Raw genomic sequence first — 72,089 nt, 5'->3', positions numbered from 1 at the left:
CAACATAAAACATATCATAAACACATGTCACATATACTATAATGGCCATTATTACTTGGGGTCCCATAAACAAACAAGTCATATGCCCATTAGATTTGTGGGGCTTGCTAGCTAAGCAAGTCATATGCCCATAAATTTATTGGGGCTTGTTAGTTATACAGGTCATATGCCCAAGTCTACAAACATCACATAAATCATAGGTTAATCATAACACATAACATACCATATAGAATCCTATCCTATTTTCCTTACCAAAAATACCGGGATATGAGAACAGATTTGGGACTTTGGAACACTCCTAAAAACCATAAATGGAAGGGTGAGTATACTAAAGAGAATGAGATGAAAAAAATGGACGAACTATACCATCAAGAATATACTTACCAAAAACCTTATGTTCAAGATCTTAGATTTCCTATCCAAGAATAAAGAATAAAGTTAGGGTGCTGAATAGAAAACTATAAGAACTTAAAGAAAAATAATACCAAATGAACTAGAGTTTGGAATACCTTGAATCGAAATGTGCTATAAACCTTACTTCCCAAGTGTTTGGTAAGCTTATAATGATTAAGCTTATAATCCCCAACCCAATGTGTTTACACTCTCAAAAATAACCTAACAACTTGCAGCCTCTGAACTTAGCTTGATGAATGAATAAATGGTTTGGTACTAGGTCCTATTTATAGAGTTCAAGAATGAAAAGATCTTCATTTAGCTTGAATAAAATAATGGCTTTTTAAGTGAAAACTATTTGAATTATCGTTCAGTAGAGGCTGAAGACTCGGTCAGAAAGATGCTGGACTTCTCAAGAGGTTAAAGATTAAAATGGAAATGTTTCAAAAATATTCAAAAGTACACTGAAGGAGCCGATATATCGTCCCTTGTAGGCGATATATCGCCTGGGCCAACATGCCCGAGGCTCGTCGAGGTGCTCGTGCGAAGTTACGTGTTTTTCGTATCCCCGTACTGCGATATATCGGCATACGCTGAATATTTAAACACGAAATTGCACATTTTAAGCTTAATTTGAATTGAGTAAACAACATTGACTAAGTCCTCTAACGTTTTCAAAGCTACTGACAGACCCTAGGATATTCAAATATTACTCTTAATAAACTTATTCCTCAAAAATACTTAATTATCATTAAACATACACATGACAAGTGTTACTTTCTTATTGGATCTATCTAAACCTTATAATATAATAAATATCACCATCAATATCAGTCATATTAATCAAACCTTATGTTAAAATTAATATTCTTAAACTATAGGTTAAACTTAGAAAATCTACAAGTGTTACTATGAGTGTCCAAATAAATCCCGGTCTGAACCAAAGTCCACAATCATAAAAATACTACTACTATTATTATACTACTATCTAACTAGCTAAGTAACGTTCTTGGACTCTACAATTAAAGCTCGATAGGTTTAGGTTTTGTTGCTCGATGGAAACTCGATAAGGGTTCGATTGGACCCTAGAATATTTAGTGTAGTTGTTTTCTCGATAGGGTTCGGTGAAGGTTTTGGTTAGATTTTATGTTCGGTTTATGAAATGGTAGCTCGATACTAACTTGATAAGAACTCGATTATGGGCTCGATGCTAACTCGATAAAGTTCGATGATAGCTCGATAAAGCTCGATAATTTTCTTTTTTCATGAATTTATGAAAAATGACAGTTTTCTTAACAATTTCAATGTTTTTTTTCCAACACAGGTTCTATTGTCTACGTTTTTGTATCCTACAATGGTGTTTGGGAATTACAAGGGAATAAGTGGATTTTCAAGGACCCTCAATGCATGGTGATACCGATGGAGGATACTGTAACATACTTGCAACTTCTTGACATATTGCATAAGGAACTTAAAGTTGATAAACAGATGTATGAGTTGAAATTGGAGGTTCCTTACACATGTAGCGACCAACTGTTTACACCCGTTCATGTTGAAAGTGATCTTGGTGTCCGTGCATTCTTAGGAGTAACATCTAAAGAAAGGTTGGCCTTGTGTGTCACTCTTGTTAAAAATATTGTCATTGCAGACCCATATTCCACTCCAAGACCTGAGGGAGCAGCCAGTACTTTATGATGTCCTATTGGTGACTTGAGGGAAAACCAGTATTGTAGCGCCCCAAATTTTCTAATAAGGCGTAGGGCCTAGATTAGCGTGCCTGGAGGGCAATAAGTGAATTAATATGTTAATGTATGAATTTAATGAATATGTGATTAGAAAATCATGTTTAGGTGAATTAAATATGCATGTGGGCCTCGTTTGGTTATTAGGGGCATGTTTGCAATTTTAGCCCATTGAGGGCATGAATGTAATATTTGAGATATATATGTGTTGCACGACCTGAGACGGTCCTAGGGAGCCGATTAGCTAGAAAGTCACAACGGGGTCAAATACTCGGCTCAAGAGGGGCTTAGGGGTATTTTGGCGATATTATAATGTGTTCGGGAATTATTGAGTAGCGGGTAGTAATTTAGTAATGCTTGGGTTATGTTGGGATTAAACGGAGATTTATAGGAACACTCTGGGATTTAACGAGATTTGGTAAATGACTAAATTTTCCATGGGATTATTTAAGGGTAAAGGATAGATTTAAGGGGCAAATAGGGAATATGGCTTTAAGGATAACTAGAATTGGCAGAGGTAAAATGCTTCACGTTTTCTTCACCTAGGCTTATGCTGGAATCATCTTTGGAGGTCTAGAGAAAAACCAGAAGCAAGAAAAGAAGAGGAGGAAGAGCTGATCTTCTTTGGAGGCTAGAAGCTTGGAACTTAGAGGAGTGGTTCAGGGATTTAATCAAGCTCAAGGTAAGCTTTTAAACTTGATGAACAAGTTGAAATTCTGCTGGTTTGATTGTTAGAACTTAGGCATACATGAGTTGATTTTCAAGAATGGATTGAAAGTTTGATGGGTGTAGAAATTGGTTTATGAGCTTGTTAGGATATTTTGGCCATATGGTTATGAATTCTAGACTTAATTCTAGTATTGGCTGAAGTCTGGGATGTGAGAAATGGGATTAAACTCGAGGAACATTTGAAAGAAAGGTTAGTTTTCTGGGTTTGTAGGTCGAGCCGCGACTCTTGATGGAGCATGCCGTGACCCATGTGTGGGAGAGGCCTGGGAAGGCCTCAGCTCTTGAGGCGCGCTGCGGCGCTAGGCTAGGCACGTCGCAGCCCGTGTCTCCTTCCAGGGGGCGTTTTGCCTTTGTTTTGAGGCACGCCGTGGCCCTTAAGGGGTTGGGCCACGACCTTGGTTCAAAGTGTTGGCTGTTTGTGGGTTTTTGGCTTAGGAACCCAATTATTAAGGCTCAGGATGGATTTTATCACCCGGATTGATAAAATCCAAGGTTTCGGGAACTAGAGTTGTTACCCAAAGTTGTTTAATGAATTATAACTTGATGGATGGATGTTGTTGATACGTTGTGACTAGGTTTTCAGTGAGGCTTGGATTAGGGGACTGTGCTCGGGACATCGGTGCTTGGAAAGCTTGGGACACAAGTAAGAAAATTGTTGTAACCATAGAGCAGGGTGAGGCCCTATAGCTTGTGTTGCAGGGCACGACCCTATATGATTGTGTTGCAAGGTACGACCCCATTGATTGTGTTTATACGTGTTTAAGTATTTGTCTAATTATGCTATGTGTGCATATTTGTGAATGAACGGCAAGAGCCAGGAATGGCGAAGGTCGAGAACGGTGAGGGCCGGAAACGGCGAAGGCCGAGTATGGCATAGGGCCGGGAGAAATGTTAAGCACGCGGAGTGCGATTTGCCAGGGTGAGACCCTATAGGATACTTGATTGACCCAAAACGGGTATGTTTTAAATATTTATACTCGCAAGCGCACGAATCGTATTTATAGAATAGTTTTCGTGTAAGCACGAGGTCGAACCCAAAGGAGTTGTCTAAAATCGAAAAGAGAAAACTATTTTAAATCAAAATTAATTAATTCTAACCTAGTTCCAAAGATTAATGAGATTTTTGTATAATAAAAATAAAATAAAAGATAATAATAAAGAAATTAAAGACAATATATAAACATAAATTAAAAGTAGAAATCAAGATAGTAAAATAAATATTATTAAGGATTAGAATCCACAAAATATAAGTTCAATAATATTTATAAGTACATTGATTCCCAAGTTTTAGTGATAATTAAAATAAATCAAACTATTATTTTCTAAATAAATTTATAATTTTAAGCACAAATTATTTCTAAAAAGATAGGATTTTTCTTCACTTTTCAAAGTTATAATTTCAAAGCATTTAGTGTAAATCATTCTAATGAAATAACAAATAAATCAATGAACATTATTTATAAGGCAAAACATAATATTTTTGTTCTAAGCATGGATGTATACAATTTAATGACACATCTTACACAAAGAATATTATGTATTTGCACTAATGAAGAACAAAGTTTAAATATGTGATAACAATCCAAAATACATGATATTTAAGATGAAAGAAAATATTTGAAGAAGAAAATTCCATAAACTTTATTGCACAAAATGGGAAATCAACATACAAAATAAATACTATCTAGTTACATAATGTTTCATCATCACCTTAATAATCTTAAAAAGATTAGAAACACATAACTAGAATAGCCAATACAAACTAAAAATTACAAACATAAATAGGAAAATTTGGAGGAGAAACCCCCAAAATTTTCTCTAAAAATACATAGAAAATAACCAAAAAGAAGAAGAAGAAGAAGAAGAGAATTGAGAGGTGTTGAATGTGTAGAAATTATGGTATAGTAACCTCCCTCTCAAATGGACACCCTAAATCCCTTATTTATAGCCAAAAATGAGGTATTAAAATAATCAATTTAAATTAATTAAATTGATTAAATTAATTGAATTAATTATAATATGTCAAATAAGGGTAAATTATAGGGTGTAATAATAATGTTTTGGGGTAAAATATGTAGAAAGTGAGGTAAAAATGTTGGTATTTTTAGACAAAAGGGACAATGTTGGGCTCAATAAAATTGGGCATGCATGGGCTTGGGTTGACCTTGTTGCTGGCAGGTGTGAGGCGGTTGGCAAGAGGTGTGTTGGCTTCATGTGATAGCCGAATGTTGATAATTGAAGCAGCTGGCTAGGTGAAGAGAGCTGGCAGGTTGATGAGGGATGGTGAGCATCATATGTGATTGCTGAAGGAGAGAGCTTGCTGAACGTGGGAGTTGGCTGGAGGAAATGGGCCAGGCTGGGCTTGATGGGCCAAATGGGTTTGGCTTTGGGCCTTTGGACAAAAACACCACATCTATTACTTTTCTTTGAATAATACCACTTTTTCCTTCATTTTCTTGCTTTCAAGAGCTAAAATAATACCACATAATTCCTACAAAATAAGTATAAATTAAGTCATGATAAAATATTTTCAATTATAAAATAAATCAATTTAATTCTTTGAAAATATTAATTATAACTTAATTTATATTTAACATTTAAGTTTAATAATACAATAATTTTTTACCACTAACTTAACAATAATAATTCAAATAATTAACTACAACATTTTACAATAAAATAACTATAAAAACACACAAAAATATATAAAATCAAAATAAGACTAATAAATTCAAAATTACTTAAAAACTTAATAAATTACTTAAAAACTCAAGAATTAATCAACAATTAGCACATAAAAAGTGGTAAAATAACTCTATTTTGTAGAGTTATCAATACCTGGGATATCCTTACGGTGTAGATCGTGAACCCAGGGCCTGGTAAAGCGCCTGGGACGGCATAGCCGTATGTGTTTAGCCTGTTAGCGGTTTGTCTATATGTTAATTGATAAATATGCATATGTTATTTGTTTGTGTGGGTGTTCTTGCTGGGCTTCAGCTCATGGGTTCTCTATGGTGCAGGTAAGGGCAAGGGGAAAGTCGAATAGCCATGAGTACGGAGAGCGTGAGGTGACGCGTACATGTTTGGCCTGCCTGGCTGCCACGGCCAGGGGTATTTTTGAGAGATGCTTGTATTAAACCTAATTTTGTCGTTTAATCGACTTTGATTATATTTTTGAGTTGTAAATATTTCTAAAACAGTATTTTTGGGATCCCCAAATGTTAAACACTTCATAATTTTCAATGAATGGAAATATATTTCAAATTACATGACTTATATTACAGTTTAGCTACACATTTAACCTAAAACCTCGATTAGCGGGTGATTAGCACGTTTTAAACTCACTTAGTAATGGCTCTAAGGAGGTAGGGCGTTACAAGTATAAGTACAACTCCTATGTGAATGACGATCCAGTAGTTGAACATAATGAAGACTTAGGATACAATTCAGTGAATGACGATCCAGTAGCTGAAGATTTGCAAGTAGAACAAGCACAAGAACAACCAATACGTCATATTGCACGGGCGATCCCACCAAGTCAAGGACGTCAAACACCTGGCACTAGCTCTAGTCATCCTGGTGGAACAGAATATAACTATACAGGGAACATTCCAATATGTTCAACAGAAGATCACAGAAAATGGAGTGCTCCCATGTTTACAAAAGAAGATATTATGACTTCTAGTCGTTCTGAATCACCCTCATCTGGTGTAGCGTTGGGGGGAATTACATCTTGGGAAAACTTTTGAGAACAAGATGGAATTGAAAACCAAAGCGGTTCTCTTCGCAATGAAGAATAATTTTGAGTTTATGGTTAAGAAGTCTGGTATTGATGTGTTGTATATCACCTGCAAGGATCCTGACTGTGGTTGGAGAATAAGAGGGAAAAAAGTAGCGCGATCGGAGATGTTTGAGATCATTGTTTATAATAGTGTACATACTTGCTCACTAGAATTGCGACAAAAAGACCACCGTCAAGCAGCACTTTCTGTCATTGGGCACCTTATCAAGAACAAATATGCTACTGATGGCACTAGCTACCCACCAAACATCATAAAGGAGGATATGAAGAATAATTTTGGGATCGATATGAGTTATATGAAGGCTTGGAGATGCAGAGAGAAGGCACTTGGTTATGTCAGGGGGACACCTGAAGAATCGTACTCCAAGTTACCTTCTTACTTGTACATGCTGCAGCAAAAGAATCCAGGTATAATAACTGATTTTGTCACAGATGACAGTCATTTTCTTTACTGTTTCTTCTCACTCGGAGTTTGTAGAAGGGGATTTACATCATATCATCCTGTTATATGTGTGGACGGCACTTTCTTGAAGTCAAGGTATGGTAACCACATGTTGTGTGTTGTCGCATTGGATGCAAATAACCACATTTATCCAATTGCGTTCGCGATTGTTGACAATGAGAATCATGCTTCTTGGAAGTATTTCATGATGAAATTGAAGGAAGCCATTGGAGTTGTTGATAATCTGTCTTTTGTATCAGACAGGCATGCTAGCATTATTCATGCTCTTGAGTTGGTCTTCCTTGATGCCTACCACGACGCATGCTACCATCACATAAGTATGAATGTAATCGCTAAGTTCAAGACCGATCACTATCACAAGGAGATGTGGAATGCGGCATATGCATTTCGGAAGTCAAAATTTCACAGGTTCTTCAACAATATAAAGCTGATGGATTATGCCATAGCTCAATATCTCGAGGGTATTGGCTTCAATAGGTGGACTCGTGCTTACTTTCCTAGGAATTGATATAATGTAATGACAAGCAACTACGCTGAAAGTTTCAACAACAAAACCAGAGACACAAGAACCTTCCCAGTCACTACTTTTGTGGAATTCATTCGTTTCACAATTCAGTCATGGTTTTCGCGTTGTGAGGAGGTAGAGAAGTGCACATCCAAATTAGCAACAATATATGAGAAAAATGTCTCAGGCATTACGGATGATGCAAGGTACTTGAAAGTCCATCCTCTTGGACAGTTTGAATTTCATGTGGTAGACCCAGAAGGTGATGGTGAGGTGAATTTGATGACCAAATCATGCTCCTGTGGCCAGTTTCAAATAATGGGCTACCCTTGTGTTCATGGTGTGGCTACGGCCATCTTGCGCGGTGTCAACATTTACTCACTATGTTCACCATATTACACTACTGAGATGTGGAGGGAGTCTTACAAAGAAACAATTTACCCAACCGGCAACAAGGATGATTGGGAAGCTCCCGAGAACATAGAGAAAATGCAAGTTGGGGTTCTCATTGAAAAACAACTAGCTGGTCGACTGAAGAAGAATAAGGTGGGAAGAAGGAAGACAAACCACTACCCATCAAGTGGTGAAATCATTCGCAAAGAGCGCAAGTATCGCATGTGTGGTGGTCTTGGCCACAACAGGGCTACATGTAAAGCTAGGCTATAAACTCTTTTTTCCCATCTGGACTTGTTGTATTAATAACCTAGCTTGTTTTCCTTTCTTTTTTTATTTGATTTTTCTTAAAAGTTATGTTAAGCTTGATGTAAACTCGATATGAACTCGATAATATGTATGTTAGCTTCTAAAATGACTTCAAATCGTAGCTCGATAATGGTTCGATGGTAGCTTGATATAACTCGATAGTAGTTCGATAACGGTTTGATATGGCTCGATATTAGTTAGATAATAGCTATATAATGGATATGAAAATGATATTGCTCGATATAACTCGATAGTAGTTCGATAACGGTTTGATATGGCTCGATATCAGTTCAATAATAGCTATATAATGGATATGAAAATGATATTGCTCGATTGAAGCTCGATATAACTCAATAGTAATTCAATAATGGTTCGATATTAGTTCGATAACATCTACATAATGGATATGAAAATAATATTGCTCAATAACAATTCGATAACAGTTCGATATAGCTTGATATTAGCTTGATAACAGCCCATGAAAGTTATAAAAAAATGTGAACAAAAAACTGTACATGTAAGACCCTGTATATATACAATCATCAAGGTAACAAATTTTGATACCACAAGTTTGTGGTCCACTTGTTCCTGAACACCTCCATATTTTCATCGCAGATAGTTTCCAATGGAAGGCCGACCATTAGATGCTCAATATGCTTGACAGCATATGTGACACCCCATGTCACTATGGCTGCTTTCTGGAATGACGACTGACCCTACAAACCAACACGAGTCTTTTCAGCGTGCTTTGTCCTCACTCACATAATTCCTAGGAAAACTTCCCAGGAGGTCACCCATCCCTAGATTACCCCAGGTGAAGCACGCTTAACTTTGGAGTTCTCAAGTGATGGGGTACCGAAAAGAAGATGCATCTTATTGATATAGGTAGTACCCATTAATCCATTTAAGCCCTCTTCAACTGTGTAGTCCCACACCACCTGGGGAAGGTCAAGTGTGATGATTCTAAGACTGTGTAGGTAAGGGACTACACTATTGAAGAGGGCTTAAATGGATTGATGGGTACTACCAATATCAACAAGATGCATCTTCTTTTCGGTAGCCCATCACTTGAGAACTCCAAAGTTAAGCATGCTTGACCTGGGGTAATCTAGGGATGGGTGACCTCCTAGGAAGTTTTCCCAGGAAGCGTGCGAGTGAGGACAAAGCACACTGGAAAGACTCGTGTTGGTTTGTAGGGCCAGTCGTCATTCTAGAAAGCATCCATAGTGACGTGGGGCATCACAGCATACACACCACAATCCCCACTGTAAAAAAAAAAGTAAACATTAAGTGTCCATTACAATAATTTTAGTTAGAAACAAATTTAGTATGAAGATGATGTTTGTTACCTTCTCTTTGACTGAGTGAGCTCGTGTTTCTGTTTGCGACGCCATGTGAACTGATGAGGCCTCTTTCCTACTGATGGAATCTTCAACATCAAGCTATCAGTAAACAGTTTACTCTGCATTAACAGAGAAGGAAGCAAAAAGCACCATGGATTCATAATTTCCTCCAGCTTTGCGTCACTAATCACCGAGTTTTCTGAATCGTAAACAGTGAGGGTCCAACTAGAAATGGAAGCCTCAATGGCAAACCACTGTTGTTGTCCATAGTTTTGGCACCAATATACATCCTCAACTCCTCCCCAAGATGCCAGAAACTGCTGCTCAATGCCGGTCAATATGGACATAATGTCAGAATCCCACGTATACTTTGTTTTGTCGATAATTTTCTTGTACTAATCATATCGGGTAGGTATCACTTGTGAGAAATACATGTTCATCACAACTGCATTCTGTCGATATATATTGGGAAAATACTTGCGACGCATACGAAGCATGTGTTATGCCGCATCAATATGCTACAAAGAGAGTACGATATAAAAAGTTAGCAAAAACCATCATAAACTGCTACTGTCGAGCTCCATCGAGCTCACATCAAGCTAATCTCAAACAGTAAACAACAACCCTAATTTAACATCCATATCGAACTACTATCGAGCTTCATCGAGCTCACATCGAGCTAATCTCCAATAGTAAACAACAACCCTATTTTGACACTCATATCGAACTACTATCAAGTTCCATCAAGCTAATATCAAACAGTAAACAACAACCCTAATTTAACATCCATATCAAACTACTATTGAGCTCTATCGATCTCACATCGAGCTAATCTCAAATAGTAAACAACAACCCTAATTTAACACCCATATCGAACTACTATCGAGCTCCATCGAGTTCATATCAATCCTGGAAACCCCCCATCAAGCTTCTATCGAGCTCATATTGAGCTATCATCGAGCTCATATCGAGTCAATAAAAATAGAACTTGTAAAATTGAAAACAAAACGTAATTTCTACCACTATTGAGTCATTAGGTATAAATGGCTTACCCCATCATTGAGCCACGACTGGGGTGTCTTCCACGTCAGAAACCACGCTGGACAATGATTCTCAGTCTTTACATCCCTCAGGGTCTTGTTGGGGATGTCTCCAAGCAGCCATTTGCACATTGTCCTATACTGTTTGCGATCTGGCTTCTTGAGAGGGTCTTGCACCTGTGTAGCCTCCTCTTCTGGTGCGGTTGCATCAATGCGAGGTCTTTTCCTCGTGGGATCAGTGTTGTCCTCAAACCAATCTGTCTTGCGTCTTTGGCGTCTAGTCCTCTAAAACTAAACCCCAGCAACATCCTCAGGGTTGACAATAACGACTCCCGGAGTCCCAACATCAGGTGTCACAATGATGATAGGAGGTGTAGTTGGATCATCAACATAGTCCAGAGGAATATCCAATGACTCTGAGTCTGAATCTTCATTGGAGCCCCTCGGTTTCTCCTTAATAAATGTCAGGATCTTACTGACTATGTCCAAGATCACTGACTGGTTCTTCAGGAGAGTCTCCTGTCGACCCTCGACTCTGTCCAACCGCTCAATCAAGTCGGCAAGCTCAGGGGATGAGGCTGAGGTTGGTGTTGGGGCTAAGGCTGAGGCTGGGGCTGATGTTGGGGCAAAGGCTGAGGCTAGGGCAACAAGAGGGGTGGGACCTGCAACCTCCTTCCTCGGGGCAGCATCATTAAATATCTTGGCTACCTCGGGTGCCTGAGAAACTATCTCTGTGATTTTCTCAAAATTCGCATCCTCCTCCTCATCAGCCTCCGAGGGATACTGGCCAAGCCCAGGATAAAGGGGAAGATCTCCCTCTGTCAAAGACAAATAATAGTCTTTTTCTGCTGGTCGAGGCTTCAACATCGGAAGGACAATCAACTGCAAACAACATAAAATATTTGGTTAACTCAAATAATGATAAAAGATAAGCATGTAGATAAAAAAAAAATGTTTAATATCAATCAAATATAACTTACATTCTTCTTCGATAACATCGGTGAGATGACGAACTTGGTGAAATCCTTGTTCCTCTGATGCGACCAACTAAGCATCCTCGGGACCATGTTTCCTGAGCTCACAACAAACTCCGTCGCAAGCTGCTGGATAGCCTCATATGCCCAGTACTGTAAGGCCGGGGCATAACCATACATATTATACTTGGACTCTTGCTGCACCTTCACATCCTTCTTGGCATCATAGTTGGCATTTTTCTTCACCATGTCCTTCTTACAAGACTGTAATAGCCTCCTATAAGAGTACTTCCCCCAGGATAGTTGAAGAAGTACTCTACGTCCTCAATAATTTTCAGAATATCTCACCATATGTGCAACTTTCCCTCTATGGCATTCATAACTCCCTCAACCAACAAACATAGACCAAGCTTGTACACATCTTCCACAATAGTACAAGTCTTGAAAGCATGGTCCACCTGTGAGAGCTTTACTTTCTCAGCATCGTTGAAATACTCCTTTATCAATCGGTCGTTGAGATTACGCTCTTCCAACTCTTTTGGTGACGGGAAGGTACTAAAATTCAACCCTGTCACCAGGGCAAACTCTCCCATGCCGAATCTACAAGACTTCGACCCCAAGAAGAAATGCACCTCATCTTCGTTGTTGCTGGCGATTTTCCTCAACAGCAGTTGATGCACCAAGACTCCGGAGAAATTAAACTCCGAAGCCAAAAAGAACTGCTTGAAAGGGGGTTCCTTAGCCCTTTCAAGCAGCCCAAGCTCCACAAACCTAGTCTTAATGTGATTTAAAGTGCTACTACCCCGATATGTCACTCGATCAGGAAAGTGATCACTTAACGGAACAAGCAACTTAGGCATCTGCAACAACACATGAAAAAAATTGGTAAGAAAACAAAATGTTAAACAGAATCAGGAAACTGAAATAAGTTGTCATCGAGCTCTATCGAGCTATAATCGAGCTGCAACATACCTTATCGAGAAACTATCGAGCCTATCGAGCAATATCAACAACCTAAATCTATAGTGACTATCGAGCCTATCTACATAAATAACCATCGAGCCTAAGATCGAACCTATCGAGCCCTTTTAATCTAATACCACAGATCCATCGAGCCTACTGTCGAACCATTATCGAATCTATCGAGCCCTTTTAACTTAATACCACTGATCCATTGAGCTCTTATCGATCCACCATCGAACCATTCAATCTACCCTACCGAGCCTACTATCGAACCATAATCGAGCCTATCGAGCTAGTTTCATATATTACCATAGATAACATCGAGCTTCTATCGAACCTTCATCGAACCTATCGAGCTACTAGTTCAAACCCAGAAAAAACCACAGAAAAACCCAGACCTAAGAACTACCATACCCATTCCACACCAGCAGATTCAAAGGGATCAAAACAACAACAATAATCACAAGGGTTCAAGAATATAACTTAATGAGAATATGGGTTCTGTAACGCCCTGGCTACCCTAGAACAGTTACGGTGAACCGGAAATTTGACCCGCTACCCGAGTCCTTTGGTTAAAAACGTGTTTTAAGTGTTATTAACAGGCTACGGTGGAAAATCAGTAAAAAGGTAAGGATATGCTTTATTAAGTATATAAAACTGTTCATGAGCTCATCAAAACATTTACAAGTTATTTACAACTCAAAATGGTCATTACTGTTTCAAAATTACAAACCCGCCGACCTAAGCGACAAAAATAGGGTAAACCCCCTAGTTCATCTGAGAACTCCTTGGCCGTGGTGGTCAAGCAACCGCATATGTACACATCACCACCTAAGCTCTCCACTCAAGGCTGGGTGAGCTTTTCTTTCCCTTTATCTGCACCACATAGCACCCATGAGCCAAAGCCCAGCAAGAAAATACAGTATTGCACATAAACATTATCAAATGATTATCATTATAATCACACAGAGCATATAGCTCTTAAACAGATGAGTGAATATCACTTGAGGTTCTAGTAAACCATACTGAGTGACTGACAAGCAAGCCACTAACTTAACCAGAAGAGTGGCTACTGGGTAAGCAACTAGCCTTAAACAGATGAGAGACTGATGGGTAAGTCTCTAACTTAACAAATGAGTGACTGATGGGTAAGTCACACAAGCGCTTATAATATTCATCGAACTTGAGGTCGGTCCGGCATTAATGCTCTTTGAGTCATCCAATGCAGATATCGATTAGATCTAATCTTTATTGGCTTGCATTAATCACGCTAAGGCCGTCCTGACTTATGAGTCAGCACTATGTGACCAATGCCCAGTACAATTGCCGAACCTGACTAATGAGTCATAGCTTCACAGTTGATACTGGCACCTTTGCCAAATCTAACTAATGAGCCAGTACCATGCACAAGTGAACAAGATTTGCTAAGAATTCAGTAATCAAACCATGTCCACATTTACACAATCAACATGCTTCATGAGCAACTATGCATGTCACATATGGGGTGCAGTTTTCTTACCTCTGGTTCGAGCGAGAAATAATATAAGAACGACCCTTGAGAACGATCAACCTTTAGATTCCTTAGCAGTTACCTAATCATAACCAGTTATAAACCATTAATAAAATAAATCAATGAATGGTTCACAATCTAAACCACACTCATGGGATCAATCCCTCACTCTCGGGACTCTCAAACTACTCAAAAGGGGTAAAGGAACCAACCCCCGAGCCTTAAAAACCATCTCGAGCCCTAAAAACAACATTCCTTGAAACTGACCTAGCGCCTAGGCGCTGCCAACCAGCGCTGGGGCACTGCCCCAGAAACAGAGAGGGCTACTCTCTGCCCTGCATAGCGCTGGGGCGCTAGGGCTGGCGCTGGGGCGCCAACTTCAGACCAGCAACTCCCCTGATTTTCCCTCCTTGCGATTCCCCTTGAAACCAACCTTCTAAACCAATCCCAAACCTTACCAAACACATCCAATTCAACCCCTAAACTTCATCTACATCACCCCCTCACCAAAACCCAATCAATCTTACACAAAAACTCCCATTGATTCCAATTATCCACATCAAAATCTATAAGCTGAAAGCTAAAAGAAAAATAGAATATAACTTAAAACTCATGGACAATTTCTTACCTCCAGGTGGTTTTGAATCCTCCTTAGTAGGTGAACTAAGTCTATAACCTCCAAGCTTTGATTTCCTAGCTTGATACTTCAATTTGGGAGCAAAAACTTCAAAGGGAGATAGAGGGAAGGTGATGTACGGGAAGAGGAAACCTTGCTCTATTTTTTGTTCTGTATGATTCTACAGCCAACTTAAACTATATATATGTTGGAAAAAGCTTATACAGGATCTTTATTTATTTTCATGTATATCTAATATTAAACAAATTAATACGAAATAGCCTAAAACATGTTTCTAAAATTGAATTCAAAGAGAAACAAAAATAGAATACTTACAGTATACGCAGCGGAATTAAAGAGTCATTCATTCAGTTTCTCTAACTCTTGTATCCTCTCTGTCGCAGAGTATTATCAAGAAACTGAACCCATCTTCTATTTTATTCACAATCTTCCAATGTATCCTTAGAACCACCTAGACTAGTGTGGGAAATTCTCAACACATGAGATAGATATAGAGAGAAAAAGAGAAAATAACAAAGTGGCTTAGAAAAGGACTTGTGTTTAGAGAGAATCTAAAACTATCAGAAAATCTGACTTGTGACTTATCAAACTCCTTTTTTTTTACTTCTCTCTAAGCACTCCTTTTATAAACTCAATTAGGCCATTTAATTTAATTAAAAAATCAATAAAATAATAGCCATTTTGAAGCCCTAGGTCGAAATTATCATGGGCTATAGGCCCGTGAAATTTCCCATTTGATTCTAAGCCCATTGGACTTAAAATCAATGCATGTATTATTTTCTATTTATTTAATTAATTAAATAATTATTTAAATACTTTATCAAATTAATTATTTATAATTTGAACCTTGATTTAAACTTATTTATTAATTTAGATACCAATTTATCTTAATTAATTAATCTGCCATAATTTCTCTTTTCTTCTCAAAATTACACAACTCTCTGAAACTATCTAAAATTGACCTGGTCAACTTTGATAATTCTAATTGATGATTAAATCAATTAATTGAGACTATCTAGATGATTTTATCCAAGGTACAATGGGGATCATGGGCCTATGAAATCAAGCTCCTATAAGTTATCATAAATCTAACAAATAAATTTACTAACTTATTAATTCCTCGTGACTCCACTATAGACTCGGAATTGCACTCTTGACTTCATAGAACGCTCTATAACAAATATAGATACGCTATTAATTATCCATTGTTACAACCATAATTGTCACTCAATCCTCTATAGACGGTCTACAATGAGATAGGACTAAAATATCATTTTACCCCTCATTGTATTATATCCTTAAAACACTCAGTTCCTTGTAAATGATATTTCAGTAAACTAATTTAATTACTGAAATGAGATCTTTATCATTTATCACCTTGAACCAAACTAAAAGGAAACCATCGTTTTACTTCTTCATCAGAAGCTATAGATGTTCATATCTATGATTAACACTCCCACTCAATTATACTACCGAGTTCCCAAGATGTAAGTATGGGCTAGTCCGTAGGGTAAGCTAGTAACGAACAAGTCAAAGAACTCAAATAATACAACCAGTTAGAATACTAACCACTCAAAATTGAGATTGAATTGACCTATGGTCAACTATATGATATGACTAGAATAGATAATAATGGTATGTTTACTTATCTTATCAACTGTCAATATCGGTCATGTTCGATGTAACAAATACATCCGATCTTATCTACTTTGCTAATGTTCTGGAAAGAACATAACACTGTAATGTGTAAGTAGATCATATCGTAGATTGGCAAGTCAGTGTAAATTCGGTGCACTGACTAATCTTAGGACTAACTTATTTTGAACATATAATCATATTTATATTCCACTGTGATTACGTCACTATAAATAAGATTAGCTATATGCTCGGGATTTAATAGAAGTTTATATTAAACAAATAATCATGAAAATAAAACATGTGAGGAAAGTGATTGACCAAGTCAAAAAATGATTTCTATTATTTTATTGATAATAAAATGAGATTACAAAGAATTTGAGTTTTAATTAGGGCATAAAACCCCAACAATATATCCTAAGCCAAATGACCCTAATGCCCCTAGGTCATTTAAAGCTTCTAAAGTCTCCCCAAGGGTAAAATCGTCATCTTTCACCTATTTCGTTAATCATAATTAATGCTCTCCAATTATCGTTATTCTCGATATTCCCAAATACCAATAATTCATATCCCGTTACCTTTTTATTCCCGGCAACGCTCTAATCATTAAAACATCCCGAGACTCACCCCGAACCTCGAACTTACTCCCGTTATGGCTAAACCGCTACTTAATATTCAAAGATTGTTTCATGTCGAATAGCTCGAACAAATCCACATTATAATGTGGCCTCAACAATATATCACCGACATGCATACAAATATACAACAATGCCCTCAACGGGCCAAATTACCAAAATACCCCTGTCATGAAATGTGGACCCACATGCATGCATATATTATTTAATGGCATAATTAAACAGTTATAGCCCTCTCGGCCTACTAATCCCGCCATTAAACCACATCAGAGAATTCGGGGCATTACAGGTTCGATTGATGGGTTCGACGACATGGGTTTTGAGCTTTGTTGTCATCATTGGCTCGACAGGTTCGACAAAAATTCTGGGTGGCCGACTTCGGAGAAGAGAAAGAGAGAGGGTGAGATCGAAGGGTTCCCTTTGCCTTTTGGGGTTTCCTTCAGTTTAGGTTTGGGTTTCAGGGATTGAGAGTCTGAAGTAGATTGAGAGAGTGTGAGAGAATTTGTGTGGGAAAAAATTTGAGTGGAAAAAAATGAGAGGGGTATTTTTGGTACTTGGTGAAGGTGTAGCACCAATTTGAAAAATTAATTAGTGCTGATATTATTTAGTAATTATACACACTATTATGCATAAATAGTGAAATTTCCCCCCTATTGTATATTATGTTTTCACTAAATCTGGAGATGGACTTTTATTTTTAAAAAAATCATACCATTTTAGTTTTGAGTAATGATATTGTTGACATTTTTTACACCCAAACATTACACACATCTATGCAACAAGTCATTTTAGTTTAGTAAGACCCATCTAAACTAAACACGATTGGTTAAAAAAAATTCCCACATAAGTATGTGTAATATTTTGGTGTAAAAATTGTGTGCACATATCATTACTCTTTAGTTTTTATGTTTTCAGTCACCATGAACATTCTATTTATAAAAATATATTTTTTAATTCTATATTTTCTCAAATAGCTAAAAATAATCATTTAAATATAAATTTTGTCAAAATATTTTTATCTTTAGGTTTTCTTTACGAGGTCATTAAATTCATAATATGAATTTTCAATGAACATCAATTTATATAAAGTAATATTTGAAAATATTTTAATTAAATTTGAATTTAAAAGACTATTTTTAATTATTTTACAAAATATATGATCTAAAAGTATAATTTTTAAAATATAAGATCTATTATAAAATTATACCAAAATATAGAGATCCAAAATGGTATAGACAAAAAAATGACCATATTATTTTTAGGGTGGAAAAAAAAGAGTGCAATGACTATAACTGGCATAAATTAATTGGTTTAATGGCAGAATGTCCACCATTTCTTTTTAAGATATTCAGTTCTGACATTTATATTGTAAGATTCCCTGTTATACCCCTACACCACCCACTAAAACAAGATTAGAATCACAAGGTCTTAACTCACCTTTCACACTTTAAGAATATTTGACTATTTTCAACAGTACTGTAAACAAAACAGGAACACAATTACTTTGCTAACTTTGACCCTAATGTATCTATTGCAGAATTGAACACACTTCGAAGGTTCCACACAGAAAATTAGATCAAGCAAATTAGGGCAATTGTTACAAACTTAGGAATGCAAATCAATAGAGAAAAGAAAGATGAGAGTTAAGAGGAAATAAACACAAGGAGTTATAGAGGTTCGCCCCAATCTGGACTACTTCCTCTTTTGAGCTCGCCTCAGTGGATAGTTCAGACAATTGCACTATGAAGATGATCAGGAACCAATACAAGAGATGAGAAACTCCATGTCACAGATTGACAGATAGTTCTCTACTGTTTTTCCCTCTTCCTCTCCTTTCAAGTATCTCACTCTATTTCTTTCTAATCTCTCAGTTTCTTTCTTTTACAGCTTCGTGGATTTCTCTCTTACAACAATGATGATTCTTGGAGCATTTTTCTTTCTTCTGTTGTGTGTGGTAATAGATGTTCTTCTCCCCCCTTTTATAGAAGTTTAGAGCTAGGAGGTTGTGATCTGTTAGGAGTGAAAGTAGTCTTGAGTATCTGGTTGTTCCTGTAAATGATTTTGCAAGTATAATTAGTTGTAACTGATTATTGTTGTAACACGTGTAGCTTAAGAGGGGATTTAATTAACATATATTTTATTCTTATATTAGTTCTTACACTCAAGTTTTATAATTTTATAAAAATATTTATCCGAAATAAAACATAATATTTTTTGGCAGAACATAAAATTTTATAAAATCATGCACAACTCATTTTCTTGTTTCAAAAAAATTAAAATTTTAATAAAATTAGTAGAGAAACAAATGAGAAAATATATATTACCATTGAGAGAAATATAAAGAAGCACACGATAATTTTAACGAAAACGAGGTGGGAAAAGAATTCTAAAAAGTTTGGAAAATAATTTACTTTATAATTTTTTAATTGTAATATTATTCTTAATAAATGGGATGTTTTTTTATAAATGCAAATAAATTCATTTATTTATTTATTTATTTATTCTTTTCAATGTAGAATAACTATGAAAATATTGTGTGGCATAGTTTTGTCCTTTAAATGATGCGATTGTGATGTTAATAAATAACGTTTCATAAGAAAGAAATAGAAAAAGAGTGATGACATGTTACTTTGTTCGAAACCATGAGTTTGAGCCCACTGATATTGCCAAAAACCAAACAAACAAACAACCAAATGTTGAATGGAGTGGTTTTTTTTTTTACTTTTGGAGCAAATAAGTAAAAACTTACGTACTTGTTACTCTCTCATGCATGGTGATTGAAAATATTCGGTTTCAAATTGTTTAGTGGTTTAGTAGTGTGATTAAAATAATAGATTTTTCTTAAATACACATTTTTTTTTGTGGTTTCTATAAAAAATGTTAGACAACAATATTTTTGTAAATATTTTTCTAATTGTCTAAGCTATCCTAAAATAGAAGATTACAAATACAAAAATATTTACAAAAATATTGTTGTCTAACAAAAAATACGCACTCAAGTTTTCAAAAATAAGATTTTTAAAATTTCATAATTACGAAAATAAGATTTTTAGGAAAAAATACTAAAAACAATTTAAAAGCAACTTAAAAACAACTTACTGGACCAACTAAACATGAACAAAAAAAACTTAAAAACAACCTAAAAATACAAAAAATCCTAAAAACAACATGAAAAATTAAAAAAAACAAAAAGAGAAAACCATAAAAATGTAAAATTTCTTTAAAACTATAAACTTGAAAGAAAAAAAATATTTCATAGTCGAAACGTAATTTTTTAACAAAAATTAGTATTTTATGTAAATATACACAGGAGATTATACTTAGATAAACAGGTGATTTGTCAAACTTTTTGAGTGATAAGACTGAAAAGAGAACGACACATGATTTTTTTTATTCGAGCATAGTTAGTTAGCATAGTCGTGAAATAACATTATTATGTATTGTTTTGTTTTGATAAAAATGAGCTGACGTGTCAACTAAAGATTGCTCTCCTGGGACACTCTTGTTTTGCATTCTCAACCTCTGATGCCTACTTTTCGTGGCATTATTAATAAAAAAAGGTGAAGAATATTCATGCTGAATACTATGGAACTTTTATGGTAAGAAGAAGAGAAAAAGGGGGGCAAATTTATGTTTGCCTTTTATGCTGTATTGCTTTGTCAACTAAAAGGACATATTACGAATTTCTCAAGAGCTAGCTACTAGTAGCTAAGAAGAAAAAAAAATAGTCCCCCAATAAGAATGGAACTAAACTTGAGTCTCTATCAACTGCAGCATATTAGTGCAGAAACTTTGTTCAGAATGCAAGTAATGAAATAGACAAACTATGTTTTGGTTTACAACTGTTGTTTTTGTATTACATCTAGCAATTAGGATCTGCCTGTGCAAAAGGCGAACTCCACCATGAAAATATTGGTTTTAAGGGACACTAACTTGAACTACCATCTTCCCTTTTTGAGTCTCAGTATTTCATAGCTAGAGGTGCTCTATATATTCCATTTGTGAACGTGTCAGTGCCAAATGCTGCATGAGCTAAGAGGGTGATGAGTTATTTTAGCCAGCCACCAGCCAAAGGAAACGGTTTCTCTTCAAGAGCACTATGCTCTAGTGTGTGAGCCAGAAAAAATGAGTTCCTAACCAGTTTTAAAATTGATGTCATTTCCAAGATAGTTGAAAACCTCAGCATTACTGTTTTTGATAGCATTTCCAGGATTGTTGAAAACCTCAGCATTACTGTTTCTGATAGCATTTCCATTTTGCCTCACAGTGAAATCCAAAGTAAAGGAATTCAAGCCCTCTGGAGGTGTCACACTGGCACGAGCTCGTCTTGGGGTTCTCAACCTCAAGTTCTCCCCAGGAATTGCATCCTTTGCTTTTCTCTTCTGTTTTGCGTCCATATATCCACAAGCAAAAGCTTCCAGCACTTTAGTGGTCAAAGGACGATTTCTTGTACTGTGTCTACGGGAGCTCACCTTTGCTTCCTGCTCAGAATTAGTCTCACATTCTGGGGATTTCACTTCTTGAGGTTTATCAAGTTCCTTGTTCGTTTTATAATCTTGTGCTTCTGTTGTATCCACCATGAAATTATCGATTTCAGCATCATGAGAGAGAGGTATGTTCAAGTCAAAGAGTGCACGAAGTGGAGGTTTCTCAAGAGGATGTTCAGCAGCCGAAAGATTACTATTAGCAATGCCATTGGTGGTAGTTATAGGGGTGCCTGGTAACTTCGTATGAGTGGGAATGCTTTCACTAAAATCAGAACTGTTTATACAGCTCTTGGCTTCTTGTTGGAATCTGAAATCAACCCTGCTGTTGGTTGTGCTGAGGCATGTTACCTCCTTGCGACTAGGAGGTAATCTCCGGCGTCTTTTTGCAACTGGGACTAAAGGGTGTATATTTGCAGAAACCATTTCCTGGAAAAATTTGGACTTTGTAGCCTTGTCTTGCTGTATGCCTTTAAGTGTTTCAGCCTCCTTATCTTCGAAATTATGTGCAGGCAAAGTATTTAAACAGGCACCATGAACCAAATAACTCTGTTTGGAAACATCATATTCAAAATCATTGCCACCATAAGGTAATGTTTTACATGAATTGGTCATTGTAGCTCTGAGATCATTAGTCCGATCCTTGTTCAAACCAAAGGTATCAGCAGAACTATATTTATCACCTAACTCATCAAGAATGTCCCCATCATCTTCTTCAGAGTCACTTAGAGAGGTATGAGAGTTCATATTTTCACCTGGCAAGCATCTAACTTCCCTCACTGTACATGCTTTCCCATTTGACAAACTTGTATCCACAACAGTAAACTTCATGACATTGGTACTGTGACTGGAAGTGCGCGGCTTTAGATAACAATGGCGTCGCTGATTAAGAACGTCTTCTTGGTCCACTTTTGTTTCATCAGTCCATCCATTTTCTTCCTTAGTTCTGTAGCATTCAATCTCTATAAGTTCAGGATTTGAGGCAACTTTACTTAGGACATCACTTACACAATCAAAATAGTGATCTCCCTTCACTAGTTTTCTTCTAGAGAACTTCTTAATGCCAGGTATAAGGAAGACCAAAGAATGTTTGGAACCAGCAGGGAAGCCATGATTATAAGGCTCCTCAGAGTGCCACCCTCTTTCAAGCAAACGTGGCCAAACTGCTTCCCAAAATAGGTCACTTGACCGAGCTTTACTAAGCCGGAAATCACCAGTTAAAAATTTGATGATTTCTGTGGTGGTAAGTGCTGAACATGCTTTGCCCATCGGTACTTCTGGGCGCAAAGGAGCAATTTGATTGGCTTTTGGAGTATCCATGACAATTCCTGTGAGATCTTGCTTCCCTTTTCCAACTCCCACTGCCTCTACAAGAGCAGGCAACCCAAATGTAGCCTTTAAAGTGAGCACATATTGTTCAAGTGAAATTTTTCCCTCCCCATATGTCTTAGAGATCTGCCAAATTGTTTCATGCAAATAATAACAAAGCAATATAAGTACTTAAACCATATCCGTAAAACATCCAAAAAAATCCATCCTTGCACAGAAATGCAAAGAAAACTCTCAACTATATTACCATGCATACATCAGGGTGTGTGGAGTACAGGGTGCCTAAAGAAAGAAAGTTCTATAGCTGCAAATATTACACATATCATTTTATATCCCTATTAAAGAAAAAATATACAGAAATGGAAATGCCCTCTATGTTTTTATGGTAGATTGGTCAATTATATCAAATAGGTCCCAGTTAATGTAAACTTAGGTGGTGGAGCTGACTGGTGAATAAAGCAGAAAGCTTAAGATAGCCAATGCAAGTTAGAAAACATATAAGTAATCAAAATATTTGAATGAAAATCAATCCATTGCATCCAGTTCATACTCAAAAGGTACACTTTAGCATGAAGTAAGATTTAGTTACCTGCAGGACAATGAACCGGCATTCTTCTGATACATGGAGAAGCAAACGAGACAACAATTCTTGATGCCTTAATCCGGTGAAGATTCTTTGTCCAAATATAGACCTTCTGCTTTTAGCTTTTCGACACTCTGACCATCTTCGGTATCTTTTAGATCCATAAAATCTTCCATAGTAGTATGACAACATTTCTCTCATTTGCTTACTCTCAATGAATCTCTTCACCACAACAAGGTTCTTACCAAAGATATACAAACCAAGAAGAAAACTAGCCTCCTCTATCCTACTCCAGATGTCACCCAAGCCCCCAGGGACTAGAAACTGGCATTGTCCTCCATGTTCTGGCTGCAGTTCAGCTTTTGCATAGTTTTGCAACAAGTCTTCTGATTCACCTAATTTAGTCCCATTAAGTGAAGTGACATCTAATGGCTCAAGTTTAGGTTCAGATGATATATGTACACATATGACACCCTCAAAAGCTTCCTGTTCTTCAAGATCTTTGTTCTCAGCAGTTTTCTCACTTATCCACACGACTGGTATAGGCATTCCAGTGAGAATATTTTGAGGACCTCTATAAGTTATTTCTGCCTCAGCAAGGCTATTTGAAAGCCTTAAATATTCAGATACTGTAATTAGAGAGGGAAGCTCAACCTGGTATTCACTTCCAACTCTTGGAAGTATCTCTGATTCTCCAAAGATATCATATTCATCAGAAACTTCTGTAGAAGCTGAGTTCCCAGCAGATACACATACACCCTTGTTGGAGTCCATAACATTCATTTCAACAGAGCCCATCTGCCAAGAAAAAACATTTGTTTTTCTGAGAAGGCAGTTAGAGCCAATGAAGTACATATTTTCTTCCTTTTGAACATGAAATTTGAACTTCACAGATTTGAATATTAAATCATACTGTCTCTAGTGGAAGCTATATTGCATGCAAATGTAGAAATTTATGTGAATACTATGGAATATACTAAGCAAAAAAAAAAAAAAAAAAAAAACAACTGTGCTTCATAAAAAAGAATTACAGTCCTTATTTAATCAAAGTTATTAATAACTTCAGCTTTTCACACCCAATGATTAATTATTCTCAAATATAATCAAATCCAAAAGCTAATCATAACAATCTGATTCTTCCTTATTGTGTATTTTATTTAAGAATGGTGTGTGTCAAAAAGTTTTTGAGCTATTATAATGTGGGCCCATTTCTGAGACCACATATCAAATAAATTCAGTATAATTATCAATGAACTAAGAAAATAAAATACTAGACTTCAAGTCAATCACTAATTACAGAGAGCATTCTCTATAATAATCAACTTGTATAGTACAAGTTCACTTTCTTTTTTTAAAACTACTATTATGATTTACATAAACTTGATTGAATATATATAAATAAATATATATTTTTTTTTGTATAAAAGGGCAACCAAAATTAGGGAAGAAAAATATTATCCCAAAAATCAAATATTTATATATTTTTTTCATTGGAAATAATTCTCGTTCCCCGGCATACTATGCAATTTTTCTTTGTTCATATAATAAAATCATAAAAATAGCGAGTATATTATATAAAGCGTGAAAGAGCACAAATATTTATTTATTTATTTTTAAAAAATATCAATACCCAGAACAGAGAACTCGATCCCAGATTCACTTTCGAAACCCATACTAGAATCAAAGGAGACCAACTCGAAAAACCAAATCCTTTAAAACAAAAAAGATCAAAACCCATTAAGTACATTTAATTTGTATCCCATTAATCAAACCAAATATTCATTTTTACCACAAACCAATACATTCTAATAGCTTTGAAACACTAAAACAAAATAAAATACACCAAAAGAAAACAAAAACCACCGTTCACAGTGATAATTCCAATATGATCCTTAAAATTCAACTTATTCAGTGTTCATGGAACCGTTAAAGCACACAAGCAAGTAAGTACACTGAATCGTACAATAATCAGAAAACAGCAACCCCAGAAAAGAAAAGCAAAAAAGATATTTATTATTAATACTACTGTACCTCTTCAGATGAAAAAAAAACAAGAAACTAGCCAAAACCCACGTGAAAGCTCGAACCTGAGAAAATGGGTCTTCAAAGTTTGACACTGATTAACAAGTTACAGATTAAAAACAGCACAAAACGTAAACAAATATATATACACACAAAAAAAAAAAAAAACAGAGAGAAACAGTATATATAAATATATATATAGTTTTCCATAATATTAAAAGAAGAAAAATAAAAACAATCCAAACAAATATTTACGGTAACGATACATATTATAGCCGTACCTGGGTTTTTACGGAAGCTGAGTTTTCATGGCTACGAAGGCTGAATTCGAGGACTGCGAGAGCGAAAAAATAAAATATATAAATAAATAAACAAAAATGAGAGAGAGCAAAGTCGCTCTGTTCTGTGCTTATAGAGAGAGAAAGAAACAAAAATAATGTACGTCTTAGAGAGAGTACAATGGGCTCTGGTCCGTTTTTTTTTTATATACACAGAGACGAAAGTGAAATATCCACGCGCGGTTACGGGGAGTGAACAGAACGCGCCGCCGCAGCAATCAAGTAGGGTTTTAATTATGATGGATTTACGTAGGTGGCCTGGCTTTTCATCATGTTAAAAATCAAAAACCGTTTGCGCTTCGCCACGTACGAAAACCGAGGGTAGAGGAATTTTTGTCGTTTGCTTCGGTTTTTGGTCAATACGACAAGTTTTCAGTTAGTTTTTTTCATTTGGGTCGATGATGATCGTATGGAGGTAAGAGGTTAGGTGAATATGTTTGGAGGCTTTTTTTTTAGTGTTGTTGTTGTTGTTGCGCGTGGCGTCACTCGCGTATGGAAGATGGATATGGTTTTGAGATTGGATTTTTGATTTGTTTTTAAATGACCAAACTAACCCTTTTGGATTTGGTTATTTGTTTTTTTTATATATATTGTTACTTAAAAAAAATGTCGACTGGACAAAATAAAAAGTTGAATAATGGGGTTTTTTTTTTTTTTTTAAACGACTTTTTACATAAAAATTTCATAATTAAGAAAACTAAGGTTGACACCCACGTGAAGATTTGGTTCCCTGACTATGAAATTTTGTAGGGTTAACAATAATAATAATAATAATAATAAGACTCGTATAAAAGTAATTCAATCATATTTACAAACAATTACATGGTAGGGTTAAGCATGTGAAATTTTGTTCAATAAGACTCAAATTAAACAAACCCAGAAACAATGAACTTGCATTTTGCCAAAAATTTGAATGTTTTGTTTTGGTAGTTATGGATTTCAATAGTAATTACTCCTTTAGATTTTGTTCTTATTATATATTTTCATACCATTTTGGTGTAATATATGGTGAATGGAATCAAAACTTTATGGAATCAAAATATATAACCTTTAACTTGCCATTAGATATTTGGATGACGGTTTCAAATTTCACTTTGAATGAAATTTGGCAATTAAAAAATTCGACACTCATTTTCTTTTCGAGGAGAAAAAGTGAAAATTTATTTTAATTATTTTTAAAGAAGAAAAATGTGAAAGAAAACAAAACAATGGATAAGTATATATATAGTTGATGATGTAGATAGATTGTCATTTTAGGTTGGTTTATTATGCTTTATTTAATAAGTTGGTGTATCATTGTTTCCTCAACATTTTATAATTAACAAATAATGAATAATTAACTAACAAAAATAATTAGATTATTTTGACAAACAAAATAATTAGATTTACATTTATTATTATTAGCGCTTTTAACTTTTGTTATACTATGGCACATAGGTAATGATATATCAATCTATATTTATATATTATATATTGGAGAGTTTTACGAAGATGATGTGATACTTTAAAATTGTTCTAAAACACTTTATCTATTTTCTCATTTAATCTAATTTTTTTATTTATTTTATAGATTATTGGATACAAGTAACATCCAGTGCAATGCACGTTTCTTTAGTTTTATTTATAGAATTTATTAATTATTTTTATTAAATTTGTTATACCCAGATTTCGAGCCATAGTAAATATGACCTCGAAAGCTGAGTTCGCATTAGATGGTCTCGTGAGGGTTAGGGTATGCTCTACGATTGTAAACCGAGCTTGCAAAGTATGATACATGACCTCGAATGTAGTGACCTCGAAATGATCTCGATTTCGAAAGATAGCTCTGAGAGCCCCTCATCTTCGGGAACAACTTCGGAGCAGGGATATTGAGCTCGATGTACTATCTCGAAAGCAATGTTAGCTCGGGAGATGTCAGTGGCTCGCACAATGACGTGAAATCTGAGATGCTGAAGCCTTGGAGAAACGCTATGACCACCTTGAATATCTACAAGTATTGTAAATATGAGATGTAATCCTCATTTATTGATGTAAATCCCCAAGAATCGTGGGATATTATTTAGTCAGTTATGTGTTTCCTGATCTTTGGGGGACGTTTCCTTTTATATCTGATTATTGGCATTTAAAGCCATTTATTTTTATTCACGAAAGAGTAACTACCCAAAATATGTGGGATAGTATTCTGCGTCCTTCTCTATAAATAGAGAAGCCATGCACCATTGTAATGGACCGAAATTCTGAATATTGAGAGAAAACTCTGGAGAATTCATGCTAAAGAATTGTTCAGAGATAATCTTGAGATTAATAACAGAAACTCGTGGACTAGGCAGATTTAACTGCTGAACCACGTAAAAAACCGTGTTTGATTCGTTTGTTTATTTTTGGCCATTGTCTTAAATTGTTTACGTGCTCTCTTCTTTTATCTGTTGACGAAAAACGGCGTCAACAGTTTGGTGCTTTCATTGAGAGCCTCAAGCATCCATCCCAGAGAGATTTATGGCTGCAAACAATCAGAACACTCCTGAAGAAAATTACCCAAGGCGTCCTGGAAAACAACCAATGGAGAACCCGGACGCTGAAGAAAGGAGTGGGTCCTCTGATTCCCGGGGACCACCTCCACAACCAAGGGATGAGGACATGTACTATAACCCTGAGCGTTATGTCCCTATTGTAGAATTGGAGAATCGGCAGCTGAAACAGCTGCTGGCAGATGCCAACAAACGTAACGAGGAGTTGACTAGGATAGCCGCGGAGGCGCAGGTGGCTCAGCCCCCGCTTCCGCGCGAAGACCAAGTCCCTCCTCCAAGGGACGTGCACGTTCCTCCCCGGAGGCCCCGTGGACGTCCACGAAAAAATGCTGCCACAAGGAGGCCAGCACAACCTCCAGCACCAACAGAGCCATCTGCTCCTTCTAGGCCTCAGAGGAGTACCCGAGCTCGGGTCCCGCCTAATCCACCTGTAGAAGTGCCTGCAGGAACTGAGAACAACCGAGCTCCTGCCGAGGCTCGGACTCAGGTTCCTGGTAGTGCACCGAACGCAACTGGCCCATCTCGGGCAAATTCTGGACCCTCCAGGCCGAGGCAAGGACGGCAACCACCGTCACCTATACGGTTTCCTCCGTCTCCCATAAGATATCCTTCACCTCCCCGCGGGAACGCTCAACCTGGTCGGGACCAGGATCAAGGGCGTACAGGGGAAAGACAAGGAAACAGGGAGACGTTCCAGGGGCGGAAAGGCGCGCCATCCGAGAGAAGTCAGACGTCCCGATCTCGCACTGCAGAGACGAGGCGACGTAGAAAGGATCCACCACGAAATGACCGATCGATGAGTTTCACCAGTGATGAGTCCGGAGAAACTAGGTCTGTCAGTAAACACGACCGGGGTCGTAAAAATACTGGAAATCACAAGAGCCATCCCGACCTGCGCAATCATCTGAATCAGAGCAAGGGAAAGGGAGATCAGACAAACCCGGATCTTAGGAATCATCTGAATGGGCGTAGAGATCCCTCACGGAGACGCGAGCCTGGGATCGCGATTAATGACTATCAATTCCAAAAACCGCCTAAGGACCCAGTACAAGAAAGGATCGATCAGCTCGAAAAAGCCTTTAGGCTTTTGAAGAATGAACGAGGGAACGGTCGATATGAGGACTCTGATGAGGAGCTCGAGCCGTTTGCTCCCAATATTTCTAACACTCAGTTCCCCCAGGGGTTCCGGATTCCTCACGTCCCAGCGTTTGAAGGAAAAACCGACCCATGCAGCCACCTGAGTACATTCAACATTGTCATGAGAGCTAGTAACGTGGGTTACGAGCTCAGATGTATGTTGTTTCCGACATCATTGGCCGGACCTGCCAAGAGTTGGTTCGAGAAGTACAAGAGACATTCTATAACTTCGTGGGATCAATTGTCTAGAGACTTCAAGAAGCAGTTTCGAGCTATGATGGGAGTCAGACCCGAAGCATCCACTTTGACTAACGTCCGACAACAACCGGGCGAAACACTGAAGAGCTACCTGACAAGATTTAATCTAGAGGTCGCCCGAGCTCGTGACGTGGATGACAGTGGGCACTTGATGGCCATCCGAGCTGGTGTTTTACCCGGGAGTGCCCTTTGGGATGACATGCAAGGGAAACCGGTGAGGTCGATAACCGAGTTTAACAGACGGGCGCAGAAATTTGTCAATGTAGAGGAGGCGAGGTCAACACTCAAGGCGACCTCGCAGACCGAAACTACAACGATAAACATTAACTCCGCCTCAACCTCGGTTGACCCAGCAGCTACACAGCCTACCTCGGAGAATCCCTCCAAGAGGAAAAAGAGCGAGGGAAATAATCTCGAGGTTGATGGAGGAAAGAAGAAAAAAGGAGAAAGGTATTTCTCCGTATATAAAGTGCACACCGAGCTCAACGAGTCTCGGGAAAACATATACCTGGCTAATGAAAACCAGGTCCCCTTCAGGCGTCCGGACCCTATGAGGAATCAAAAGTCCAAGAGGGACTCCAGCAAGTATTGTCGATTTCATAGGGACACCGGCCACACAACTGATGAGTGCCGACAGCTGAAGGACGAGATCGAAGGGTTGATCTCGAGAGGTTATTTCCGGCAGTATGTCAAAAACCAGAATACTGGACAGGCTACTGCCAGCCAGAGAGTAGCCGCGCTTCCGGCAGCATAGAATAATAACTCCCGATCTCGGGATGAGGACAGGCCTCCGCCGATAGATGGAGAGGACGTAATAACCATCTCGGGAGGTCCTCATCTCGCAGGAGGGGGCAGAAATGCTCAAAAACAATATGTGAATGAGCTGAAGACAGGGGACGGGTCTCCATATGAACCCGAACCAAGGGCACCAAAAAGCCAAAGGGTTGAGACTCAGCCTATAACCTTCACCGAGGAGGATGCCTCCCATGTCCAGTTCCCTCATCATGATCCACTCGTCATCACCCTACAGCTTGCCAACAAAAGAGTGCGCCGAGTTCTCATAGACAATGGGAGCTCAGTTAACATTCTTTATAAAGCAACCCTAGAAAAAATGGGACTCTCCCTTCGCGACCTGAAGGCTTGTGCAACAACTTTGTACGGCTTTTCTGGAGAAGGAACCGCCTGTATGGGGTCCATTGAACTCCCTGTGACCTTGGGAGACTATCCAGTCTCGGTGACCAAGATGATGGAGTTCGTGGTAGTAGAGTTACCATCTGCCTACAATGTATTGCTCGGGAGACCCGCCCTGGTCGGGCTGGGGGCAGTTTCATCTGTAAGGCATCTAGCCCTTAAGTTCCCAACTCCAAGTGGAGTCGGAACATTGAAGGGAGATCAATTGGCAGGAAGGGAGTGCTACAACATTTCCTTAAGGGGAAAGAAACAAACAAGCGCGCAAGCACTCGTTGTCATACAGAATAAAGATGGGACAGTTTTAGAAATTGATGAGGAGATCGATCCAAGGATTGAAGAGAAGGTTGACCTCCAACCTTTGGAGGAGCTCGAAGAGGTTCAGCTCGATGAATCTGATCCCTCAAAGAAGGTGAAGGTCGGGAAACACCTCCAAGACGAATCAAAATAGCAATTAATTTGCTTTCTGAAGAAAAACCAGGATGTCTTCGCGTGGTCACATTCTGACATGGTGGGAATAAGCCCTAATGTAGCGAGCCACGCATTGAATATAGACAAAAGCTTTCCCCCTGTAACGACCCAAATTCGCTAATAAGGCTTAAGGGCCTTGATTAGTGTGCCAGGAGGGCAGGTTGGGATTTATGTGTGGTTTTATGAATTAAATGCATGATTATGATTTAAAGCATGTTATGTGACTATTCGATTATTTGATTATTTGAGATGCATGACTATGTATATTAGTATGCATGTAGGCCCGGATTGTGTTTGAAGGGCATAATTGTAATTTTGGCCATGTTGGGCATAACTGTATTAATATGTGATGATTGTTGAGACCACAGTGGTATGTGGTTATTTCCGTGATTGGTAACTTTCGGCACGAGGCGATCCTAGAGCTGAATAGCGGGGAAAGTCACAACGGGGCATTATAATTGACTTTGGGCAAGTCAAGGAGTATTTTTGATATTGGGTTATGAAAATAAATAATTGGAGATATATTTGAGGTTAGGATGTCTAGGCGGGAATACTGGGGGATTTTACCATTTTTGTCTCGGGGATATTTTGGTACCCCGAACCTTGAGGTAACCAACTTAAGTTATAAAAACAAAACAAATAAACCATTTGGAGACTTAGAGAAACCGACCCAGCCTCCACCCTCTCCTCTTCTTCTTTCTTTCCTCTTTCTTTCATGAAATCCACAGAAATCTTAGGAGAAATCAAGCTTGAATTTCTGAAAATTGATGGTGGGATTTGGAGGTTTAGCTCAAGAGTTAACCAAGAACAAATCAGGGTAAAGGTAAGCAATTAATTCTTTTTCTCAAGTTAAATTTCTGAGATTTTGTTGGGTTGTGAATGTTTATGGGTTTTTGATATTCAAGGTGGAGTTTGAGGCTTGAAACTTTGAAGATAGGTCATGGGATCCTTTGGGAAACGATTCTACAACTGAGGTAAGGTTTAAATTAAAGTTTGATGGTTGAAATTGAGAATTTCTATGGTTGGTTTTGAGTTTTAGGTTTGAAATTTCAGAAATTTGGAATTTGGATCTTGGTGAGTGTTAGGTTGGATTTTTGGTGGAATTGTGTTGTTTTAACCATCCTAATGTTGTGATTATTAATTGGTTTTGAATTGGGAGCTTTGGGATGGCTTTAGGTGAGGTTTTAAGCTTGAAAATGGTGGGTTTTTCTGGGTTCGAAGGGTCGGGCCGCGGCATAGTTCTTGGAGGGCCGCGGCCCTTGAAGGCTAAGTTGTGCTGAGGATGGAGGGCGGGCCGCGGCATGGTCCTTGTAGGGCCGCGGCCCTTACCTGTTTCTGGGCGTTTTTGTGGCCCTGTTTGGGGGCCATGCCGCGGCATGGTTGGGCCATGCCGCGGCATGGTTGGGCCATGCCGGGGCGCTTAAGGAATTTTGGGATTTTGAGAATTTGGGCTTGCGAATTTAACCTAGGGTGCTCGGGGTTGAGTCTTTTACAATGTTTGGTGAATTTCAACGTTCCGAGTACTAGAACTTGGTTTAGAAACTTATTGGAGATTAATCTTATTGGTATCCATTATCTTGGTTGTGACTAGGTGTTAAGCTAGTGCTCGGGAAGTGGATCGTGCTCGGGGGCCGTCATTTTCTATTTAAAGCATTTGGAACTAAGGTAAGAAAACTATAACACCCGTAGGATAGGGCGTGGGCCCATAGTGTGATTGCGGGGCACGGCCCTATATTGCATGTTGCATGATGAAATGATTGCCGGGCATGGCCCTCTATTGCATTACATGTTAGGGTGCAGATTTAAATGAATTGATATTTGTTTGAATGTGTTTGATTTATGCTATATATGATTATAGTGAATTGCACGGCTATGGCCGAGGGCGGCAAGGCCGAGAATGGCAGCGGGGCCGGAAGTAACACCTAGCACATGGGATGCTATGGTCAGGGCAGGGCCCGGGACCCACAGGATATGTGTGAGATCCTGCGGTGAAGACCGAGACCCCAGGCTTCGGTAAGGCTTCGGGGACGGCATGGCCGTGTTTGCTTAGTCTATGGTTGACTTGTTTATGTGTGGATTATCTGTTATGATAAATTGTATAATTTGCATATGTTATGTTCTGCATGAGTTTTCTTGCTGGGCTTCGGCTCACGGGTGCTCCGTGTTGCAGGTAGGGCAAAGACTGAGTCAACCAACCATGAGTACGGAGAGCGTGAAGCGACGCGTACATGTTTGGCCTGCCCGACTGCTTTGGTTGGGGGTTTATTTGAAAATGGCTGTAATAATCTATGATTTTATGATTTATCAACTGTAAACTTATTTCAAGATGTAAATAGTTTTCAAACCTTATTTTTGGGATCCCAAAGGTTTAATACTAGCAGTTTTAAATGAAACGACGCATTTTCTAAGATTACAGCCTTAAATTTTAATTAGTCACACTTTTGTCTCAAAACCTCGGTTAGCGAGTTCTTTGCACACTGTTTTGTCTTAAAAATCACTTAGTAACGGCTCTAAGGAAGTAGGGCATTACACCCCCGAAGCAGCAAAAGCGAAGGCAGCTGGATGAAGACAGAAAGAAAGCACTAAAGGAGGAGGTGGACAGGCTGAAAGCAAATAATTTTATAAGGGACGCTTTTTACCCTGATTGGGTGGCCAATCCAGTGTTGGTCCCGAAACCCAATGGGACATGGAGGACGTGCATTGACTACTCGGACCTCAACAAGGCCTGCCCGAAAGACTGTTTTCCCCTGCCGAGAATTGATCAGCTCGTAGATGCCACGGCGGGGCATGGTCTGATGTCGTTCATGGATGCCTATTCTGGATATAACCAGATTCCCATGCATGCCCCCGACCAAGAGCATACGAGCTTCATTACAGATAAAGGGCTCTACTGCTACAATGTCATGCCATTCGGACTCAAGAATGCCGGAGCCACGTACCAGCGGCTCGTAAACATGATGTTCTCAGAGCAAATAGGGATCGAGGCTAATCCGGACAAAATAAAGGCCCTCATCGATATGCCTTCACCTCGGAAGCATAAAGATGTTCAAAGCCTGACTGGCAGGATGGCAGCTCTGAGCAGGTTCATCTCGAAGTCAACAGACCACGGTCTCCCATTCCTCAACTTATTGAAAGGAAGTAAGAAGTTCGAATGGACAGATGAGTGCGAGCTAGCCTTTCAGGAGCTCAAAAAGCACCTAGCCAAACCGCCCATCCTATCAAAGACTGAGACGGGAGAAGTACTGTTCCTGTACCTCTCAACTACCGAACACGCGATAAGCGCGGTGCTCATCCGAGAGGAAGAGAGAATACAGAAACCCGTCTACTATATCAGTAAAAGATTACTAGGGGCAGAGTCAAGGTATCCACTGATGGAGAAGCTCGCCCTCAGTCTGATCCACTCATCTCGAAAGCTCCGCCCTTACTTTCAGGCACATCCTATCCATGTACTAACAGATCAACCACTAAGGCAAGTCTTGTCAAAACTAGAGGCGTCTGGTCGACTCCTAAAGTGGGCTGTTGAACTCGGACAATTCGAGATCACCTACCATCCGAGGACGACCATCAAGGCACAAGCGTTGGCGGATTTCATAGTGGAGTGCACCGGCATCGCTGATGACGAGGTAACAACCACGGCCCACGAGCTGTGGAAACTTTACGTCGACAGGTCGTCAAATGAAAATGGAGCGGGGGCAGGAGTTATTTTGATCACTCCTGCAGGGAGCAAATTTCACTCTGCATTAAGGTTCGGCTTTAAAGCATCTAATAATGAAGCTGAGTACGAGGCTTTACTGGCGGGACTACGAATAGCAAAAGAGCTCAAGGCCAAAGCTATACATTGCTACAGCGACTCCCAGCTCGTAGTTAATCAAATCTTGGGAGAGTACCAGGCTCGTGGCACAAAAATGGCAGCTTATCTGGAGAAGGCAAAATCCGCATTGGAGTTTTTTGAGTTTTATGCAATCGAACAGGTTCCCCGAGAACAAAACTCAAACGTAGATGCCTTAGCTCGCCTCGTCACCTCCGCCGAAAATGAGGAGCTAAATGTCGTACCCATAGAGCACCTGTCAGTGCCTAGCATTACTGAGCCTGACGAGGAAGATGTGTGTATGGTCGAGACAGAGCCGACCTGGATGAGCCCGATAGTTTAGTACCTCGAAAATGGAATTCTTCCAAAAGATCGAAATCAGGCTCGGAAACTAATGTATCAACTTCCCCGTTACACCATCCTGGACGGAAGGCTATACAGAAGAGGGTATTCCATTCCATTGCTCAGATGTGTAACTCCTCCCGAGGCAAAGAAGATTATTGAAGAAATTCATGAAGGATTCTGCGGAGACCATACCGGGGGGCATAGCCTGTCCAAGAAGATTATACGCCAAGGATATTTCTGGCCAACCATTAAAACAGATTCTTTCGAGTTCGTGAAAAAGTGCGACAAGTGCCAGAGATTCGCCACGATACCCCGAGCTCCACCTTCCGAACTAACCATGTTAACATCCCCATGGCCTTTTGCGGTATGGGGCATCGACCTCATAGGCTCACTCCCAACTGGCAAAGGAGGAGTAAAGTATGCTGTGGTCGCAGTTGATTACTTCACAAAATGGACGGAGGCTGAACCATTGGCGACCATAACTTCGAAGAAGATCCTAGATTTCGTAATAAAGAACATCGTATGCCGATATGGAGTGCCAAGAAAGATTGTGTCTGACAACGGAACCCAGTTTGATTGCGACTTATTTACCAACTTTTGTAACAAGAACGGTATAATAAAGAGCTTTTCGTCAGTGGCTCACCCTCAGGCGAACGGACAGGTCGAAGCCGTTAATAAAACTCTCAAGAGTTCCTTGAAGAAAAAGTTGGAAGAAGCAAAGGGACGATGGCCTGAGGAATTACCCCAAGTCCTTTGGGGATATAGAACTACAGCTCGGACATCAACTGGGCATACCCCGTTTTCTCTAGCATACGGCTACGAGGCAATGTTGCCCATAGAGGTCGAAATTCCAACGATTCGAACTCAGATTTACGACCAAAGTTCCAATCATACTCAGCTCGAAGGAGCCTTGGACTTGATCGAAGAAAAAAGGGAAGAGGCTCAGTTGAAAAATGCTGCTTACCAGCAACGGACCACGAGATATTTCAATAAGAGGGTTCGAGACCGAAAGTTCGGAGTGGGAGACCTGATTTTGAGACGAGTATTCTTAGCAACCCGAGATCCGGCAGCTGGGGTGCTCGGGCCGAACTGGGAAGGACCATACCAGATAGAGTCAATCATCCGACCGGGCGTATACAAACTTGCGAGATTAGATGGGAGCCTGATACCTCGAGCATGGAATGGCGAACACCTTAGACCATATTATCAATAGTGTAGAAAGTGTCGCCTGTAACCATGATTTTCTGTATTTAGTTTCTTTTTGAATTTCAAATAAAGGGTCTACTTTGTTTCACATGTAATTTATTTTTATTTTTGCAATCTCTCTTAATTTAATAACCTATGATCACACTCATAGGATATTAAGGGGGCATCATTGGTATACATACCACCAGCTTAAAAAATAAAAAATATACATAAAGTACTTGGATATAACCAAGTACGCGATGTTAGATAGTTCGGACATAACCAAATTATCAAACACAAAGTATTTGGACATGACCAAATGCGCGAGCTTAGATAGTTCGGATATAACCGAACCATCGCGAGCTTAGATAGTTCGGATATAACCGAACCATCAAAACCTAAATATCTGGAGTTAACCAGATGTGTAGGCACTACAGGTTTGGAACAAACCAGCCAAATTATCGATCGATGATAAATGGGAGCCTAAACCTATTGCGAGATAAGTCAAAGTCGAGGCTGGAATATCTTAGAAATATAGTTTCGAACTCTTAACCTCGGAGCTAAAATACTGATGATGAGGAAAAGTAACTAAAAAAAGATATAACCAAATCATTCATATTACATACCATATAAGTACTTTCGAGTTCATGGTTGGAGTAATATCCAACCTTGATAAATAACGAGGTCGGAAACGGATAATCCGAATAAACTATGCATGAATGCATTGAATTTCGAGCCTAAAATCCAAACTATGTTTGTATGCATAAATAAACATAAACGAGTTCATCAATTATAAGAATGTGCAAAATATTTCGAGCAAAGAAATGTAAAGCATGTAAAAAATTAAATTAGTAAAAAAAATTGTATCAGCCCCATGGGCATAATTCACAATAAACATAAACGGATTCATCAATTATAAGAGGACACAGCCCCAATGACCAATCTCCCCGAGGTCAGACTCAATGAAGAGGAACCTCCTTGGCCTTCTCAGCGGCACCGGACCCCTCAGGACGAATAGCATGACTATCCTCCTGAGCTCCCTCCGAAACGGTACTCGGAGCAGCTTTATCCTTCTCGAGCTGCTCAGCCTCTTCCTTCTCGAGCCGAGCATTCCATCGTTCGAGGAAGGACGCCTCGAGGGGACCCAAAAAACTGGTGTCCAGTTCTTCGTTATAAGCCCACATCCGGTACATGGCTGAATCGACCGCCGTTTCCTTCTTTTCTTTGAACTTGGCAGTAAAGCGGGTTTTGATATCCTCCATGAGGTCGAGGGTGACGACCTTATCTTCCTCGAGCTTCTTATTGGTCTCCCGAAGCTGGATGTTGTCTTTCTTCTGCTCCTCGAGTTCGTTTTTCAGCTTTCCAAGCTCCTTGGCCATTTCCTCACGCTCCTTAACCACTGCCTCGAGCTTAATGTTCGCCGCCTTCAGGTCATCATTCGCTCTAAGGTGGAGGTCCCTCTCCTCTTGGGCGAGGGTCCTGCTCGAATGGACCTCGTTGTTCAGCTCGTAATTGAGCTGGGCAGTGAAAGCAAGAGCCTGAAAAAAGGAAGAAACCATCATTAGCCTCGAGACAGTATGAATGTGAACAAAGGGAATATAGGATACTTACCGTGGCAGTGTGCTCGATACTCTTCTCGTACAGGACAGTGCGGTCCCGAGTGCCAGTTAGACACTGCCACCGAGGAGCCTCGAAATTGCCGTAGCTCTGGCCAATCCGGGACATTACATCCGAGATCAGCGTAGATCCGTGAGGACCGACAGCATTATCCACCACATACGAATCCATATGGGTGGAGATGGTTAGCTTCTGAGCTCGGGAAGCAGAAGGTCTTTTGGCGAGCTGGGTAGAAGGTATTTGACCCGCCACAGGAGGTTGAGATTCGACCACGGCAGCGATACCAGTCTGCAAGGCCGGCGCCACCACAGAGACGACGGCCTGCGAGGGTGGTATCGTCGTGGGGGCGTTAGTCTGGCCAGTCGACGCAGCAGCAGAGCTCGAAGCCGGCGGGGGAGGAGGAGGCGTTTTCCTAGATTTCTTGGAGCCTTTCCCAGGCTGGCTGGTTTTCAGTCCCCCTGACCTGGGGCGTTTGCTCCTCTTGGCACCCGCATTGTCGATAAGGGCATCGAGGTCGGAGTCCATATCGCCTGCACAAGTCATCACAGTGAGTCAGTAGAAGAGATGCAAGTTACTTCAACACTATATATAGAGTGGTGGAAGAAAAAACCTAACTGGAACTTTCCCCCGAGCTTGAGCTCGGGGACCATGAAATTCCCCCGTCTTCAGAAGAGGCGGGGGGAGGGCCTTCCCTATAAGTTGGTGATAACCTCGAAAGGTCCCTATAATCATTGGTCCCATACTGCACAGCTATCCCATTCCACATCTCGTCCGTGGTATACATAGTGTCGTATTTCCCGAGCCCACTATCAAACCTATGGACACAGTCATCTACCCAACTCCATATGTAGAAGTGGTATCTATCCTGTGGGCACGAGACTAGTCTATTGGGCCTGTGTTTTAATAAAGTGGGGGACCACATTCGCGAAGTAGGAAGGGTTTTACCTCCATCGGAGTCCGAACTCGAGGCTTCATCATTGGCCTCGTTCCCCGACCGCGGACTTCTCGAGCGAATTGGGAGAGGTGCTTTCCTTTCCCTCCTCGGAGGAAGGATGCCTGTAGGCAGAGGCACTTCCTCCCAGCGTTCATATTTGTTACTGGACCAGTCAGAGGTTGACTGGCCCTGTCCCAACAACCCACAAGCTCGTAGCTTGTCCTCATGTAGCAGAAATGAGAGAGACCTCCTGCCATAAGGGAGTCGGAGCAGGCTCTCTCTGTGCTCCTTCATTGTCTCGTCAGGGGTGGGACGCTGAAAGTTAGCTGAAAGGCGAGATACACTTCAACTAAACATGGATTCAAGGGCTAAAGATTCGAGCTCAAAAATAGAAAGTAACGAGAATACTTACGAATCCGCCTAAACGAACGATGTCGAGACGGGAACAGACCGTCTGTCCAGAAAAAAGCCCTCTTGAAGTCAGGGGGATGGTTCGGAAGGTCTTCAAAGATCTTTGTCTCTTTGGGGTAGCTCGAAAGATAGTAGAAACCATCTCCTCCCCGAGCTCGGGAGGGATTACTCTTCAAGCAAAAGAGATATAAAATCTCTTGGGGTGAAGGTCCTGTCCACCCCTGCTCGTGAAACAAGGACCTCAGGGCAGACAGCACCCTGTATGAATTGGTGTTGAGTTGGAATGGAGCCAACCCAACGAAATCGATGAAGTCCCTGAAAAAGGACTTCAGGGGCAACAAAGCTCCTGCCCTTAGGTGTTCTTGGCTCCAGGCCGCGTATTTCACACTGGAATCGTGGCCCCCAGGAGCGAAACTGCTCCGTTCATGCCTTGTCGGAGCTCGACACTTCAGTGTGTCCAACGAGCTAAGGCCATGAATGGCCAGGATGTCAGTTATCTGGTCGGAGGTGGTAACCGAGCTCTGGTAGAATTCGGCTTCAAACATCTCCCTCCTAGGCTGCGAAGACGAAGGCTCCGCCATTAAGGAAAACTGAAGTTCCCCCGGGTGGTATGCTACCGTGACTTTTAACGCGGGGTCGAGGGGAACTGGCCTAGGTCCGGGGTTAGGCTCCGGATAGATGGCTTCCCGAAGGACCCTTCTCTTCTTTTCGATGACCTCGTCAATCTGGCGGCGATAGTGGGCTCGAATGTCTTCTTGCTCGCGTGCGATCTCGTACTCTTTAATCCGACGCTGGTTCCGGACAAAGACCGATTCCGGGCTCGGAGATTTGGGCTCGTAAGGGATTGCTCGTAATGACCCCCACCGTCTTTCCAGATTCTGTGACATCTAACGAGAAAGAAAAAATGGTGAGGGCCATGCATGCAAGGATCACGAACTCGATAGGATGAGCTCGGATATCTAAGGACAAGAAATTAAGTATTTAGACCCTTACTAAAGAGTCAGAGCGTGGCTTCCACAGGAAGGGAAAAGGAGCGTGGATGATTTATTTTTGAAAATCTCGAAATTCAAGGGAAAGGAGAGTGGCGGTTAGCCAGGAAAAGCGTTTTTGGTTTTCATGTATTTGTCAAAACCCATGTTTTTATCCAAAAGCTTAATGAACAAGAAACGCTACCTAAGAACTTCAAAACCCAGAAAATGGGAACCACATTCAAACGTCGAAACTGGGTATAAACCAGAGACGAACATCCAGAGTGGAAGTCCAGAAAGCCTAAAAACCTATCGGTTCAAAACCTCCTATCGCATCATGCTAAGAACACATACTAACGTACACAGCAAGCACAGTATAAAAAGAACAACAAAAATGGCATACTTACACAGTGATGATGAGTGCAGCGAAATCGTCGAGTGGAGAAGAGGTTGCAAAAAAGAACTCACTGACTCGAACAGACCAGGGTTCCTTTGTTTTTTGGGTCGAGAAAACATGCACGGGTTGGAAGCTTCTTAAGAAAGTTTCTGGCTTTCTTGTTTTTTCTTTTCTTTCTGGTTTACAATGAACAAACGTAAAGAAGAAGACGAAGAGGAGATCTTATATATATAGGTGGGAAAACTGAAATCGATCAGGAGCGTTGGTTAAAATCCTCAACAGATCGAATGGAGGGGAATCGGTGATAAGATGGCGCCGAAAAGTTGTCAGACGAACGATCGTGGGCGTGTTCCCAAGGTACTCAAGTACCTAAAGTGAGCAATACCCATCTGGCACGTGTCCGTTTTTAAGAGTGTGACGGTATGGTTCCCAGAAAGAGTAGTTCAAAAGTTTCCTTCTCTTAGGACTCGAACAAATGCTTTTGAGGGGGCAAAATGTTATACCCAGATTTCGAGCCATAGTAAATATGACCTCGAAAGCTGAGTTCGCATTAGATGGTCTCGTGAGGGTTAGGGTATGCTCTACGATTGTAAACCGAGCCTGCAAAGTATGATACATGACCTCGAATGTAGTGACCTCGAAATGATCTCGATCTCGAAAGATAGCTCTGAGAGCCCCTCATCTTCGGGAACAACTTCGGAGCAGGGATATTGAGCTCGATGTACTATCTCGAAAGCAATGTTAGCTCGGGAGATGTCAGTGGCTCGCACAATGACGTGAAATCTGAGATGCTGAAGCCTTGGAGATACGCTATGACCACCTTGAATATCTACAAGTATTGTAAATATGAGATGTAATCCTCATTTATTGATGTAAATCCCCAAGAATCGTGGGATATTATTTAGTCAGTTATGCGTTTCCTGATCTTTGGGGGACGTTTCCTTTTATATCTGATTATTGGCATTTAAAGCCATTTATTTTTATTCACGAAAGAGTAACTACCCAAAATATGTGGGATAGTATTCTGCGTCCTTCTCTATAAATAGAGAAGCCATGCACCATTGTAATGGACCGAAATTCTGAATATTGAGAGAAAACTCTGGAGAATTCATGCTAAAGAATTGTTCAGAGATAATCTTGAGATTAATAACAGAAACTCGTGGACTAGGCAGATTTAACTGCTGAACCACGTAAAAAACCGTGTTTGATTCGTTTGTTTATTTTTGGCCATTGTCTTAAATTGTTTACGTGCTCTCTTCTTTTATCTGTTGACGAAAAACGGCGTCAACAAAATTTATATTAATGTCATATAAATTTCAAATAAATATCATGTTTAAATTAAATAATTTATTTATTTTTGTCTAAGTTTATGTTTCTTCGAGTTTTTTAATTTGGGAGTGACAACAAGAGATTATATATTATATGTTTAATGTAATATTAAATATTATACGTATATTTTAAATTTAAGTTTCTTGCTATTTAAAAAAAAAAAATTGTTGTAAATTCACAGTAGATTATATTATATGCTTAATATGATATTGTTCTAATAAGTGAGTTTAAGTTTAATTAAATTTTATTTAAGTTATAAAACGTATGATTTTATTATTTTTAAATAATTATCATTGTAAAATATCTCAAAAATATCATATTTTAATTTGTTTAATTATTTATTATTTTTAAATAATTATTATTGTAAAATATCTAAAAAATATCCTATTTTAAAATTTTTAATTATTTATTTTATTTTATTTAAGTTTAAGTGTTTACAAACTACCATTAAATATAATAATATTCTGTTAAATATAAGGATATTCCATTAAAATTAACACTAAAAAAATAAAAACTCCTTAAAACCAAAAATTTTCGTTATTTACACACTTATTATATAGAAGAGATAATTTAAAAAAATGTAAGTAATTGCATATTTTTTAATTTTAAATAAGAAATTTACAAGATACTATTATTTATTATTTTATCTATTTTACATGTTTAAAAAATTAAATAGATTATAATTATATAGTAATTTTAAAAAAATATAAGTAGTTACATGTTTTTTAAATTTAAATAAGATATTTACAACATATTATTATTTACTCTATCTATTTTACACGTTTAAAAAACTAAAATTGCTCCAAAGCACTCTATTTATTTTCTCTTTTAATCTATTTTTTTATTCATTTTATAGATTATAATATTGTAGTAATTTACAAAAAATGTACCATACATGTTTTAAAAAAATGTACCATACATGTTTTAAAAAAATGTAGTTACATGTTTTTAAATTTAAATAAGATATTTACAAAATATTATTATTTACTCTATCTATTTTACATGTTTAAAAAATTGAAGTAGTAATAAAAAATAAAAATAAAAACATAACTACTAACTACGCCTAATTATAAATTAATACATTCAAAAAATATATTTTATGAATTAATGTAGTAATGTATTTTGCGTAAATGTTATTTTGTTTTAAATATATGTGTTTTAAAAAAAATAGTTTAAAAATAGCATCTATCTATAGATAAAAAAAAACCTAAAGAGCTATTTATTAATACTTAAATATCTAACTTTAAAAAAAAAATAAAAAACAAAAATTTTAAAAATTTCAAATTCCAAACTAAAATATCTTAACAATTAAAAATATCAATATATGTACACATCAATATATATACATAATATTAATTTAATTAAAAACTTATTTAAAGAGATATTAGAACGTAAAAAAATTTCAAATTCAAAACCAAAATATCTTAACAATTAAAAATATCAATATATATATACACATAATATTGTTTTAATTAAGAATTTATTTAACTTTATGGCTTGGCTCTTAATTACTCAAGTGAGTAATAATCAATAATTCAAGTTTCAAAGTATTCAATCTCTATATATATATATATGAATATATGTGTGTATATATACAAAATGTATATCTAAATTTGTTAGTTTGTGTATATCCTATTATTATCCCTTCAAAGTGTACCAGCATTTCCTAAAGTCTTTGTATATCATAATTTATTTAGCTTCATAGCTTGGCTCTCAAAAGAATAGTAATCAATAATTCTAGTTTCAAGGTAAAAATCTCTCTCTCTATATATATATACATGAATATATGTGTGTGTATATATATAGAGAGAGATTGTATATCTAAAATTATTGGTTTATGTATATCCTATGAGTATCATTTCCAAGTGTACCAACATTTCTTTAAGTTTTTCGTGTATCATACACACGTACAAGACTTTCGATGTATACCATGCATATTTCCACACACACATGAATATCAAACTATGTTGACACTGCAATATATCTCAAAAAGTATTTTCAAGTAAGTTTTGTGCACCTGACAAATGTATAGAGAACTCACTAATTGAGAACTCGTCGATTGTGCAATATATGTATATTTATTTATGGTTGATTTATAGATTTTGGTATTTTTCTTACGTTTTTGGAAGGAGAATAAATTGAACGTGGATCATGGTGGTATGATATTGTTTACTATGTACTAAAAAAAGTATATTTGTGTCTTCGAATTTAATTAGCTAACCCAATATTGGTATTAGTATTTGTTATCCCAAAAAATTTGAAAATGATGACGTGGCAATAGAAGTGACAAATGGCAAGGAATGGCTGGGTGATCTGGCTTAGGAGCGATCCAGTAGACTGGTGAAGATTTTTGACTGACTAGTCAAGTGTCATGACCGACCAGTCATGTGCTTGTCTGGCCAGTTAGGTGCTTGTCCGGCCAGTCAGACCGGTCAGGTGCTTGTCCGACCGGTCAGGTGCTTGTCCGACCGGTTAGGTGCTTGTCCGACCAGTCAAGTGTTTGGCCGACCGGACATGTGTTTGGCCAACCAGTGAGGATGTGGCCGAATAGTGAAGTGTTTTGGCCCTTCAGTTTTCCTTCTGGGTGTGATGTGGACCGACTAAACAGAACATGCTATGCAAAAGATCCCAGTAACAGTTTCACCAAGAATCAGTCGTGCCTACGCGGGAATCTCTCAGATTATCCCGAAGAAGTAGTATATTGTTGTATTTTAAATATTATTGTTAATTAAATATAGTGAGAATAACAAAATATCCCAATTATGAGGGACTTCATTTGTACGATCCTGGGCTTATAAATACCAAGCTCATGGCATCATGGAAAGGATTTAGATTCTAATTTTCCAGAGAGAGTATTTGTATCTTGAGAGAAATCTTGTATTATTTTCATCTGCACTGAAGAAACTCAGTTGACTCAGGTTCATCTGATCTTGAGTGTAGATTCATAATCATAACTCTAAGTGGACTAGGCTATTACCAACACATTGGGGCTGAACCACTATAAAAATTGTCTGTGTCGTATTTTTCTCTTGAAGGTTTTTTTGTCGTTTTGACGTCTACACGTCGTTGGCCAAAAATGCGGTCAACATTTTGGTGCTTTCATTGAGAGCCTGAAGAGAAAGACAGACAATCATTGTAGCATCATGGCGCCTAAGAACACCAATGCGGCCTCCAAGAAGCCAGGTTCCTCTAGAGAGCCTGCTAGATCAGAAGGTCCTGGTCCTCAAGACCATGAGACTGAGCCTAGAGTCCTGCTCGAGGACGTGACTCCAGAGGTTGAATAACTCCAGGAAGCCATGGGGGCTTTCCAGGAGGAAATGGCACAATTCAACGCCAGACAGGAGTCGTTCACTGAAGAAATGGCTAGGCAGGAGGCTGCATTTGAGCAGCAAAGATGGGAGATGGACGCTAGGAGCGAAGAGATCAGGCGACAACAGGAGGAGGCCAATAGGCAACATCGCGAGGCTGCACTCGCTCTGGAGGTAGCTACGCAGTTGGCCCAGGCCAATGCCCAAGCTGCAGCACGAGGAGCAGCTGCCCAAGGAGCAAGAACCACGGAAGTTGGTCGCAAAAGCACTGACAGACCCAATTCTCGCGGACCAAATAGAAGCAGTAGTAACCCACCTGGTCGGGAAGAAGATGGGGTCCGATCGGGCACTGCCTCAACCCAAAGGGGGAACTCCAAAACCCCCTCAAGGAGCCATCGATCAAAGACTTCCAGGTCCGGAAGTTACAAGTCAGGCAGTAAGAAAACTCCACCTGAGCAAGAGCAAAATAGAGCTCCTTGAGGTAAAGAAACTTCACACTTCAAAGACGGGCATGCTCGTGATGAAGCTGATAGTCATCACATTGATCAGTCGAAGGAGAAGAATGACAACAACCAGCGAGGAGGAAAAGACCGCCCAGCACAGACAGGAAGGCCACCATTGCATCCCAGCCAGCAGCGCAGTGGCAAGGAGCATGTCCCGCACGGCAGGCCTTCCGAAAAAACTCAGAGTACGGTGTTCGATCGGTTAGGGAGGCATACCTCTCAGAAGGATCTAAGAGATGTCATTGCCGACAGGAGAAGGACTGTCCTAGTCGAAGGGCGAAATCTGAACCGACCTACCAGTCAAGTAGAAATACTTGATGATGGTGTTCCGGATAGGAGCGCCCGACCAGGCAGTCCCAAGAATGAGTCCCAAGCAGTGGCCCCAAGCATCCAAGCCCAGCTTGATGCTCTGACAGCAGCAGTTCAAGGTCTGTCGAAACAACCTTCTGCAATCGATCCAGTAGACCACAGGAGTGGCAGCCCGTTATGTGCTCGAATTAGAGCAGCCTAGCCACTAGTGAAGTACAAAGCACCGGTACTGCCAGTTTATACAGAAAAGGCAGATCCGATAAGGCATGTGGGGAAATTCGAAAACCAAATGGAGCTGCTTAGAGTGAGTGATGATTATCGGTGCCGAGTTTTCCCCACTACATTATCCGACACTGCCCAAGAGTGGTATTGGAAATTTAAGCCAAACTCCATCACTTCTTGGGAAAGTTTCAGGAAAGAGTTTTGTAGGCAGTTCAGCGCTGCTCGGACCCCTCCAGTTTATGCCAATCACTTGGCAGATATTAAACAAGGGAAAGATGAATCTCTCAAAAACTACATAAGGTTCATAAGAGAAGCCAACCGAGCAACTGCGGTTGGAGATGAGGGGAAGATGGTGGCCATTTCTTCTGGCATAATCTATCGGAGTCCTTTGTGGGACAGTATTCATCGCAACCCAATTTCAATGTTACAACAATTTCTTGACCGGGTGGAAAAATATATGAAATTGGATGACGCGATTGAGAAGGGCCTGAACAATCCGAGCGGATCAACTGATCCTCCCAAGAATGGTGGAAATGATCAAAGTGGTGGTAAGAAACGTGGAAAAAATGGGTCTGATCGCCACAATGAAAAGAAGGCTAAGTCGGGACCAAATGACAAGCCAACTAAGTATGAACCTCGGTTCACCAATTACACCACTCTTTCGCCCAGCCGAGTGGAGATATATCTCGCAAGTCATCAGGAGGTCCCCTACCGGAAACCCCCACCCATCAAGAAGGAGATGAGTAAGAGAGATTTGAATAAGTTCTGTTGTTTCCATGGAGACTATGGTCACGACACGAATGAATGCAATCATCTCAAGGACGAGATAGAATTTCTCCTCCGGTCGGGGAAATTGAGAAAATATCGAGCAGAAAAGACCCAAGGAGAGGGAAGTAACAATAATCCTGGGTTTAAGCGACAGCGGTCCCCACCTTTGCAACTCGAGCCTGTGGAGGTCCACATCTGGCTGGGGATAGCAACAAGGCAAGGGAGAGATATGCTCGAACACTCCAACATGAGTTGGACGCAGCATCAACGTCCGAGGTCATGACTGTAGAGGAGCGGCCTCCGAAGAGCCCACGGTACGAAAGTGAGTCTCTCACTTTCACTGAAGATGATGCACGACACGTGAGATATCCTCATAATGACCCTCTTGTCGTGACAGTCCAAATAGCAAATATGAAGGTGAAGAGATGCCTGGTCAACACGGGGAGTTCTGTGAACATTATCTACAAATCATCCTTTGAAAGGATGAAACTATCTATCAATGACTTGAAGCCATGCTCTGAAGTCATTTATGGATTTACTGGAGAAGGGTTGTCACCGGCTGGAATGATCAAATTACCAGTCACAACGGTGGATGCTCCCAAGCATGAGACAGTTATGACAGAGTTTTTGATAGTCGACTGCCCGTCCGCCTATAATGTGGTTATTGGTCGACCACTACTCACAACCTTGCATGCGAAAGTCTCTATATGGCACCTTTCTATGAAGTTCCCGACCAATGCAGGCATAGGTTCGTCCGAGGAGACCAGAGAGAAGCTAGAGAATGTTATAATGCCTCGGTGGCTAAAGCACGAAATGGGGCTAAAGAAAATAACATGATTGTATGTGCAGATAGAGAGGAGGTAGAGGAGATGGATGTCGACCAAAGCTTTACAGTCGTAGCCGACCAGGAAGGAATGTTTGAAGAGTTGGGCCAAGAAAGCACTCTTGGTTTAAGTGAACAACAAGCCCCATCTGGTGATGAAGTCACCAAATAGGGCGTTGCCCAAAGCGAGGGAATGGAATTTGATCCTCGCTTTGGGGATTATGAAAGTGAGGTGGGACCTACCGAGGAGTTAGAGGAGGTTCCAATAGATGAGAATGACCCGACTAGAGGGGTCAAGGTTGGAAAAAAGTTGAAGTCAGAAGTAAAAGCGCAGCTGGTAGAATTTTTGCGGAGGAATCAAGATGTCTTCGCCTGGTCTCACAAGGATATGGTGGGTATCTCACCAACTATGATCAGCCACGTGCTCAACGTGGATGAAAGCTATCCAGCAGTGCAGCAGAAGAGAAGGTTGCTTAACAAAGATCGAGCAAAGGCTCTCAAGGAGGAGGTAGAGCGGCTAAAGGAAAACAAGTTTATAAGGGAAGCATATTACCCTGCCTGGGTTTCAAACCCAGTGTTAGTGCCCAAGTCCAATGGAAAGTGGAGAACTTGTGTGGACTTTACCGACCTGAACAAAGCATGTCCAAAGGACTGTTTTCCTTTGCCAAGAATAGACCACTTAGTGGACGCGGCCTCTGGTCATGAAACATTGTCCTTCATGGACGCTTACTCAGGGTATAACTAGATTAGTATGCACCCTCCCGATGAGGAGCATACCAATTTCTGAACAGACATAGGGCTGTACTGTTATAAGGGCATGCCATTCAGCTTGAAGAACGCGGGAGCCAAATACCAGCGTTTAGTAAGCTTGACTGGGCGGATTGCTGCTCTAAGCAGGTTCATCTCTAAATCAACGGACAAGTGTGTCCTATTTTTTAACTTGCTTAGAGGAAGCAAGAAGTTTGAATGGACGGAAGAATGTGAGCAAGCTTTTCAAGCCATAAAGGAAAAATTGGCTCAACCTCCTGTTCTTTCAAAGCCAATTGATGGGGAAGCCCTCTTTATTTACCTAGCAGTCACAGAGCATGTTGTTAGTGCTGCTCTAGTACGAGAAGAAGATAAAGTGCAGCGTCCGGTGTACTACGTCAGCAAGCGACTAATAGGAGCAGAGTCTAGGTATCCCATGATCGAGAAGTTGGCCTATTTCTTGGTACTTGCATCACGCAAACTGCGACCATACTTCCAGGCACATCCCATTAAAGTCCTTACCGACCAGCCCCTATGTGAAGTATTACAGAAGCCGGAGTCATCTGGTCGGCTACTTAAATGGGCGGTTGAATTAGGCCAATTCGAAATCAAATACCAACCAAGTTCTGCTATTAAGGGACATGCTTTGGCGGATTTTATTTCTGAATGTACTGGGATTGCCGATATTCTCGGCCAGCAAAAGTGTGTAACCGAGCAGAGAGAGGATCTTCCTGCTTGGAAACTTTTTGTTGATGGGTCGTCAAACGAACATCATTCGGGAGCGGGAATTATATTAGTCACGCTAGAGAAGCACCAAATTCATTGCGCATTAAGATTCAGATTTAACACTTCTAATAATGAGGCAGAGTATGAAGCCCTCCTAGCAGGCTTGCGCTTGGATAGAGATGTTCGTGCCCGGTCGGTTGAAGTGAACAGTGATTCCCAATTGGTGGTCTACCAAGTCTTAGGGGAATATCAAGCAAGGGGCCTACGCATGATGGCGTACTTGAATAAGACCAAGGATCTGCTAGCACAATTAGAGGAGTATACTATTAAGCTGGTACCACGGGAGCAGAACTCTAACGCAAGCGCTCTGGCAAAATTAGCTAGTGCGAAAGATGCTGAAACTCTGAATATAGTACCAGTGGAATACTTGGCAGAGACGAGCATTAATGAACAAGAAGCCATGCCCATCACAATAGTTGACACTTGGATGACACCCATCATTACTTACCTTGAGCAAGGAATCCTCCCAGATAATCGTAATGAAGCTAAGAGAGTTATGAGGCAAGCTTCTAGGTATATTATGATGGAGGGGGTGTTGTATAGAAGAGGGTACTCTTTGCCTCTACTAAGATGCATAGCACCCGACCAGTCAAAAAACTTATTGGCTGAAGTGCACGAGGGGTTCTGTGGAGATCATGCTGGGGGGCAGAGTCTATCTAAAAAGATTTTGCGGCAAGGATTTTTCTGGCCTACAATGAATGAAGATTCCATGGAGTATGTGAAGAAATGTGATAAATGCCAAAGATTTTCTAAAGTACCCAGGGCGCCTCCGAATGTCTTGAAGCAAATGCAGAGCCCGTGGCCTTTTGCAGTATGAGGCATTCATCTGATCGGGAAACTACCCAAAGGGAAAGGAGGAGTACAGTTTGCAATAGTTGCTGTGGATTATTTTACCAAGTGGACCGAAGCCGAACCACTAGCAACGATCACCTTGAATAAAATGTTAGATTTTGTGGTCAAGAACCTAATATGTCGCTATGGTCTGCCTAAGAAGATAGTCTCTGACAACGGCACTCAGTTCGATAGTGACTTATTTACCGATTTCTGCGCTAGGCATGACATTATGAAAAGTTTCTCCTCGGTAGCTCATCCGCAAGCCAATGGGCAAGTTGAAGTCGTAAATAAGACTTTGAAAGACACTCTAAAAAAGCGTCTAAAGCAAGCTAAGGGTGCTTGGGCGGAAGAATTACCAGAAGTCCTTTGGTCATATAGAACTACTGCCCGGACAGCAACTGGCCATATCCCTTTTTCCTTGGCATATGGATATGAGGCCATGTTGCCTGTGGAAGTAGACCCACCATCTCATCGTTGAACCATGTACGACCAGGAGGAGAATCACTAGTTGCTAGCTGAATCTTTAGATTTCCTTGAGGAGAGACGAGAAAAAGCAAGCTTGAGAGTTGCTGCTCATCAGCAAAAGGTGGCCCGCTATTTTAATTCCAAAGTTAGAGATCGAAAGTTCCAGGTCGGAGATTTAGTCCTCAGAAAGGTGTTCATCAGAGACCCAGCAGCTGGAGTGCTAGGACCAAACTGGGAGGGACCGTATCAGATTGAACAAGTCTTACCACCCGACACTTACAAACTTTCTCGATTAAATGGAGAGTTGATCAGGAACTATTGGAATGGCGAGCACTTAAGGAAATATTATCAATAAATACTGTTTACAAAGTAGTAGCTTTGTCTCAAGTGTTTAACTTGTTATTTAAGTTTGTTTGTGAACTGGCTATTTGCTAACTAGTCATGTTATTTTGAACAATTTTATTTTGTTTAAGACTCGTAATTAGACATGCTTTGTTTTTTTTTTACGAGTAATAAAAGAGATCACGCGTAGCGCGGTCGAATCTTGCTACAAATTTTGCATATGTGTTGATTATTCTTGCTTTGGTAGTGTTCAAATGTCATTACAACTTAAGACAAAAAAGGTTTTCTGGAGGAAATACCAGGCAGTGTTCAACTGGTCGGTATCCATCAGATGAATGACCAACGTTTAAATAGTTGCATGTTTTTGCAGTGTTTAACTGCTTAAATATCCTCTGTATATTCAATGTGTTTCACGAGCAATAACTGCTTGGACAAATTCAGTCAAGTAGCAAGTGATCAAGGATTTTTCAACCCTCAATCACTTGGGGGCACATAGGGTATACTGGTATACAATTCAAAACAAGCAATAAGAACACGAGCAAAGATATTTGTTTTCAGGCTGACTTGTAAATCTTTGAAGTCAAAAGGGCTGTTAAGCTAACTTGTTTTACAAAGCTTAATTAACTTGGAATTTTTTCAAAATTTTAAGTTAAGAACAACTATTCGTGTGTAAATAAAATGCTATGCTCATAAAATGTTAGAGCAATAAGAATGTGAGAAAGCATGCTTAGTAGTAACTTATGAAATGTTTAGAATTTCTAAGTTAGAAAACTGAGTACTCATATGAAAATATAAGGCATCTATGTAATAAAACTTTTAAAAGACTCAAGTCTAAAAAAGTGAAGTGTTCATGCCAATAACTCGGCCATACGAGCAAAAGTACAGTAGCAAAATAGAAAATAAATGTCTACTAGTATGCTAAGGAGTCAGCTGGTCGGATGGAGGCTCACTGGTTGGCTATGAGGCTCCCTAGTCAGGTTGTCACTCAGGTTGATCAACACCTTCCTCAGCATCAGTGGCTTCTTCTGGTTGGAACGATAGCGTGGGAGAAAAAGGTGTGGTACCAGCAGGATTAGCTGCCTCCTCAGCAGCCTTTGCCTCGCATTTGGCAAGCTCTTCTGCCTTGGCCTCCTCTGTGAGAAAGTCAAGGTTAAGAGGTTTTTTCAGCTTCCACACCTGGTAAAAGAAATTGAAACAAATCTCCTCGTAGCGAGCGAGATCGACTTCTTTCTCTCGCTTTAACTCCTCGTTCTCGCGAGTCAATTTCTCTAGCTGGTCAGTCAACGTCTTGTTGATTTAAGTTTGTTTTTGGTTTTCGTCAGCCAACCCCCTAAGCGACTCATCCCGCTCAGCAACGGTCTTCTTTGCCTGCTCCACCTTGGATTTGAGATCTTTTTCCGAGGAAGTTAAAGTCTCCACTTTAGTTTGGGCATCCACTAGCTGATCATTTAAGACCTTGATCAATTCCGTGTAGTCTACTGCTCGATGATGAGCGTGGCTGATAGTGATAAGCGACTGCATGAAAAACAGGAAGTTACTACAAGTAAAAATGATTAATAACAACCTGTCTTGTGATAAAATACTTACATTCATCAGCTGAGCGAGCCCTCTTTGCAAGACGACTTCAACACTAAGCCAAGGCAAGGATTCAAAGCTTTGAATCATTGAGGCATCATGAAGGGTTTGGTCGAGCAGTTCCTTCCCAATGTTACCAGTAGTGCAAATGGGCTCACTTAAGCCAGTCAAGCGAGTGGGGGTTAGGCTCGCAGAGGGAGAAATCGACGAGGAGGTCAGCTGCGTGATTGTAATCAGCTCCTCGAGTTGTCTTCCTTGGCTGGTCGGGGTTGTCCTTGGAACTTTTCTTGGGGGGTTTGAGCCACTTCCCTCCCCAGATTTCCTCTTTTGGGCAAGAGTGGTGTTGAATTGCCTGAACATCTCTGAATCTGCAAAAGAGTAAACACAAGATTTGTTAGTAAAAAGTAGAGCAATATGTAGATAAATACTTTACAACTACCAGAAAACTCTATAAATCCTTTATAACCAAGTTATTTAAAAACCAAACATCACACTATGACTACTAGACCTGAGTTTAGGATTTGGTCAAGGAAGTCATCCTCTTCGTCAGATGATGAGCTTAAGTCTCTATGAAGCTGGATGGTCTTTCATTTCCCAGGCTGTGTGGGAATGACACGTCTCCATTGGTCCTCTGGCAGAGGTTCCCTAATGATAAGGTCACCCGGTCTACGAGAGTAGGGAGACGGTCCAGGAGAGAACTGATCGGTCACTACCTCGGTGTCAGCGTTGGATTGGTCAGTTGCATTCGTTTCCTCAGTAGTACTTTCTACTAGGATGTTCTGGTTACTTGGTAACATCCCCACCATCTGAAGATTATCCACGGTAACCAACTCTTTGACATTCTTCTCCTCGGTGCACATATTAGCCAATTCTTTTGCTCGGGAACACATTTCCTTGGTAGGCAAGGGCTGGTGAAATGGACCCGCATGTGTAAAGGCTAAGTTGTTGGCTTTGATATCTGAAGTAAGAAAATACTCCGTATAGTATTTTCCAAGATTTGACTTATGAGAGATACCATGGAGGTATTTAATCCCTTTATGCCTGTGGAAGAGGTGGAAAAAACCTGTATTCTTGTGGCTTGGGTTAGTCCTGAAGTCGAAGAGATAATGCACTTCATGAGGAGTGGGTGGATCCCAACCTTGCAGGAAGTAAAGGATGTATAGAGCGGACAATGCCTGAATCCCATTGGGAGCAATCTGGAAAGGAGAGACGTTGAAGTAGTCCGCTACTGACCGAAAGAAAGAATGCAGCGGGATGGTAGCTCCTGCGAATACGTGATACCTAGACCAGGCACAGTATGGTCCGCCAGGCTTGTTGGCTCTCTGATGAGGGCGCGGACATATTACATTAACCCCTTTCAGGCCCGAGGCTTGAATGTGTTTGTCGAACATGCAGGGATTAAGTTTGGAGGGTTTGGCTGTAAACTAAGAGGGTTTTTCTTCTCCTTCTTTTCTTGGTTTTTGAATGGCTAATCGTTGGATCTCGGTAGTAAATTTCTGAGTGATTTTTCTCCGAGGCTTGCTGGGTTTTTGTGTCTGGCGGGGCGGCCTTGAAGAAGCCGCAGTCTGGACTTCAGTGCGTTCCACTACCTTCTATGTGGCCCTGCGAGCCACCTGAGGGTCTTGGTCCTGAGGAAGTCTATTGGATTTCTTCACCCTCATTTCTGAATGTTCAGCCTGTTGATTGAGAAATTGTTCTTCGTGGAGGAAATACAAGGTTGATCGGGGAAGGATCTTTTTAAGACGGCGAAGGCGATCTTCGGGGGTGCGACTGCTAGGAGACTTCGATGAAGAGTCGCTACCTTGAGGAGTATCACTTGATTGCAAAATGGAAGTGTCGAAATTTGTATGGTTGTCACATCCCCTATAGTCGAAGCGCTTCATCTACAAAAAATAAAAATGGGGAGATGAGTAACCTGCTATCCCAAAAATTTGAAAAGAATGATGTGGCAATAAAATTAACACATGGCATGAGTTGGTTGGGTGATCTGGCCTAGCAATATCCCAATACATCAGTTAAGAAATTGGACTGCTTGAGGGATGCATAGTCAAGTAAAATACACCCGACCGAGGAGAATATTTGGTCTAAGGGTTGCTTGGCTCAGACCCCAGTTTGAAGACCCAATTGATTTGTTTAAATCCAAGTTTAAGGAGCTCAACGGAGGGGTATGGATTTTGGTTCGAGGGATAAAGGCAGGAGGTCCGATCGAACTTTAGCTTGGGAGCATCTCAAGCATTTGGTTCGATTGTGTCTGAGGTAAGAAGTCTAAGGGAAAGAGGTCCCATGCAAGCCAAGGATTGGGACTTAGGTTTCAGTCAGGGGAAAACCACATCATGTCCGATCAGGCATAGGTGAAGATGGCAAAGAGAGAGATGCCTCGGACTTGTCCGAGGTGAAGTGCCAATCAGGGTGGCTCGGACCACTTTGGTCCGAGGAGAAGGACATCAGGGTGGCTCGGACCACTTTGGTCCGAGGAGAAGGACATCATGTCCGATCGGACATGCCATGGGAGAGATGCCTCGGACTTGTCAGAGGAGAAATGCAAGGTAGGGTGCCTCGGACCACTTTGGTCCGAGGAGATGGCATGAAAAGGATGGCTCGGACCACTTTGGTCCGAGGAGAAGACTACAAGGTCCGATCGGACCTTGATTGAAGGAAATAAGCTCGAACTTGACCGAGATGAAATGCTAAAGAGGATGGTTCGGACCACCTTAGACCGAAGAGAAGGCCATCATGTCCGATCGGACATGACATGGAGGAGGTTACCTCGGACTTACCCGAGGTAAGGTGCAAAAGAAGTTGGCTCGGACCACTTTGGTCCGAGGAGAGCCAGACTTGCATGGCCTTTGGTCCGAGAAGAGCCATGCGTATACCACCTTTGGCCCACGGAAAGATCGAAGGAGTAATCAACATGCATGTGAGACTACGTCAAACTCCCCGAAACGACTTCAGTGAGAAATTGTCTAGGCACCCGGGAATCTCTCACTCCTCACTCGAATCTAGGGATCAGTTGTATTTTAAACATTTATTGTAATATAAATATAAGGTGAATAATAAAATATCCCTATCTAAAGGGGATATCAGTTGAGAATCCCAGGCCTATAAATAGAGGGTTGGGAGGATCGTAAAAGGACTTTTGGCAAATTAAGAGTAAATCTGTGTTCTAGAGAGAGAAAGTGTGTTTTTCTGGAGAGAACCCCTTTTTGTATTCTGGAATATTTGCACTGAAGAAACTCAGTTGACACTGGTTCATCTGATCTTGAGTGTGAATACAGTAATAAAATCTCTAAGTGGATTAGGCTATTACCGACTATCGGGGCTGAACCACTATAAAAATCTCGTGTTATTTATTTTCATTGATTAAACTGTCTGTTGTCGTTTATATTCTCTTGAAGGCTTGTCGTATTTGACGTTCTCACGTCGTTGGCTAAAATCACAGTCAACATTTTGGTGCTTTCATTGAGAGCCTGAAGAGAAGACAGACAGTCCCTGAAGCAATATGGCGCCTAAGAACACCACCGCGGCCTCCAAGAGGGCAAGCACCTCTAAGGAACATGCCAGGTCAGAGGGTCCTAGCGTTCAAGATCGTGAGAATGAGCCTAGGGTCGTGCTCGAGGATGTAGTTCCTGAAGTTGAGGAGCTCCAGGAGACCATGACCGCGTTCCAGGAGGAGCTAGCCCAGTTCAATGCTAGGCAAGAGGCCTTTGCTGAGGAAATGGCCAAGCAGAGACGGGATATGGACGCTAGGAGCGAGGAGATCCGTCGACAGCAAAAGGAGGCCGACAGGCGACATCGCGAAGCTGCACTTGCTCTGGAGGCAGCTACGCAATTGACCCGAGCCAATGCTCAAGCTGCGCCTGGGTTGACACCCACCCCAGAGGCAAGGACCACAGAGGCTGGTCATAAGAAAATTGATAGGCCAGGCAGGAATGGTGGTAACCCACCTGGTCATGAGGAAGAGGGAGTCTGATTGCACACTGCCTCAACCCAGAGGGGGAACTCCAAGACCCCCTCAAGGAGCCATAGATCAGAGACTTCTAGGTCAGGGAGTCATAAGTCAGGCAGTAAGAAAACACCTTCTGAGCAGGGGCACAACAAAGCTCCTCGTGGCAAAGAGACTTCCCACTTCAAAGATGGACATGGGCGTGATGAAGCTGACAGTCACCACACCAACCAGTCGAAGGAGAAGAATAATAACCGACGAGGAGGAGAGGATCAACCGGCTCAAACGGGGAAGCCACCACGGCATCCCAACCAGCGTAATGGCGAAGAACACGCTCCACCTAGTAGACCTTCCGAGAAGACTTGGAGTACGGTGTTCGACCGGTTGGGAAAGAACACTGCTCAGAAGGACCTAAGGGACTTCATTGATGACAGAAGGAGGACCATTCCGGTCAAAGGGCAGGAGCCAATCCGTCCTACCAGTCGAGTAGAAATACTCGATGATGGTATGCCGGATAGGAGTGCCCGACCAAGCGGTCCCGAGGGTGCGTCCCCAGCAGTGGCCCCGGGCATTCAAGCCCAGCTTGATGCTTTGACGGTGGCAGTACAAAGTTTGTCAAAACAACCAGTTATAGATCCGGTAGACCACAGAAGTGGTAGCCCTTTTTGTGCTAGAATAAGAGCAGCCCAACCACCAAGGAAATACAAAGCGCCGGTATTGCCAGTTTATATAGAAAAGGCAGACCCGGTGAGACACGTTGGAAAGTTCGAAGATCAGATGGAGCTGCTTGGGGTGAGTGATGACTACCGCTGCAGAGTCTTCCCCACCACCTTGTCAGACACTGCCCAGGAGTGGTACTGGAAGTTCAAACCCGACTCCATCACCTCTTGGGAGAGCTTTAGGAAGGAGTTCTGCAGGCAGTTCAGTACTGCCCGAACCCCTCCTGTTTATGACAACCACTTGGTGGACATTAGGCAGGGTAAAGATGAGTCTCTCAAGAACTACATTCAAAGGTTTATGAGAGAAGCCAATTGGGCTACCGCAGTTGGAGATGAAGGGAAAATGGTAGCAATCTCTTCCAGTATTATTTATCGAAGTCCTTTGTGGGACAGCATCCACCGCCATCCAATTTCAACTTTACAGCAGTTTTTGGACCGGGAAGATAAGTACATGAAGTTGGATGATGCCATTGAGAAAGGAGAGAATGGGTTGAACAACCCAAGTGGATCAAATGATACTCCAAAGGATAGCGGAAATGATCAAGGCAGTAGTAAGAAACGTGGGAATAACGGGTCTGACCGACGCAATGAGAAAAAGGCTAAGTCGGGATCGAATGATAAGCCAACGAAGTATGAACCTCAATTCACCAACTACACCACTCTTTCGGCGACCCGAGCAGAGATCTATCTAGCCAGTCATCAGGAGGTCCCTTACCGGAGACCCCCACCAATCAAGAAGGAGATGAGTAAGAGGGATAAGAACAAGTTCTGTCGTTTCCATGGAGACTATGGCCACGACATGAATGAGTATAATCACCTTAAGGACGAGATAGAGTTTCTCCTCCGATCGGGGAAATTAAAAAAGTATAAGGCAGAGAAGACCCAGGGAGAGGGGAGCAACAATAATCCTGGTTTCAAGCGGCAACGGTCCCCACCTTTGCAACCTGAACCTGTGGACTTCACATTAGATACTATATATGGAGGGCCACATCTTGCTGGAGATAGCAACAAGGCGAGGGAGAGGTATGCTCGCACCCTTCGTCATGAGTTGGGTGCGGCATCCACCTCCGAGGTTTTGACGGTGGAGGAACGACCATCTAAGAGCCCAAGGTATGAAAGTGAGTCCCTCACTTTCACAGAAGAAGATGCTAAACACGTGAGGTATCCTCACAATGACCCTCTTGTTGTGACAGTCCAAATAGCTAATATGAAGGTGAAAAAATGTCTGGTTGATACGGGAAGCTCCGTAAACATTATTTATAAGTCCTCTTTTGAAAAGATGAAGCTATCCGTCAATGACTTGAAGCCTTTCTCTCACGTCATTTATGGGTTTAGTGGAGAAGGACTGTCACCAGCTGGGACAATCAAGTTACCCGTCATGATGGGAGAGGCCCCCAAGCATGAAACCGTGATGACTGAGTTTTGGATTGTTGACTGCCCGTCCGCCTACAATGTGGTTATTGGTTGACCACTACTCACCAAATTTCATGCAGTAGTTTCAATTTGGCACCTTTCTATGAAGTTCCCGACCAGCGCTGGCATAGGCTGTGTCCAAGGAGACCAAAGGGAAGCTAGAGAGTGCTATAATGCCTCGATAGCTAAGGCAAAGGAAGGTGCCAAGGAGAACAACATGATTGTGTGTGTTGAAAAAGAGGAGGTGGATGAGATGGATGTAGACCAGAGTCTTGTAGTAGTGAACGATGAAGAGATGTTGGAGGAGTGTGGCCAGGAGAGCACTCCTAGTTTAAAAGACCAGAAGACCCCATCAGGTGATGAAGTCACCAAATAGGACGTTGCCCAAAGCGAGGAAAGAGATATTGATCCTCGCTTTGGGGATTATGAGAGTGATGTGGGACCGTCCGAGGAGTTAGAGGAGGTCCCTATAGATGAGAATGACCCGACAAGAGGGGTCAAGATTGGGAAGAAGTTGAAAGGTGAGGTGAGAGTACAACTGATAGAATTCTTGCGAAGGAATCAAGATGTCTTCGCCTGGTCTCACAAGGATATGGTGGGTATCTCACCAACTGTGATCAGCCACGTGCTCAACGTGGACGAAAGATATCCAGCGGTACAGCAGAAGAGGAGGTTGCTTGACAAGGATCGAGCAAAGGCTCTTAAGGAGGAGGTAGAGCGATTGAAGGAGAACGGGTTTATTAGAGAGGCATACTACCCAGCTTGGGTTTCAAACCCAGTCTTGGTGCCCAAACCCAATGGAAAGTGGAGGACTTGTGTAGATTTTACTGATCTAAACAAAGCGTGCCCGAAGGATTGCTTTCCTTTACCAAGAATAGACCAGTTGGTAGATGCAACCTCTGGTCACGAGACCTTGTCCTTCATGGATGCGTATTCGGGGTACAATCAGATCAGCATGCATCCTCCTAATGAAGAGCATACCAGCTTTCGAATGGATATAGGGCTATATTGCTATAGAGTGATGCCCTTCGGATTGAAGAATGAAGGAGCTACCTACCAGCGCTTGGTGAATGGTATGTTTCGTGACTTAATCGGCAAGAGCATGGAAGTATACGTAGACGATATGTTGGTGAAGTCAAAGGAAGCTGAGGGGCACGTGGGAGACTTAGAGGAGTGCTTTGCAATATTGAGGAAGTATAACATGAAGTTAAACCCCCTCAAGTGTTCATTTGGAGTGGGTTCTGGAAAATTCCTTGTGTTTATTGTTAACTCCCGAGGAATAGAGGCAAACCCAGAGAAGATCAAGGTTCTCATAGAGATGAAGTCTCCAACAAAAATAAAGGATGTACAAAGCTTGACTGGGTAGATTGCAGCTTTAAGCAGGTTCGTTTCGAAGTCGACGGACAAGTGCGTCCCGTTCTTTAACCTGCTTAAAGGGAGCAAGAAGTTTGAGTGGACCGCAGAATGTGAACAAGCCTTCCAGGCGATAAAGGAGCATCTGACCCAACCTCCTGTTCTTTCCAAGCCAGTTGATGGAGAAGACCTATTCATGTATCTAGCAATCACGGAACACGCTGTTAGTGCTGCCTTAGTACGTGAGGAGGATAAGGTGTAGCACCCGGTATATTATGTTAGCAAGCGATTGATAGGAGCAGAGTCCCGATACCCCATGATCGAGAAGTTGGCTTACTGCTTGGTACTTGCGTCATGAAAATTGCGGCCGTACTTCCAGGCACACCCCATCAAGGTCCTTACTGACCAGCCTCTTCGCCAAGTTTTACAGAAGCCGGAGTCGTCTGGTCGGCTACTTAAATGGGCGGTTGAGCTAGGCCAATTTGAAATCAAGTACCAACCGAGGACTGCTATTAAAGGTCAAGCTTTGGCAGATTTCATCGCCGAATGTACCGGAATCGTTGAGGTCCCTGAGCAGCAGAAGAATGTTACTGAACAAAAAGAAGAAATTCCTACTTGGCAACTTTTTGTTGATGGATCGTCGAATGAGCACCATTCAGGAGCTGGGATTATACTAGTCACACCAGAGAAGCACCGAATTCATTGTGCACTAAGATTCGGATTTAATGCTTCTAACAATGAAGCGGAGTATGAGGCCCTCTTAGCAGGCTTGCGACTGGCTAGAGATGTACGTGCCCGGTCGGTGGAGATAAATAGTGATTCCCAATTGGTGGTTTATCAAGTATTGGGGGAATACCAGGCAAGGGGCCTACGCATGGTGGCATACTTAAACAAAACCAAAGATTTGCTAGCCCAGTTCGAGGAATATACCATCAAGTTAGTACCAAGGGAGCAGAATTCCAATGCCGATGCTCTAGAAAAACTTGCTAGTGCAAAGGATGCCGAAACTCTAAATATAGTACCAGTAGAATACTTGGCGGAGTCGAGCATTGATAGACAAGAGGCCATGCCGATTACGATAGCCGATACCTGGATGACTCCCATCATTGCTTACCTTGAGCAAGGGACCCTCCCAGATGGTCGTAATGAAGCAAGGAAGGTTATGAGGCAAGCTGCTAGATACACCATGGTGTATGGAGTGCTGTATAGGAGAGGATACTCCTTACCTCTACTCAGGTGCATAACTCCCGACCAGTCAAAGAACTTATTAGCTGAGGTGCATGAGGGGTTTTGTGGAAATCATGCTGGGGGGCAGAGTCTATCTAAAAAGATCTTGAGGCAAGGATTTTTCTGGCCTACTATGAACGAGGACTCTATGGAATATGTGAAAAAGTGTGACAAATGCCAAAGATTTTCTAAAGTGCCCAGAGCGCCCCCAAATGTTTTGAAGCAAATGCAAAGTCCGTGGCCTTTTGCAGTGTGGGGCATTGATCTGATTGGGAAGTTGCCCAAGGGAAAAGGAGGAGTGCAGTTTGCGGTGGTCGCGGTAGATTATTTTACTAAGTGGACTGAGGCCGAGCCATTAGCCATGATCACATCGAAGAAAGTATTAGACTTTGTGGTTAAAAACATAATATGTCGCTATGGTCTACCTAAGAAGATAGTGTCTGACAATGGCATCCAGTTTGACAGCGACATATTTACCGATTTTTGCCCTCGGCATGGCATAACCAAAAGTTTCTCCTTGGTAGCCCATCCTCAAGCCAATGGGCAGGTCGAAGCGGTGAACAAAACATTGAAGGACACTCTAAAAAAGTGCCTGGAGCAAGCTAAGGGTGCTTGGGCAGAAGAGTTACCAGAGGTCCTTTGGTCATATAGGACTACTGCTCGGACGACAACTGATCATACCCCATTCTCTTTAGCATATGGGTATGAAGCTATGTTACCTGTGGAGATAGACCCACCCCCTCATAGAAGGACCGTGTACAACCAAGAGGAGAACCATCAGTTGTTAGCAGAATCATTGGACTTCCTCGAAGAGAGAAGAGAGGAGGCAAACCTCAGAGTAGCTACTCATCAGCAAAAAGTGGCACGCTACTTCAACTCCAGAGTGCGAGATCGAAAGTTCCAGGCCGGAGATTTAGTCCTACGAAAGGTGTTTGTTAGAGACCCAGCAGCTGGTGTGCTAGGACCAAACTGGGAAGGACCGTATCAAATTGAGCAAGTCTTACCACCCGGCACCTACAAGCTCGCTCGGTTGAATGGAGAGCTAATCAGGAACTACTGGAACGGCGAGCACTTAAGAAAATATTATCAATAAATACTGCTTGCAGAGTAGTAGCTTTGTATCAAGTGCTTAACTTGTTATTTAAGTTTTTCGTTTGTGAACTGGTTGTTTGCTACCCAGTCACATTATTTTGAACAATGTTATTTTGTTTGGAACTCGTTGTTAGACACGTTTTGTCAATTATTATTACGAGTAATAAAAGAGACCACGCGCAGCGTGGTCGAATCTTGCTACAAATTTTGCATATGTGTTGATTATTTTGCTTGGCAGTGTTCAACTGTCATAATAATTTAAACAAAACAGGTCTTCTAGAAGCTAAGTGTAAATGTATACCAGACAGTGTGCAACTAGTCGGTATCATGACATGAAGGACCAACGTTTAAATAATGTTTTTGTAGTGCTCAACTACTGAAATATGTTCATATATTTTATGTGTTCCACGAGTAGTAACTACTCGGACAAATTCGGTCAAGTAGCAAGTGATCAAGGATTTATCAACCCTCAATCACTTGGGGGGCACATAGGGTATACTGGTCTGTATTTCAACACAGGCAATAAGAGCACGAGCAAATATATTTGTTTTTGGGTTGACTTGTAAGTTTGGAAGTCTAAAATGGCCATTAAGCTAACTTGTTTTACAAAGCTTAAGTAACTTAGAATTTTTAAAAATGTTAAGTTAGAAACAGGTATTCGTGTAATGATAAAATTTATGCTCATAAAAAGTTAGAGCAATAAGAGCATGAGGAAGTATATTTAGTATGGACTTAGGGAATGGTTAAAATTTCTAAGTTAGAAAACTAAATACTCATGTGAAATTAAAGGCATCTAAGAACTTTGCTATGTACAATAAAAACTTAAAAGTAAAAGTTTAAAGTTGTTGACAAAGAAAGAGTAAAGTGCTAAGTGTCAAAATAGCTCACTAGTTCGAGCAACAAAATACAAAATAAAGCAAACTATGATGAACTACGAGAGGGAGTCACTGGCGTGCTCCTTTAGTGGGTTCATCGACCCCTTCCTCGGCATCAACTGCCCCTCTCGCTCGGAATGATAAAGCAGAGGAGGCGGGAGTGAGTGCAGGAGGATTGGCAGCTTCTTCAGCGGCCCTTGCTTCACATCTGGCAAGCTCCTCTGCCTGAGCCTCCTTGGAGAAACAATCAAGATTGAGAGGTTTGCTCAGCTTCCAGACCTTATAAAAGCAGTCGAAACTGGCTTCTTCAAAGCGAATCAAATCAAGCTCCTTTTCTTGTTTCAACTCTTCGTTTTCGTTGATCAGTCTCTCATTATCCCGAGCTAACCCCTTGTTCTCGAGGGATAGCTTCTCCAGTTGGGCTGTCAAGGAGTTGTTGTTTTGAACCTGCTGCTAGTTCTCATCAGAAAGCTTCTTGAGAGACTCATCCCGTTCAGCTACGGTTCTCTCTGCTTGCTCCAGCTTGGATTTGGCCTCCACCAGTTGATCGTTTAGCACCTTGATCAACTCCTTGTAGTCTACCGCTCGGAGCTGAGCGTGAACGATGGTGACAAGTGACTGCATGGAAGACAAAAGGTTATTACAAGCAAAAATACTAATAACAAATTTTCTTAAGAGAAAATACTTACCTTCATCAGTTGAGCAAGCCCTCTTTTCAAGACGACTTCAACACTAAGCCGAGGGTAGGATTCTAAGCTTTGGAGCGTTGAAGCATCATGGCCGATCTCCTCAAGAAGTCCCTTGCCTAGGTCACTAACAGCACGAAAGACCTCACTCGAGCTACCCTGGTGAGTAGGAGTTAGGCTCGCAGAAGGAGGAAGCAAAGAGGGAATCAGTGGCGGAAGTGTAGTCGGTCCCTCAGTTTGCCTCCCTTGACTGGGCGGTACAACCTTCTGAATCTTCTGTGGGGGCATAGAGCCACTTCCATCACCAATTTTCCTCTTTGAAGCAACGCACTCTCTGAACATGTCTGCGCCTGCAAAGGGGGAAAACACAAGGTTGTTAGAGATATAAACATAATGAAATGTGTACAAGTGTATACTACAATTTTGTTACTCTCGAATCACCAAGCTATAAATTTTTTTTCCTATGTTCACTAGACATGTGTTACTTGCGTTGAGGATTTGATCAAGGAACTCATCCTCGTCGTCCGAGGATGAGCTAAGTTCCCCCTCAACCTGGATAGCCTTTCCTTTCCCAGGCTGAGCGGGAATAGTAGATATGCGCTGAGGTTCGGGCTCTCTAATGACTAAGTCGCCAGGTCTACGAGAGAGCGGAGAAGGTCCAGGAGAAAGCTGATCAGTCACTAGCTCCGTGCCCTCGTTGGACTGATCAGTCGTGTTGTTCTCCCCGGTGGTACTTTCTGTCACCATATCTTGGTCACATGGCACCAAACCCACCATCTGAAGAAGGTCCAGGGTGACCAATTTTTTCACATCCTTTTCCCTAAGACTCATCTTGGCCAACTTCTCGGTCCGCTTAAACATTCCCTTAGTAGGCAATGGTCACTCGAATGGACCCGCACGGGTAAAAGCCAAGTTGTTGGCTTCAATGTCCGATGTAAGGAAGTATTCTTTGTGATACTTCCCGGGGTTTGATTTGTGAGAGATACCGTTAAGATATGCAATCCCCCTATGCCTATGGTAGAAGTGGAAGAAGCCCGTGTTGTTGTGGGAAGGATTGGTCCTGAGGTCGAATAAGTAGTGCACCTCATGTGAGGTGGGCTCATTCCAACCATGCAGGAAGTAAAGGATGTACAACGCAGAGAGTGCCTGGATCCCATTCGGTGTGATCTGGAATGGAGAGACATTGAAGTAATCCGCTACAGACCAGAAATATGGGTGTAGAAGTGTTGCTCCGGTGTGCACATGGTGCCTGGACCAGGCACAGTATGTTCCACCAGGCCTATTGGCTCTTTGGTGAGAACTCGGACATATCACGTTGACCCCGCTCAAGCCTAAAGCTTCAATGTGTTTTTGGAACAGTGCGGGATTAAGTTTTGAAGCATCGGCAATGAACCAGGAAGGTTCTTCTTCTCCCTCCTTGCGTGGCTTCTGAACAGCCAGGTTCTGGATCGTAGTAGCAAATTCCTGAGAAGGTTTTTCTGGAGCTGTGGCAGTGCGAGCATGAATGCGCTTTACCACCTTCTGCACCGCTCTGCGGGCAACCTGTGGATCATGTTCCTGAGGAAGTCTGTTGGATTGTTTCACCCTCATTGTCGACTGAGAAACTTGTTGAAGGAACTGTTCCTCGTGGAGAAGAGACAAAGCTGAGCGAGGAAGGATCTGCTTGAAGCGGCGAAGACGGTCCTCTGGAGTGCAACCGGTAGACGAGTCTGGTGAGGAATCGCTATTTAGAGGAGTCTCGATTGTTTGCGGGACGGGTGTATCAGAATCTGTATGATTGTCACCTCCCCTATAGTCAGAGCGATTCATCTACAAAAATGAATAAAACATGGGGAGGTAAGTAACCATACAGAAAAAATTCGTCAAAAATAAGAGTTATTTTTTATACTTATAAAGTTTTGTCTAAGTTATAAAAATATAACACATATGGAAAAAATAATTCTAATGCTCAAGAGTGCCTAAAAAGTACTTGGGGTGTTGAACTTATTAAAGTTTATATAAATGGGAATTTTTGAGGTTTTCCTATGAGGCTAAATTCCTTATGCGTGTAAATGAGCATGCTAAGGGGTTGGGTATGCATTTGGAAGGAAAGAAGGCCGAGGCCTAAGAAATTAGGTGTGGTCCAATTGGACCACGTTTTGGGCTCAAGGAGAGGGCATTACCTAATGCATTCGATCGGATGCCTAAACCAACCAAATGTTCATGACCCAAGAAGCGTTCAGAAGCCGTGGGAGTCTGAGGAAACGTCCAGCCTTGCCTCCGTGCGAGCCCAGCGTGAAGTCCCCCAGGATGTTCGATCGGACGTAGCACGCCTGAGGAGAGGATGCACACCCACAGTCCAAGTGTCCAGACACTTGGTGCACCTTATGCCTCCGAGGCTCTTAGCCAGCAGCAGCCTGTTATGTCCGATCGGGCATGGGCGTCCAAGGGGGTTCATAATGTGGTGCCAAGTGAGTTAGGCACTTCAAGGCAAAGAAAGGTAAGTGTGGTCCGATCAGACTACACACTTGCTTAAGGTTTTCAATGCCCCGATCGGAAGTGCTCACTCGGCTCATTCAAGGAAATGCACGCCTCAAGTCTTAGCCACAGCCCACCATGTCCGATCGGACATGGGCTCTCGAGGAGGATAAAGTGTGGTCCGATCGGACCACACGCATGCCCAGAATTTTTGGCAAAACCGTGTAGACAAAGCCCCTAATTATATACTTTTCCTACCCCAAACCCAAATTAAATGGGCAAAGCCCTAAAATCCCTATTTTAAACACATTTCTTCATTCACACATACAAAAACAAGATCAAACCATAGAAATGAAAGGTTTTTCTTATATTCTTGAAAACCCATTATACTATCAAAAACCCCATAACCCATATTCATATTCATGTCAAATTAGCCCATTTGTCTTGAAATACATATGAAATTAGAGGAAATTATAGGTTACCCATGCCACAAACATCATCAAGACAACAAGCTAGCACATTATACAAAGCATTTATAAGAACTTCAAGAGCAAGCAAAGCTATGGGGGTTCGGCCATGGCATATTTTTCTTAGAAATTTTTTGAAAAATCATAACAATGTAAAAGGCATGGGAAAGAAGACTTACCCAAGGATGGAGGACCTTTGGTTTGCTTGAAGATTGCTTGAAGATGAAGAGTTCCCCTTGAAGCTTTTGGAATCGGCAAGGAGAAGGAGAGTCTTGGGGTTTCGGCCAAAAGGGAAGGAGGAAGATGAGAGGTTTTTAAAGATGTGATTTTTTTTTTTGCTTGTGTGAAGAAAGTGTATAGAGTTGAGTTATTTAAAGAAAAAAAAGTGGGTTTTTTATTTACTTTTGGACCTTTGGCATTCTGGGACTGTTTTTCTCTCCAAGATCATGGGTGGTTTTTTGCAGTGATCGTGGGTCTGTTTCATGGAGATGAACAATTATTATTTTTTATAACGACGTCAACTGGAGAAAAAAGTTTATTATGTGAATGAATCATATAATAAACTTGGGGGGCAAATGTTATCCCAAAAATTTGAAAAGAATGATGTGGCAATAAAATTAACACATGGCATGAGTTAGTTGGGTGATCTGGCCTAGCAATAGCCCAATACATCAATTAAGAAGTTGGACTACTTGAGGGATGCATAGTCAAGTCAAATACACCCGACCGAGGAGAATATTTGGTCTAAGGGTTGCTTGGCTCAGACCCTAGTTTGAAGACCCAATTGATTTGTTTAAATCCAAGTTTAAGGAGCTCAACGGAGGGGTATGGATTTTGGTTTGAGGGATAAAGGCAGGAGGTCCGATCGAACTTTAGCTTGGGAGCCTCTCAAGCATTTGGTTCGATTGTGTCCGAGGTAAGAAGGCTAAGGGAAAGAGGTCCCATGCAAGCCAAGGATTGGGACTTAGGTTTCAGTCAGGGGAAAACCACATCATGTCCGATCGGGGCATAGGTGAAGATGGCAAGGAGAGAGATGCCTCGGACTTGTTTGAGGTGAAGTGCCAGTCAGGGTGGCTCGGACCACTTTGGTCCGAGGAGAAGGACATCAAGGTGGCTCGGACCACTTTGGTCCGAGGAGAAGGACATCATGTCCGATCGGACATGCCATGGGAGAGATGCCTCGGACTTGTCAGAGGAGAAATGCAAGGTAGGGTGCCTCAGACCACTTTGGTCCGAGGAGATGGCATGAAAAGGATGGCTCGGACCACTTTGGTCCGAGGAGAAGACTACAAGGTCCGATCGGACCTTGATTGAAGGAAATAAGCTCGGACTTGACCGAGATGAAATGCTAAAGAGGATGGTTCAGACCACCTTAGACCGAAGAGAAGGCCATCATGTCCGATCGGACATGACATGGAGGAGGTTACCTCGGACTTACTCGAGGTAAGGTGCAAAAGAAGTTGGCTCGGACCACTTTGGTCCGAGGAGAGCCAGACTTGCATGGCCTTTGGTCCGAGAAGAGCCATGCGTATACCACCTTTGGCCCACGGAAAGCTCGAAGGAGTAATCAACATGCATGTGAGACTACGTCAAACTCCCCGAAATGACTTCAGTGAGAATTGGTCTAGGCACCCGGGAATCTCTCACTCCTCACTCAAATTTAGGGATCAGTTGTATTTTAAACATTTATTGTAATATAAATATAAGGTGAATAATAAAATATCCCTATCTAAAGGGGATATCAGTTGAGAATCCCAGGCCTATAAATAGAGGGTTGGGAGGATCGTAAAAGGACTTTTGGCAAATTAAGAGTAAATCTGTGTTCTAGAGAGAGAAAGTGTGTTTTTCTGGAGAGAACCCCTTTTTGTATTCTGGAATATTTGCACTGAAGAAACTCAGTTGACACTGGTTCATCTGATCTTGAGTGTGAATACAGTAATAAAATCTCTAAGTGGATTAGGCTATTACCGACTATCGGGGCTGAACCACTATAAAAATCTCGTGTTATTTATTTTCATTGATTAAACTGTCTGTTGTCGTTTATATTCTCTTGAAGGCTTGTCGTATTTGACGTTCTCACGTCGTTGGCTAAAATCACAGTCAACATAAAAATACAAGCATAAATCAGTCAGTTCAATAGAAAAAATTTATTTTCCTACTCAAAAAATATTTATCTAAGTAGTAAAAAGATAGCGTGCATGAGGAAAAAAGAAACTTTGATGTCTAAAAGGCTTGGGGACATTTATGTGTCTGAGCAGTGTACGTGACCGATCGGGTGGCGTGTGGTGCCCGAGCGGCTGGGTGTGTCATCCGATCGGTTGTGCACAATCTGGACAATTGTATGTGCGCGTCCGAGTAGTGGTGCACTTGAGGTGTTGCTGGCAAGCGTCCGAGGAGCTGGACCCCTGTGTCCGAGCGGTTGGTGGAGTGTCCGAGGGGCTCCGCTTTGGTTCCGAGGAGCGTTCGCATCATGGTGTCCGAGCGGGAGGCATCCGTGTCTGATCGGTGTGTGTGCATCCGGGCGGTTGAAGGAGATCGAGCAGCTGGTCAGGCAGGCTTCCGTGGTGACCGATCGAGTGCGTGCCATCTGGGCAGGCGTGGCACACTCGAGGAGCACAGCAAGCATGCGCGTAATGTCCGATCGGTGCACCCTAGATTACGCCGAGGCATCCGAGGAGCGCCGAGGCACCCGAGGAGCACCAAAGTGCCGAGGGGCATTAAGTCACCCGAGGGGCCTTTGTGTCCGAGCAGCCATAGGAATGCCCGAATGTTCAAGCAAACAAATAGCCATGACCAATCGGCCATGGGTGTTTTCCCTAAATCCTTTCCGATAAAACCTAGATCCCAAATAGCATGGACACAAACACATTTCCTCACCCAAGATCAAAATGTGGGATTTGAAAGGTTCATATAAATTTCTAGGGATCCTATCTATCATCCAATACCCATAAACCCATATGTGCAATTTGGAATGAAAAATTAATTTTTCTTCAAATTTCCATGAAATTGAAGACAAAATTGATTTACCCATAGCCTAAACAACATCAAAACATCCACAATACACATTATATATCAAGGATTCATACACAAATTCAAGGGAGTATATCTTATGGGGGTTTCGGCCTACACATTTTTTCTTAAGCTTTGAGAAAAAAAAAACACATAAATGGAGATGAGGAAGAAGACTTACCCAAATGTGTTGATTTCTTGAAGAACCCTTGTGTTTGATTGGAGAAAATGAGAGCCTTCCTTGGAGTTTTGGAGGTTTTTGGCTAAGAAATGGAGACTTTGAGAAACCACGGCCGAAAGAGAGAATGAGGAGTTTGTGAACTTTTTGTTCTTCTTTCTCCTTATGAGATTATGGGCACTTATAGGTCTATTTAAAGGGAAAAAGTGGAAATTGTCACTTATTCTTAGACTCTTGGAATTCCCTTGGGTATGTTATCTCCCCACGATTGTGAGCAGTTAATTCCAGTGATCGTGGTCTGCTATGGCGTCGTGGTTTGTTGCATAGGCAGGAAGATGTATAGTTAGATTTTTTATTATTGTGCCGTCAGCAGTGGAGAAAAAAGTTTATTATGTGAGTATATCATATAATAAACTTGGGGGGCAAATGTTATCCCCAAAAATTTGAAAATGATGACGTGGCAATAGAAGTGACAAATGGCAAGGAATGGCTGGGTGATCTGGCTTAGGAGCGATCCGGTAGATCGGTGAAGATTTTTGACTGACCAGTGTGCTTGACCGAACAGTCATGCGCTTGACCGACCAGTCATGCGCTTGTCCGCCCAGTCAGGTGCTTGTCCGGCCAGTCAGGTTCTTGTTCGACCGGTTAGGTGCTTGTCTGACCAGTCAAGTGTTTGGCTGACCGGACATGTGTTTGGCCGACCAGTCACTTGTCTTGGCCGACCAGTGAGGATGTGGCCGACCAGTGAAGTGTTTTGGCCCTTCAGTTTTCCTTCTAGGTGTGATGTGGACCGACTAAACAGAACATGCTACGCAAAAGATCCTAGTAACAGTTTCACCAAGAAACAGTCGTGCCTACGCGGGAATCTCTCAGATTATCCCGAAGAAGTAGTATATTGTTGTATTTTGAATATTATTATTAATTAAATATAATGAGAATAACAAAATATCCCAATTATGAGGGACTTCATTTGTACGATCCTGGGATTATAAATACAAAGCTCATGGCATCATGGAAATGATTCAGATTCTAATTTTCCAGAGAGAGTATTTGTATCTTAAGAGAAATCTTGTATTTTTTTTCATCTACACTAAAGAAACTCAGTTGACTCAGGTTCATCTGATCTTGAGTGTAGATTCATAATCATAACTCTAAGTGGACTAGGCTATTACCAACACATTGGGGCTGAACCACTATAAAAATTGTCTGTGTCGTATTTTTCTCTTGAAGGTTTTTTTGTCGTTTTGACGTCTACACGTCGTTGGCCAAAAACGCGGTCAACAATATTGTTTGAATTTTGGTTCTCTATATATCTATTTTCTTATTATAATATAATTATTATGTTTTTTTATTCAAAAGTGAATAGTGGTACAAAATATTATAATTATTATCATCAATTATCAATATTAATAATTGTATTTTTCTCTCATTTGATATTTTCTCAAGTTTGTGACAAAACGATATTACTAATGGTATTGTTTGAATTTATGATTTATTTTCATTATAATAAATAAATATTTTCTAGATTGTAATTTAGTGGACATTCTAGAACCAACAAAAGATGCAAAGGTTTGATGCGAAGC

General features: G+C 41.0%; 1 protein-coding gene across 4 annotated transcripts; it reads right to left on the bottom strand.

The window, feature by feature from the left end:
* Positions 1 to 20,688: 20,688 nt before the first annotated feature.
* On the bottom strand, positions 20,689 to 26,116 carry LOC133819388 (uncharacterized). 4 transcript variants are annotated; one of them, XM_062252629.1, is made up of 4 exons: positions 25,773 to 26,114; positions 25,501 to 25,570; positions 23,476 to 24,267; positions 20,689 to 23,012 (listed from the first exon to the last, which is right to left on the bottom strand). In XM_062252629.1, the coding sequence occupies exons 3-4, from the start codon at positions 24,265 to 24,267 to the stop codon at positions 21,207 to 21,209; spliced, it is 2,598 nt and encodes an 865-aa protein (XP_062108613.1). In that variant the 5' UTR covers positions 25,501 to 25,570; positions 25,773 to 26,114; the 3' UTR covers positions 20,689 to 21,206. The 4 variants fall into 4 exon arrangements, with proteins under 4 accessions (XP_062108613.1, XP_062108614.1, XP_062108612.1 ...); XM_062252630.1 differs by having other exon boundaries at positions 25,501 to 25,556; XM_062252628.1 differs by having other exon boundaries at positions 25,501 to 25,585; positions 25,773 to 26,113.
* Positions 26,117 to 72,089: the final 45,973 nt, after the last annotated feature.

This window comes from Humulus lupulus, chromosome 2 (genome assembly GCF_963169125.1).
Source record: "Humulus lupulus chromosome 2, drHumLupu1.1, whole genome shotgun sequence".
NCBI lineage: Eukaryota > Viridiplantae > Streptophyta > Magnoliopsida > Rosales > Cannabaceae > Humulus > Humulus lupulus.
Note: the sequence above shows the minus strand (reverse complement) of the source record. Positions and strands in the feature narration are given on the sequence as shown.

Excerpts from the sequence above, each read along its gene's own strand:
- LOC133819388 (XM_062252631.1), bottom strand. The coding sequence starts at position 24,267 with ATGGGCTCTGTTGAAATGAATGTTATGGACTCCAACAAGGGTGTATGT. Across the intron at positions 23,013-23,475 it reads GCCGGTTCATTGTCCTGCAG|ATCTCTAAGACATATGGGGA; the intron begins GTAACTAAATCT and ends ACAATTTGGCAG.